The sequence below is a fragment of the Kogia breviceps genome, chromosome 1 (genome assembly GCF_026419965.1).
Source record: "Kogia breviceps isolate mKogBre1 chromosome 1, mKogBre1 haplotype 1, whole genome shotgun sequence".
NCBI lineage: Eukaryota > Metazoa > Chordata > Mammalia > Artiodactyla > Physeteridae > Kogia > Kogia breviceps.
This window is the reverse complement of record NC_081310.1, coordinates 9,174,421-9,246,509: the sequence shown is the minus strand read 5'-3', so window position 1 is coordinate 9,246,509 and position 72,089 is coordinate 9,174,421. Positions and strand designations below refer to the sequence as shown.

Genomic DNA, 72,089 nt, shown 5'->3' with positions numbered 1-72,089 from the left:
TGTGTGTGGGTTTATCTCTGGGCTTTCTATCCTGTTCCATTGATCTACAGTTCTGTTTTTGTGCCAGTACCATACTATCTTGATTACTGTAGCGTTGTATTATAGTCTGAAGTCAGGGAGCCTGATTCCTCCAGACCCGTTTTTCTTTCTCAAGATTGCTTTGGCTATTCGGGATCTTTTGTGTTTCCATATAAATTGAGCATTTTTTTGTTATAGTTCTGTGAAAAATGCCATTGGTAGTTTAATAGGGATTGCATTGAATCTGTAGACTGCTCTGGGGAGTAAAATTATTTTCACAATGTTGATTCTTCCAATCCAAGATCATGGTATATCTCTCCATATGTTTGTATCATCTTTAATTTCCTTCATCAGTGTTCTATAGTTTTCTGCATACAGGTGTTTTAGGTAGGTTTGCCTCCTTAGGTAGGTTTATTCCTAGGTTTGTTTTTTTTGTTGTTTTTTGGGGGTTTTTTGTGGTACACGGGCCTCTCACTGTTGTGGCCCCTCTCGTTGTGGAGCACAGGTTCCAGACGCACAGGCTCAGGGGCCATGGCTCACGGTCCTAGCTGCTCCACGGCATGTGGGATCTTCCTAGACCAGGGAACGAACCCATATCCCCTGCATCGGCAAGGGGACTCTCAACCACTGCGCCACCAGGGAAGCCCTATTCCTAGGTATTTTATTCTTTTTCTTGCAGTGGTAAATAGGAGTGTTTCCTTAATTTCTCTTGCAGATTTTTCATCATTAGTGTATAGGAATGCCAGAGATTTCTGTGCATTAATTTTCTATCCTGCTACTTTACCAAATTCATTGATTACCTCTTGTAGTTTTCTGGTAACATCTTTAGGATTCTCTATGTATAGTATGTCATCTACAAACAATGAAAGTTTTACTTCTTCTTTTCTGGTTTGTATTCCTTTTATTTCTTTTTCTTCTCTGATTGCTGTGACAAAAACTTCCAAAACTATGTTGAATAACAGTGGTGAGAGTGGACAAGCTTGTCTTGTTCCTGATCTTAGAGGAAATGGTTTCAGTTTTTCACCACTGAGAATGATTTTGGCTGTGGATTTGTCATATATGGCCTTTATTATGTTGAGGTGGGTGCCCTCTATGCCTACTTTCTGGAGAGTTTTTATCATAAATGGGTGTTGAATTTTGTCAAAAGCTTTTTCTGCATCTATTGAGATGATCATATGGTTTTTCTCCTTCAATCTGATAATATGGTGTATCACATTGATTGCGTATTACGAGGAATCCTTGCATTCCTGGGATAAAACCCACTTGAGCATGGTGTATAATCCTTTTAATGCACATTTGGATTCTGTTTGCTAGTTTTTTGTTGAGGATTTTTGCATCTAAGTTCATCAGTGATATTGGTCTGTAGTTTTCTTTTTCTGTGACATCTTTCTCTGGTTTTGGTATCAGGGTGACGGTGGCCTCGTAGAATGAGTTTGGGAGTGCTCCTCCCTCTGCTATATTTTGGAAGAGTTTAAGAAGGATAGGTGTTAGCTGTCTTCTAAATGTTTGATAGAATTCACCTGAGAAGCCGTCTGGTCCTGGGCTTTTGTTTGCTGGAAGACTTTTAATCAGTTTCAATTTCACTGCTTGTGAATGGTCTGTTTATATTTTCTATTTCTATTTCTTCAGAAGTTCTGCTTTTCTAAGAATTTATCCATTTCTTCCAGGTTGTCCATTCTACTGGCAGATAGTTGCTTGTAGTAATCTCTCATGATCCTTTGTATTTCTGTAGTGTCAGTTGTTACTTCTTCTGTTTCATTTCTAATTCTATTGATTTTAGTCTTCTCCCTTTTTTTCTTGATGAGTCTGGGTAATGGTTTATATATTTTATCTTCTCAAAGAACCAGCTTTTAGTTGTATTGATCTCTGCTATTGTTTCCTTCATTTGTTTTTCATTATTTGTGGTCTGATCTTTATGCTTTCTTTCCTTCTGCTACCTTTGGGTTTCTTTTTTCTTCTTCTCTAGTTGCTTTCAGTGTAAGTTTAGTTTGTTTATTTGAGATGTTTCTTGTTTCTTGAGGTAGTACTATATTGCTAGAAACTTCCCTCTTAGAACTGTTTTTGCTGCATCCCATATGTTTTGGGTCGTGGTGTTTTTATTGTCATTTGTTTCTAGGTATTTTTTTGATTTCCTCTTTGATTTCTTCAGTGATTGCTTGGTTATTTAGTAGTGTACTGTTTATCCTCCAATTTGTTCGCATTTTTTACAAATTTTTTCCTCTAATTGATATCTAGTCTCAGAGTGCTGTGGTCAAAAAAGATATTCCATATGATTTCAATTTTCTTAAATTTACCGAGGCTTGATTTATGACCCAAATATGATCTTTCTTGGAGAATATTCCATAAGCACTTAAGAAAAAAGGGTATTCTGTTGTTTTTGGATGGAATGTTCTACAAATATCAATTAAGTCCATCTTATTTAATGTATCATTTAAAGCTTGTGTTTATTTATTTTCATTTTGGATGATCTGTCCATTGGTGAAAGTGAGGTGTTTAAGTCCCATACTATGATTGTGTTACTGTCGATTTCCCCTTTTATGGCTGTTAGCATTTGCTTTATGTATTTGGGTGCTCCTATGGTGAGTGAATAAACATTTACAATTGTTATATCTTCTTCTTGGATTGATCCCTTAATCATTATGTAGTGTCCTTCTTTGTCTCTTATAATAGTCTTTATTTTAAAGTCTATTTTGTCTAATATGAGAATTGCTACTCCAGCTTTCTTTTGATTTCCATTTGCATGGAACATCTTTTTCCATCCCCTCACTTTCAGCCTGTGTGTGTCCCTAGGTCTGAAGTGGGTCCTTTGTAGACAGCATATATACGGGTCTTATTGTTGTATCCATTCAGCCAATCTATGTCTTTTGGTTGGAGCATTTAATGCATTTACATTTAAGGTAATTATCAACATGTATGTTCCTATTATCATTTTCTTAATTTTGGGGCATTTGTTATTGTAGGTCTTTTCCTTCATTTGTGTTTCCTGCCTAGAGAAGTTCCTTTAGCATTTGTTGTAAAGCTGGTTTGTTGGTTCTGAATTCTCTTAACTTTTGCTTGTCTGTAAAGGTTTTAATTTCTCTGCCAAATCTGAATGAGATCCTTGGTGGGGAGAGTAATCTTGGTTGTAGGTTTTTCCCCTTCATCACTTTAAATATGTCCTGCCACACCTCCTAGCTTGCAGAGTTTCTCCTGAAAGATCAGCTGTTAACCATATGGGGATTCCCTTGTATGTTATTTCTTGTTTTTCCCTTGCTGTTTTTAATATTTTTTCTTTGTATTTAATTTTTGATAGTTTGATTAATATGTGTCTTGGTGTGTTTCTCCTTGGATTTATCCTGTATGGGACTCTCTCTGCTTCTTGGACTTGATTGACTATTTTCTTTCCCATATTAGGGAAGTTTTCAAATATAATCTCTTCAAGTATTTTCTCAGTCCCTTTCTTTTTCTCTCCTTCTTCTGGGACCCCTATAATTCGAATGTTGGTGCGTTTAATGTTGTGCCAGAGGTATCTGAGACTGTCCTCAATTCTTTTCATTCTTTTTTCTTTATTCTGCTCTGTGGTACTTATTTCCACTATTTTATCTTCCAGGTCACTTATCCATTCTTCTGCCTCAGTTATTTTGCTCCTGAGTCCTTGTAGAGAATTTTAAATTTCATTTATTGTGCTGTTCATCATTGTTTGTTTGTTCTTTAGTTCCTCTAGGTCCTTGTTAAATGTTTCTTGTATTTTCTCCCTTCTGTTTCCAAGATTTTGGATCATCTTTACTATCCTTACTCTGAATTCTTTCTCTGGTAGACTGCCTATTACCTCTTCACTTATTTGCTCTGGTGGGTTTTTATGTTGCTCCTTCATCTGCTGTGTGTTTCTCTTTCTTCTCATTTTGCTTAACTTACTGTGTTTGGGGTCTCCTTTTCACAGGCTGCAGATTCGTAGTTCCTGTTGTTTTTGGTGTCTGCCCCCAGTTGGTTCAGTGGATGGTGTAGGGTTCCTGGTGGAGGGAACTGGTGCCTGTGTTCTGGTGGATGAGGCTGTATCTTGTCTTTCTGGTGGGCAGGACCATGTCTGGTGGTGTATTTTGGGGTGTCTGTGAACTTATTATGATTTTAGGCAGCCTCTATGCTAATGGGTGGGGTTGTGTTCCTGTCTTGCTAGTTGTTTAGCATGGGGTGTCCAGCACTGGAAGTTGCTGGTCATTGAGTGGAGCTGGGTCTTAGCATTGAGACGGAGTTCTCTAGGAGAACTCTCGCTGATTGATATTATGCGGGGCCATGAGGTCTCTGGTGGTCCAATGTCCTGAACTCGGCTATCCCACCTCAGAGGCTCAGGTCTGACACCTAGTTGGAGCACCAAGACCCTGTCAGCCACACGGCTCTGAAGAAAAGGGAGAAGAAAAAAGAGAAAAATAGAAATAAAAATAAAGTAAAACAAATAAAGTTATTTTTTAAATTAAAAAGTAATAAAAAAGGAAGAAGAGAGCAACCAAACCAATAAACAAATCCACCAATGATAACAAGCACTAAAAAGTATACTAAAAAAAAAAAAAAAAAAAAGACAGAACCCTAGGACAAATGGTAAAAGCAAACTTACACAGACAAAATCACAAAAAGTAGCATACATATACACACTCACAAAAAGAGAAAAAGGAATATATATATATATATATATATATATATATATATATATATAGGAAGAGAGCATCCAAATCAATAAACAAATATACCAATGATAATAAGCTCTAAATACTAAACTAAAATAAACATAAGACCAGAAACAAATTAGATGCAGAAAGCTAACCCCAACTCTACAGTTGCTCACAAAATCCACTGCCTCAAATTTGGGATGATTTTTTGTCTCTTCAGGTATTCCACAGGTGCAGGTACATCAAGTTGATTGTGGAGATTTAATCCACTGCTCCTGAGGCTGCACAGAGAAATTTCCCTTTCTCTTCTTTTTTCGCACAGCTCCTGGGGTTCAGCTTTGGATTTGGCCACACCTCTGCATGTAGGTCACTCTCTGGCATCTGTTCTTCACCCAGACAGGACCTGGTTAAAGGAGCAGCTGATTCAGGGGCTCTGGCTCACTCAGATTGGGGGGAGGGAGGGGTATGGAGTGTGGGGCGAGCCTGCGGCAGCAGATGCTAATATGACATTGCAACAGCCTGAGGTCCACCGTGGTTCTCCGGGGAAGCTGTCCCTGGATCACGGGACCCTGGCGGTGGCGGGCTGCACAGGCTCCCAGGACGGGAGGTGTGGAGAGTGACCTGCGCTCGCACACAGGCCTCTTGGTGGCTGCAGCAGGAGGCTTAGCATTTCATGCCCGTCTCTGGTGTCTGTGCTGATAGCCATGGCTCGCACACATCTCTGGAGCTCATTTAGGAGATGCTCTGAATCCCCTCTCCTCGCGCACCCCAAAATAATGGTCTCTTGCCCCTTAGGCAGATCCAGACTTTTTCCCAGACTCCCTCCTGGCTAGCTGTGGCACAATAGCCCCCTTCAGGCTGTGTTCATGCAGCCAACCCCAGTCCTCTCCCTGGGTTCTGACCTCTGAGGAAGCCCGAGCCTCAGCTTCCAGCCCCCACCTGCCCTGGCTGGTGAGCAGACCTGATATTTTATTGATACAAGAAAGATTCAAAGATCTGGGCAGATGCAGTGGCTATTTCTTCTTCTATGTCTTTCCAATTTTAGGCTCATTCCTTTAAATATCACCATAGTGTGATAATTTCCCTTCAGCTCTACTTAACTTGATAAAGATGGTATTTATGCATTAAAAGATATTTCCTAATTAGTTGAAATCATAACAATAGTATGCAGCTTCCTAGCATTTTAAAATGCTTGTCCTTCAGATAAGCTTTGAATCATTGAAACTAAAGGCTATAAGCCATGTAGATGTAAAATAAAAGATAAATTTCCTACGTAGACATTTATACCATATGAAAGCCATGCAAATGCTGCTTTCAGAAAAAATAAAATTAAAAGCTTGCATTTTTTCCCTCAAATAAGCCCTTTCCTCAGAGCACAATTGCAAAGTTGAGATTTACATATTTTTGACTGAAAAAATAATTTACATATCACAAGACAAGTGACTACACAATGTGAAGATTTTAGGACACTGACACCACAGGTACCAGGCCATTGAAAAAAGAGACTCAGATAGTTGAGATTGTTGTTGAACTTGATTTATTATACACTTAGTAGAAACACTACCCAAATCCTTCAGTTAAAACTAAAATCTAAATATCTTGAGTATGGAATGGATTCAGTGGTGTTTAGATATTAAACTTGACCTCAGAAATAATGCAGTTAGATGAAGACTGTGTGGGGAAAAAAAGATATGATAGGGAATATGTCAATATAGAAAAGTTTCCACTTGGAAAAAAATTCATCTAAAAGAAGCACTGATTTTCCCACTGATCCTGTCAACAAAGAAGGAATCAAGAGAGTAAGAAGGAAAATGGTTTTCCCTGCCTTACATTTGTGTGAGTATAGAGATTTAAAGTTTGTTATATCAATGACCTTGTTATAGAGATTAAAATGATGACATTTGAAGATTAAAATGCCAAATATTAGATCCTATTCATCAAACTCAGAAGTTTAGAATCATAAAATGGAAAATTTTTACTAGCTATTCATTTGGTAACATTTGCACAAAATAATGTATTGTCACAGATTGTCAGAGAAGTGACACTCTGCCATGTAATCTTTGATTCAAGTTTGTCAGAGTAAGATGAATAAAGATCAGACTTCATAAGGAGGAAAAAAAAGAGACAAGACACAGGATCATAGAACCCACAGAAGTTTGGAAGTAGAAGTAAAAAACTACCTCATCCTTTTCCTCTATCTTTCTGGAAAAGCAACTAGAACAAGTAATAATAAGACCTTAGTCAAGGGCACAGTCAGTATGTGGCTGATTACCATCCTCTCAAGCAATATATTATATAAAGAAAATGTGATGTTATATGTAGCAAGAAAAAGCATATTAAATATAAAATTACTCTTCCTATGTCTGTGTTTATATATAGTTAAAGAACTTAGGCAGAACTTAAAAGGATAAAAGTACTACTTTTACCATGTTTAAAGTTTTAGATGTATTTAAACTAGTATTTTCACTGTTCTTCAACTTTTTCTTTTTGAAATCATTTTGAAAGATGCATCCTTGTACCATCCTAAATAAAAGTATAAATCTTTTGAAATATTTCATTCTTTAAAAATACTTTATAGGGGCTTCCCTGGTGGCGCAGTGGTTGAGAATCCGCCTGCCGATGCAGGGGTCACGGGTTCGTGCCCCGGTCCGGGAAGATCCCACATGCTGTGGAGCGGCTGGGCCCGTGAGCCATGGCCGCTGAGCCTGCGCGTCCGGAGCCTGTGCTCCGCAACGGGAGAGGCCACAACAGTGAGAGGCCCGTGTACCACCAAAAAAAAAAAAAAAAAAAAAAAAAAAATACTTTATACACTTTTAATTTGCAATTTAGTAAGATTTTGCTATTCAGTGTATACATTCCAAACTCAAGAAGTGTTGTTACCATATTTGTACATTTACTGTCACATGTACCATACTAGTAATATACGTGCATACGGTTACATATTAGTGATCTGGAGCATGCCCTAAAATTTACAACTTCGAATGCTGACAGCTCTTTCCCTTTTTTCTAGTATGTATATTATGAAATATGAATACATATTAATTTCTCCACCATATATCTGTATTTTAAAGAAATCAGTGCCTTGCTATTTAAAGACACTATCAAAATGTTGCATTATCTAAAAAACATAGTCATAAGACTTAGAAATGTCAAGTATGCCTTTGGGTTTGTTAAGGGGACACCACAATTTTCCATCTGATTTGAAAATAAATCAAGCGGCCACAGCATCCTCCAAGCAACACTATTAATTACTTCTGCTAATTACCTCTGAGCCGAATGGACACTTAGTGGGGAAGAAGCAAAGTGGTCTCCTATGTGGTTTGCTTTGAGGGACATCACACGATCTCACCCCATCAGCCTGCCTCTAACTTTTCCCCTCCCTGGGGCTGGACTCTGACCTTCCTACAAGAGCAAACCCTGTCAGAACTTTGTGCTGAGCTCAACTCTCTGTTCTGGTCCTTCTGCAACATTGTCCTCTCCCAGAATTGGTCTTCTAGCAGAAATGAGGGGAGAAAGAGATGTCTAATGTAAAAGAAACTCCTGTGCCAAAGTTAATTTACTTCCTAGTTTGGGCGACGTTAGTTCTGTCTTTGTTGATGGGATTTATTATTCGGGAGACACTCTAACACCCAAACTGATAGCGATTCATCATCACACTCATCATTGCTCAAGCTCAGGAAAAAAACTACCTTTGGAGAAAATGAGAAAGTTTTTTGTTAAACAATTTTCAAACTGTTTCTTCCGAGAACGAATATAGACCCTTAATAACTCCCTGTCAAAATCACCATAAAGACCTGCAGGTCATTTTCACTTAGCGGTAAATGGAACAGAAATAATGGTCTAACATCATCTGGGTGTCTATCTGGACACCAATAAACAGAGGAGGGCAAGGCTCAAGCCGCCGTAAGCATGCAACAGGCTCTGTATATATGAGATCCCATTTCCAAATTTTTTATGGCTGTAGTTTCAAAGTGTTTGTTTTCTAAGAAAATGAATCTCCAATTCGTTCTTAAAACATATGTTAATATTTTCTACTTTTGCTGCCTCCTGTAGGTTATTTTAAAAACAGAAAATGACATGTATGTAGAATTTGGTACTTGGAAAGGATTTCACACAAACCTTTGCTAAGGCTAAGCTGGCAATTTGCCAAAATGAGATAAATACCTGCATCATCAAGCAAACTTGTCTCCATCTTTTAATTTTTGTTCTTTTAAAGAATGGATTCATTAAAATGAGACCTTGTGGTTTAGTAAGAAAAATGTGAGCTTTGGGGACTGACCAATCTTGACTGAACTTCTGACTCAGTTGATGATCAACGGTGAGAATTCAGGCTGCTTTTCTGATTTGTTAGAAGAGAGCCATTTTAACTACTTCATAGGGCACCTAAGTGGATAAAGTTAATTACTGAACATAAAATTTCTGCTACAATGCCTGACATATAGTGGGCATTTAAAAATTGGCGGTTCCTTTTCCACTTCAGTTTTGACTAGACCTATAGAAAATAATATTTTTAGCTCTTCATTGCACACTGTGTGCCTTATTATAATGCTAGTAGAGTTGAGATTCATGGATCAATCACTGAATTCTTCTGCTTAAACTAAGTACCAAGGTCAAAGTTGAGGCTGGTGTAGTCCTTCTAGAGATGGCTATTTGGAATATATAATACAAGATGGCTTCTCAGTCAGAGCAGTGCACTGGAGGAAGTGAGAGTACTGCTGGAATCTGGGTGCAGAGTGCCTGAGTTCTAATCCCAGCCATGCAATCCTGGTGAGATTACTCAACTCCCCAAGCCTCAGTTTTGTCATCTAAAAAATGGTGATGAAGGTCAGAGGAGGATGTTCAATTGAGCTGTACCTGTGGTTGCTGGGAGGTGGAAGCATTTGAGTATAGGGCAGATAGGGGGACAAACACAGTGGAGTCTATTACAGCAAAGGATGCATAGCAGCATGGTTGCGTCTTTTAAAAATACATAATGCTGATGAGAGACATTAAGAAACAGAATGAAATATATAACACAACATCATTTAGTTATTTCAAGTATATGCATACACATAGCAATACACGTTTTGCAAGAATATATGCACATGAAATGTTTCGTATGACAATGGTTGCATGAAAAGTTGAGTCAGAGGACAGCATATAGTAGAAACAGTAAATGCTAATTCTGTAGTACAGAGCATAAAAAATATAAAGGAAAGAGTGAGGATGTGTCGTAATCATCTCTTCAAGCTTTTCGGGTACGAAAAACATTAGTAATCTAAAACAGGGCTACAAACAATGGGCTTTAAAAACTTCACCAGAACATGGTATTTATGATTTACTATACTGTTAATTTAATTTTCTACTGCTACAGTAGCCATTGCAGAAAAAAAATATGAGAATAGGAAAGAGTATGAGAGAAAATAAAGCAGAATTAGAATAAGTTAATTGACTAAAAATATTGAAAAATTCTTTTTCAGTTTGGTTGATCCTAAATTAATCATGTGTATGCTTTTAAATCTGGCTAGAAAAAGAAATCATAAAGGCTAATTACAATGCTTAAGGATTTACAAAGATTTTAATCTCCATGTCTTTTTTAAAGTCTGCAATTAGCATATTTTCAAAGAATAGACTGTACAACAGGTAATATTATCATGACTGTTTTTATCTAATTAATATCTATCTTAAAATTGAAGTCTCATATAATGAAGAAAAATTCTAATATTCAAATTCTAAGCTAAGGCTTTACATCTTTAAAATAAGTATATTAAAGTTTATTAATAAAATCAAGTCAATATTCATAACAACATTATTTTATTCTGTTACATTCAGATTTCTATTAAACCCATTTTTCTACTAAGCACTTATTTAGAAGAAGAAAGAACAATATACCTTGATTTTCCAAAAGAAATAAACACCTTTAAACTGTTCATCAACTAATGAAACTACCAGTTTAATTACTTTTCCCATTCTCAAGAATATAAAATGATCTAACTTATAATTAGTGTTATTATGACAAGTACCTAATAAACTTATAATGATTTGACATTATGGCTGAATTTTCACTGGAAACTTTGGAAAGTTTTATGATTTGAGGCTTTTCTAATCCCGAGGCATATTGATAAAATCCAACTGTAATAAAAAATCATCCTGATCATTGATGTTTTCTAATTATAACTAGGTACTAAACATTATAAATATAAATAAATAAGAAAGTTATTGACCCCTATCAAAAGGAGTAAATCCTTATTGATTTTTATACTTTGTTACTGCTTGTTTATGAATTATTTACATATTCATATATAATATAAACATGATAAACTAAAATATGTACTATAAGGCTGCACAGTTAATATAAATCAAAATAGTTTCTCATTAATACTACCTAAATACACTGAAACAATAATAAGAGTCCTGATCTGAGGATAATGTGCTTTTTGAATGTTTTTCATTTTCAGTGCCTGAACAAATCTTTCATTTTCAATAGCTCATTATATTATCTTAAAATGGAAAATCTAACTCCATAGAATAGAACCACCAGAGTGCAAACCTACACCCACAAACCCTTCCCCCACCCATATAGATTATAGCAGGTAAATCTTCTGTAATGTCTCATTTTCGGAAAGGACTGTAAAGCAGATTTTTCTTATCATGTCCTTGGAACTACACAATATATTCCCAGGAAATTAGAAGTGGAACAGCTAATCCAATATCCTGTCCCTTGCAGGGGCCACAGCTGATGCTTCCAGGGAGACTGACAACCACAAAGATATTCCCCTCAGCTTCCTCGGTAGATGAGTCAGCCAGAAAGTTCTATTTGCCCCCTTTAGAACCTGAGAAGATTCATTTGAATATAGAAACATGACATTCAAATACCTAAGGTCAATCATAAATTTTGTAGCAGCTGAAGAAAAGCCTATCGTGACAAGACAGTAATCAAACTAGTTACTCAGAATATATTTTCCCATCCTCAAACCAGTATCTCCTTCAGATGCCATGCAAAGGATCTCTTAAGACATTTGTAGATTTGCAGTTCTAGTCAATGGTACATATGCTTTTAATTTTTTCTTCAAATATTTTCCCATTCTGGGTTTGGACTCAAAATGATTTGATCATTATCTATATAATCAATAAATATTATTCTCAAACAAACTAGGAATTAAAATGTTTGTTTGCAATGATTCATTTGCTCCCTTATTCATTTCCCCCTCCACTGTGCATCTCCTAAATCAAGTGTCCTCAGGGTGTTCCCTGGCTTCTCGGGGTCTCCCACCAATACCCGTCCCTCCCGGGGTCTCACATGAGAGCAGACCACTCAAACACCCCAACGCGCTCTCTCCAAATTTTTCTGCCTACTGTCCTCCTCTCCCTCCATTTCCTCAGAGTATAAAGATTGATCGGCTCATTCATCTAATAAATTGTCTTAAACTAAGTTTTCAAAGACTGCAATTAATTTTCCCTATCAAAATCAGAGCTGTCTAAAAGGCATTGTGGCATTCTGCAATGGGTCCTGGAACAGAAGAAGGAAATCAGTGGGAAACCACATGATATCTGAATAAATCTGGGAGTTTAGTTAACAGCAATATGCCAATGCTGGCTTCTCAGTTTTGATAAACCTACATGATAATGTAATACATTAAGGGGGAGAGGGTGGAATAGATGAGGGGTCTATATAAACTCTGTATTAGCTTTGCAACTTCTCTGTAAAATTCAACTAGTGCAAAATAAGTGGTTGATTTCAAAAAACAAGTATTGCATTTTAAAATGAGACTTCAATTTATTAACACAATGAGGAAGATGGAAATTTCAGGTACAGTGATGGTTCTGCAGACAGAAGTTTGAGACGAAACTTCAGTCACTCCTCGCCTTACCTCGTAGAGGCAGCTGCCTCCCTCTGCCTTTGCATAAAAGTTGGCTGTGAAGGCAATTGCATTCATCTGCATGACATCTGGTCAGCCACCAACAGCATCTCAGATTTACTTTTCAGGAAGATGAATTGTGTTGCGTCATGGAGCGTGGCCTTTAGAAAGGCGAGGGAGGACTCCAGGTGAACAGAGTAGGAATACCAGACAAGAGCCGTACTAGACTAATGAAAGCAAAGAGAAGATGAAACGACGAATCGAGAGATAGTAAGAAACTACACAAGATGTGGTGAGAGAGAGGGAAGAGTCAAAAATGACTCCCGGATTGCTTTTTGCTCAGGTCACTGAGTAAATGACAGAAAAATGGACTGAAATAGAACTTACAAAAGAAAGAGCCATTTAGATAGAGGGCAAAGGTGATAGCATGTACATGCTTATAAGTGTGTGGAACTTTTAAGTAGAGATAAAAAGATAAGCTCAGAAGAAGGGTCTGAGCTGCAAATGAAGATTTGAAAATCATCAGCCTTAAAGTGGTGTGGATGAATTTATTGAAGATTATTCAAATAGTTATTGCGATGATGTAAACAGAATGCATATTTAAGAAAAAAGTCAGGTGGAAGCCTTAGACATGCACAGCCCAGCCATCATTACCAAGTTATTTATTAGGAGATCCATAGCCTTATGATACGTAATTTATACCAAAAAAAAGGTAGCTTGTAGGGAAAACCTGGATTGTTAAAAACCAATTTTGCCTCATGTCAATGTTTGTATCTTGTTTCATTATTCGTTCCTAAGAAATACAATTGATAAAGAAAAGCAAATATATAGCTAAATACAGATAGAAATGATATACATGCAATAATTATTTCCACCGACACATGTATATTTCTGTACAGTCATAATGTCAGGAAATTAGCATAGAGAGTTTTCTTTAATATTAAAAGATCAGTGAGTCTTTTGACCAACTATATATAGTTACATCTAGCTTCAAAAGAAGTTGGTAAAGCCCGAAGATGATGACAAATTTTGCAAGAATAATTTTACAATTATTCTACTTAAATAATTTTCTCCCTAGGAGAATTTTCAGTTCAGTTTGATTATTGGTCTACATTTGCTATAATTTTCCCCTTGTTTAGGTTTCTTTTTGAAAGAGATCTATTTCACAGAAGGATAAGGCATTAGTAGCTGCACTTAGCAGTGATTTCATGTTGCACTGGTTGTAAAATTGAACTAAAAGTCAAAAACATGATATGCTGTTCCCTTTGGAATAGTATTTCACCTCGATGTGAATTTCACATTGGAAAAATGGAAATAATGATTATGTTGCACTTGGAAATCTACGCATAAAAAACCGAAAGTATCACAGAAGGATATATATTTATAAAATTTTAACTTTTAAGAACTTCCACCCACAGAAAAAAATATATTGGCTCCATCTATATTTATTAAAAACTATTTATCCCTTTTAACTTTAATGTTGAAAAATAAGTTATATCAAATCTCATGAAAGGTACGCCTACAAAATCTGTCCCATGCCAACAAATACCTTAGTCACAGGTAATTATTCAGTAGCTATATTGAAATAACAGGAAACTGATGTTTCTAAGAATAGATTGGGAAAGTGAGACTTCTGAAGCTCTGAAAAATCATTTCCCAAGAGAACAAGAAGACAAGTAACAAGTCACAAACTGGGAGAAAATATTTGCAAAAGACAATTCTGATAAAAGGACTGTTATCCAAAATACACAAAGAACTCTTAAAAATTAATAATAAAATAAACAACTTGACTAATAAAATAGGCCAAAGATTTTAACAAACACCGCACCAAAGAAGATACACAGATGGCAAATAAGCATATGAAATGATGTTCCACATCACATGTCATCTGAGAAATGCAAATTAAAACAACAGGATACCACTACACACCTATCCTAATATCTGGCCAAAATCCAGAACACTGACAACAAATACAGGCAAGGATGTGGAGCGCCAGGAACTCTCATTCATTGCTGGTGGGAATGCAAAACGGTGCAGCGATGTGGAAGAGAATTTGGTGTTTTTTTTACAAAACTGAACGTACTGGGAGCACGTGGGCTCCTTGGTATTTATCCAGAGGAGTTAAAAACATACCCACACAAAAACCTGCACATGAACGTTTATATCAACTTTCTTCATAACTGTCAGAACTTGGAAGCAACCATGATGTCCTTCTGTAGATGCATAAATACATTCAAACAATGAAATATTATTCAGCACTAAAAACAAATGAGCTATCAAGCCATGAGAAGACATGGAGGAAACTTAATGCATGTTACTAAGTGCAAGAAGCCAATTGGATACTGTATGATTCCAAGTATATGACATTCTGCAAAAGACAAAACTATGGAGACAGTAAAAAGCTCAGTGGCTACCAGGAATTGGGTGGGTGAGGGATGAGTAGGCAGAGCACAGAAAAAGTTTAGGGCAGTGAAAATACTGTATGATACCATAATAATGGATACAGGTCATTATACATTTGTCCAAACCCATAGAATGTACAATACCAGTAGTGAAGCCTAGGTGAACTATGGACTTTGGATGATTATGTTGTATCAGTGTAGATTTTTCAATCGTCATTTGTAACAAAGGTACCACTCTGATGGGGGATGTTGATAATAGGGGAGGCTGTGCACGTGTAGGGCAGGGGGTATATGGGAAGTCTCTGTGTGTTTCTCTCAATTTTGCTGTGAACCTAAAACCACTCTTAAAAAATAAAGTCTTTAAAAAAATTGTGATAATAGGGATAAAATGTGCCTCTTCACTCTGTCTTTAAGTTGCACTATTTCTGTGAATAAAGGTGTCCTAGCTTGTATATCTTTCTATTTTAGTTTTCAATTGCCTGGTGATACCAAGCATTTTGCTTTGATTAACTAAAGACAGATCTTGAAGAAAGAATATGGACCTTTTTAGGTTATTTTGTGAAAAAGAAGTAATATTCTACATGGAAGATTGTGATAATTTATTACACTGTAGAAATAAAACATGGCTAGTCTATGGTAAATAATTAATACTAAAAGGTATATATCCTATAACTATTACAACTCAAGTACAAAGAATATAGAATGACTGTTGTCTACATGGACTGACAAATCTGGATAGGCTTTGTGGGACTAGATTAGAAAAATGCTAGGGATGACTTTAAAATGATGATATTCCTTTTTATGTTGTATCACTTGATGAAACAAAAGTTACGACATAAATCACAGCAAGATCCTTTTTGACCCATCTCCTAGAGAAATGAAAAAAAAAATGGGACTATTGAAACTTAAAAGCTTTTGCACAGCAAAGGAAACCATAAACAAGACGAAAAGATAACCCTCAGAATGGGAGAAAATATTTGCAAATGAAGCAACTGACAAAGGATTAATCTCCAAAATATACAAGCAGCTCATGCAGCTCAATATCCAAAAAGCAAACAACCCAATCCAAAAATGGGTAGAAGATCTAAATAGATATTTCTCCAAAGAAGATACACAGATTGTCAACAAACACATGAAAGGATGCTCAACATCATTAATCATTAGAGAAATGCAAATCAAAACTACAATGAGGTATCACCTCACACTGGTCAGAATGGCCATCATCAAAAACTCTAGAAACAATAAATGCTGGAGAGGGTGTGGAGAAAAGGGAACCCTCTTGTGCTATTGGAGGGAATGTAACTTGATACAGCCGCTATGGAGAACAGTATGGAGGTTCCTTAAAAAACTACAAATAGAACTACCATACGACCCAGCAATCCCACTACTGGGCATATACCCTGAGAAAACCATAATTCAAAAAGAGACGTGTACCACAATGTTTATTGCAGCACTATTTACAATAGCCAGGACATGGAAGCAACTTAAGTGTCCATCAACAGATGAATGGATAAAGAAGATGTGGCACATATATACAAGGCAATATTACTCAGCCATAAAAAGAAATGAAATTGAGTTATTTGTAGTGAGGTGGATGGACCTAGAGACTGTCATACAGAGTGAAGTAAGTCAGAAAGAGAAAAACAAATACCGTATACTAACACATATATATGGAATCTAAAAAAAAAAAAAAAAACAACGGTTCTGAAGAACCTAGGGGCAGGACAGGAATAAAGACGCAGACATAGAGAATGGACTTGAGGACACGGGGAGGGGGAAGGGTAAGCTGGGACAAAGTGAGAGAGTGGCATGGACATATATACACTACCAAACGTAAAACAGATAGCTAGTAGGAAGCAGTCACATAGCACAGGGAGATCAGCTCGGTGCTTTGTGACCACCTAGAGGGGTGGGATAGGGAGGGTGGGAGGGAGGGAGATGCAAGAAGGAGGGGATATGGGGATATATGTATGCATATAGCTGATCCACTTTGTTATACAGCAGAAACTAACACAACACTGTAAAGCAACTGTACTCCAATAAAGATGTTAAAAAAAAATACACAGTAATGAGATAAATAGTGGTGTTATAGTCAGGATTACTGGACTGGATAGGGAAAGGCAGAGTAAAATTAGACTTCCACAAAACTTTTGGACAAACCTGCGTTCTAATTTTAACTCTATATCTTGTCAGTTTTATCAACTAAGTGAATCAATTTCTACACCTTAAAAATACAGCTTTTTACCTCAAAGTCAACTTTGAGATGACTAAGAGAAATAACTTTATAAGTACTAAATATATGTATGTGCTTTGTACTGGCTAACCAAACAAAATCAACCAAGAAGGTTGATGAGTAAAATCCAAGTAATGGCCAGTGTGACTATATCTCATATGCAAAATAAAATACAATACTTTCAACTTTAAAAAATGAATGCCTACACAATGATGCAGATCTATTGAAATTAACACTAATTTCACACTATGTATTATTACATATTACACAATTTCATATTATGAATTCAATTTGTAAAATTGGAGGTAAAAAAATTGGAGACAAATTTAAACACAGATGGTTATCACTTTCCTGAAATTCGTTGGTTCATTACTTGTAAGTGCTTAGTAAGTTCCATTAGTAGTTTGTCTTTTTTTTTCTGAATTAAACATATTTACAAGTAGCCATATAAGTGTTTCAACAAAACAGGCCATTGCTTATGCTATGACATTTTATTGCTTTCTTCAATCAGAATGACAAAGATTTAATAATAAAAACTCACTGTACAAAAATTCGAGGGAAATGCTATTTGTGTAAATGCAAATTGGCAAAAAGTTTCTAATGTGAAGTTTGACAGGAAGTATCAAAATATAAATTGTGCATAGAATCTCATTTCTAGGAATTTACACTGATATAACGACACATGTATAAAACATGTCCACACAGGAATGTTCATCACAATATTATCTTCAATAGTGAAAAAGGGGAAACAATCCAAACTTTACTTGTGGATTGATTATATAAATCATGAAATAATTTGCAGACACTAGCTATTGTGCTCAAGAAATCTACTTACTGGTTTGAAAAGATTAAAGTTTGATATTAATAGGATCTCATGTTTCACATTATAAATATGATTAAATTTATTTGTAAAGCATTATGCAATTTTATGTAATTTCAAATAGATCAATTCTTATAACAATTCCATGAGCCATTTTTGTCTCCTTTTAAACAAAAAGATTCAGAAGTTAATCTCTATCAGAATGACACAGGTAAAAGTTATTTGATCCAATAAATCACAAATTTAATATTAACATTTCACATGGACCGTTAGTGGCTTCATATATTCCGGTCTAACTGGAAATAAATGATAGCACCTCACTAAATTCAGTGAAATAAGTAGCCAACAGGCAACGAAAATATACAGGACTGATTCCATTAGTGTGAGCACAAAATCCAGTTACCTAGTCTGTTTTTCCCTTTGGATATATGTCAGCTTCATGAAGAACATACATTATTATATTTTTAATTTTGCTTCTCATGGCCATTACCCTGAGATTAACCAGGCCTCCTGCTTATCAAAGCAACATTTTGACTGTTTCTGATTCTGTAATGTCTATTTCTGCAGAGAGTAAAATGTGGAAATATGTTTTAATTTATCTGCTGGCTATTGTTAAGGGGAAAAAAAGTATCTATGCAAACTGCAGCTTACATAAGAAAAATAAAACTGTGTTGCCACCTGTTACCCTGATTTGAAGAAAACATTTCTGAGGAATTAAACTATTTAGGCAATTAATGGACTCTATAAAGCAGAGAGATGTTTCTCAAATGAGGTGTGTCGTGCAATTAATGTAAAACTGTAGCCAAATCTTTGTGCTATAATCTTGCTGCCTGAGGCCATAATACAAATGAGGAAAGGAGGTCAGCGGAGACAGGAAACAGTACAAAAATTGAATCTTGCCCCAAACTCAAAAAATCTGCATATTCAGGATAGACGTTCGTTGCCTTTTCCACATTATGAACAGGACTAGGTATAGGAGCTTGTTTTTTTAAGCAGAGTTATTCTAACTCAGTGATAAATTCCATCTTGCAGACACGTTCATGGTAAGTTAAAGCCATGTTGCCATGAAAGTCTCCCTAGCTGTTGAGGGAGAAATAAAACTGTTCAAGTTATTTATTCTATTGAATTACATTTTTACATCTAATGCTATTAATATTACATGTCGACCAATTCTGTTATGTATCAAGCGGTTTGCTAAATTCTGAGAAGAAACTCAAAGCTGAATGAAACCCAAACTTCATGGGTAAAAAAACGTCTAGATGGAGAAACACTGGAAGTTCACAAGTTAGTAAGTGATTACACATTTTGTAGAGCCTATGAAAGTTCAGAGCAACAAGATCGCTCCCAGCTCTGTGGATCAGAGACAGGAACGTGTGTAAGCCAAACTTTGATTCATGGGCAGAATTTAGAAAATTAAAGATGGTGCAGTTTAAGCAATTCCAGAGAGGGGTTAAAGTGTGGACCAAGGTACACAATGAATAAATTAAAGTGGGAAAAACAGTTTTCCTAAAGTACAATCTACTTTGAGACAATAAACTCTGGAAGAAAACCTAGAAAATCAGACTGAAACCAGATTGTGGAAGATGTTGAAAGTCATCCAAAGAGGTCTACACATAGTTTAGGAAGTGACAGAGAGATGTATAAGGTCTTAGGACAGAAAATAATGAGATCATATCTGTTTTCAGTAAGACTCTTCTAAGATATATAGGATGGGCTGGAAAGAATCTGGAGACAGCATCACAGTCAGTGAAGACAGATGTGTTAGTTTACTTGGTTACTTGGGTCATGTTGGCAGACCCAGGAGCTATACGTAAATGTGAGTGATGACTAAATGAGCTCTGATAATATATTGTCTTCATGTGATATAACATTAATAATAACTATCAAGTTTACATCTGAGAGACTGAGAGTATAGTATAGGTATACACAAAAACTGACGATCAATGATAGAAGATGGTAAGGGAGGAATTCATTTTTGACACATTGAATTTGACAAGCGGAGTGATAACCAGAAGGGAGGTATGTAACGACTGGCGATTTGGCTTTGAGATTTATTTTGGTAATTAATTGGGTGATTATAATATAGCAGATTGTATTGATTCCTATATATATAGTAATAGCTAATACTTATAGCGGACGTATACAGTTTGGCCTACCACCAAGGCCACTTACAGTAGAGCACATGTAGACCTGGGTAAATAGGAGTTCCGCATTCTCGTTTAATCTGGCTGCATGTAGCAGTGAAAACTTGACACAATTTACTTTCTTCCTCGCTCCTGGATCAAAAAGCTACAGGTGATCTGATAAACAAATTTATTATTTTAAATAAATGTGGATGTGTTTACACTGATTTTTTTCAGCTTTATTGAGTTATAATAGACAAATAGGAATTGTATACATTTAAAATGTACAACTTCATGTTTTGATATAGGTATACATTGTGAAATGATCACCACAATTAAGCTAATTAACATAGCCAGCATCACACATAGTTACCTTTTTTCTCTCTTTGTGTGTCTGTGTGGTGAGAACATTTAAAGTCTACCCTCTCAGCAAGTTGTAAGAACACTTTACAGACTATAGTCACCATGCTATACATGAGCTCGCCAGAACAAATTCATCTTATTTAACTGAAACTTTGTACCGTTTGACCAACATCTCCCCATTTACCCCTGGTGTCCACCCCTGGCAACCACCATTCTACTCACTGCTTCTGTGAGTTTGACTATTTCAGATTCCAAATATAAATCAGATAGTATTTGCCCTTCTGTGTCTGACTTATTCACTTAGCTCAATGCCATCAAGGTTCATCTCCACTGTCACAAATCCAGGGTTTCCTTCTTTGTTAAATAAATATAGTGGAATATCATTCAGCCATATATATTTTTTTTCACATTTATATATATATATGTATATATAATCCATCAACAGACATAACAGACATTTAGGTTGTTTCCATAGCATGGTTATTGTCACTAATGCTGCAATGAACATCAGAGTGCAGATATCTCTCTGAGATCACGATTTCATGCCCCTTGGATATACATCTGGATTAAATGATAGTTGTCTTTTTAATATTTTGAGGAACCTCCATAGTTTTTCAGAGTGCCTGTACCAGTTTATATATCCATCAACAGTGCACAAGGGTTCCCTTTTCTCCACATCCTCATCAACACCTCTTATCTTTTGTTTCTGATGATAGCTATCCTAACAGGTGTGAGGTGATAGCTCACTGCGGTTCTGATTTTCATTTTCCTGTTCATTAGTGATGTTGAGCACCCTTTCATGTACCTGTTGACCATTTATATGTCTTCTTTTGAGAAATGTCAATTCCTGTCCTTTGCCCATGTTTTAGATCAGGTTACTTTATCTGTTATTGAGTTGTATGAGTATGTATGTATGTATGTGTTTACGCTGTGCCGCATGATGTGTGCTATCCTAGTTCCCCAACCAGGGATCAGACCCATGCCCCCTGCAGTGCAAGTGTGGAGTCTTAACCACTGGACCGCCAGGGAAGTCCCTGTTTGAGTTTTTAATATATTTTGGATATTATCCCCTTATTAGATTTATGATTTGTAAATATTTTCTCCTATCCTGTAGGTTGCCTTTTAGTTCTGTTCATTGTTTTCTTTGATGTCCAGAAGCTTTTTAGTTTTCTGCAATCCCATTTGTCTATTTTTGCTTTTGTCGTCCGTGCTTTTGGTGTCATATCCAAGAAATCATTGCCAATACCAATGTTAAGAAGCTTTTCTTTTTGTTTTTCTAGTAGTTTTATAGTTTCGGGTCTTGTGTCTAAGTCTTTAATCCATCAGGTTGATACTTGTATATCTGGTGTGAGATAATGGTCCAATTTTATTCTTTTGTATGTTAATATATACTGTTCAGAAAATCAGACATACTTAAATACCTAATAAGTGGCATAGTAAAAGTAGCTATGAAAAATTAAGTTACAGGTACTTGATAAATACCTAAAATCATTAAACTGATAGGTTAATCATTAAATTCCATGAAATCATTACATTCATAGGCTCAAAAATTACAATGATGTAGGAAAATATGAAAATAATAATGAAAAATATTTACTATTTTAGACTTTAAAAAATGGATATAAAATTGTTTCTAATCTTTGTTAAAAATGACAGATTGAAAATATATTTATTGCTTCTCCCTCGAGACCATTTTGAAATAATATTAAAGAATAAATATTGTATATATCCACAATAACAAAGATATTTGGAGAAGGGTCTTGAGTAAAATATATATATATTTTTTGATTTGGGAAACTTATATGTTGCAAAAAAAAAAAACTGATCATGCATCAGGGCAGATGAAGCAGAATCTTAGACTAAAGGTTCACAGTGGGGGAAAAAGGCCAAATATAGAAATAGAAATATAAAATATTTATATAAATATAAATCTCAAGATGTTTATAATATATTTGGTAAATGAAAGTCCAGAAAAAAAAAGAAAAAAAAAACTTTAAAAGAAGAAATTATTGGAAAATAATGAAAGAAAAACTTCCAGATCTGAAGAACATAAGCTCCACACTGAAATGATTGATCATGTGTCCAGCTTATTCATTGAATGAAACAGAACTACACTAAGTAACAGCATCACACTACTTCATGAATCCAGCAATAAAAATATAAAGAAATGAGAATTATATGGTATCAGTCATCGGCAACATTTGATGGAAGCAGACTATGCAGCAATACTATCAAAATTACAGGGGAAAATGTTTTTCAACCTAAATTCTATCCTGACCAAACTATCAATTGTATATCTATAGGCAACAAACAAACAAACAAACAAACAACCTACATCTAAACTTCCACTTTATATAAAAATGCACTCTAAGTTGATCATAGAATTAAATGTAAAACATAAAAAGTCTGAACTGTTTAGAATATAACAAGAGAAAATGTTTGAAACCTAGGACTTGGGGAAACATTTTTAAACACAACACCAAAAGCACATCCATAAAAGAAAAACATTAATAAATTGGACTCCACTAAAATCAAAAACTTTTGCTCTGTGAAAGACCCTAGTAAGAGGCTGAAATATTATTAGGAAATAATATCTGGAAGCTACATATTTGACAAAGGACTCATATCTGATATACATAATTCTCAAAATTCAACAGTTTTTTAAAAATAAATAGTGGTCCAATTAGGAAGTGGGCAAGACACATGCAGAGGTACTTCATTGAAGAGGATATACAGATTGTAACTAAGCACATGAAAGGATGCTCAACACTACTAGCTATTAGAGAATTAAAATTAAGACCATGATGAGTTGTCACTACATACCTATTAGAACAGATAAAATAAAAATCAGTGACAAAACTAAAAGCAAGTGCGGATGCAAAAACACTAGATAGCTCATACATTGCAGGTGGAAAATAAAATATTTCTCTGGAAATATTTTGCCTATTTCTTTTAAAAATATGTGTGTATGTATGTATATACATATATATGTAAATGTATATATCTGTACACATATATATACACATGCACTTACCATATGACCCAGCAGTTGCAATCCTCAGCATTTATTCCAAATAAATGAAAGCTATGTCCACACAAAAACCTGCACACAAATGTTCGTAACAGGTCTATTTATAATAGACCAACAACTCTAAACAATCAGTATGTCCCTCAATAGGTGAATGGTTAAGCAAACAGTGGCATATCCATACTATGGAATACTACTCATCAATAAAAAGGAACACATAGCAGAAGAACGTGGGTGGGTCTCAAGGACATTTTCTATGTAAAAACAGCCAGTCATCACAGGTCACATGCTGTATGATTTCATATATGTATGATAATGTAACATTATCAAAAGACAAAAAAGAGAGATGAAAACAGATTGCTAATCCCCAGGGATTAGTGATGCTGCAGAGGGGAGGACTGTAAAGGGGAAGCAAGAGGGAGGTCATTGAGGTTCTGTGTGTTGATGGCAATGGTCATTACATGAATCTACATGTGATAAATGACAGAACTAAACACACATGTACCAGTGTCAATTTGCTGGCTCTGACACTGTGTTATAATTATGTAAGATGCAAGCAGTGGGGAAGACTGAGTGAAGGGTATATGGGACCTCCCTGTCCTACCTTTTTAATATCCTGTGAATCTATAATTGCGTCAGAATAAAAAACTTTTTAAAAAGTAAAATAAAACATACTGTATGGTTTAAAATATAACTCAAAATTATATCATTAGTCGTGTGGAAAGAGTGAACTACTTTAACATATGGCTCCCTGAACACATTGTGGTTATAAAAAGATGGACTTCCTGTATATATAGCATTGTCTTTGAGTCTGCATGCCCTTTGCTAATCTAGGCTCTATTTTAAAACAGAGAACTGCTCATCAGAAGTGTAGTAGAAGACCTATTTAGATTTAGAGACACCTGAGCTTCAATCCAAGAGCTAGCCATTATTAATTTAAGAAATTTACTACTTGTGTAGTCATAAGTAAAAATATTAATGTATGTTCTGAGCTTCAGTTTATAATCTTTAAAGCGCAGATAATCAATAGTGATTGTATGGTTTTGAGGTCCAGATAAAACACAATTTATGAAGCGATTTCTACCAACAGTCTCCCATTTTAGTGTTCGAATTGAATGTTGGGAAAAACCTACATTTTTTCATAGAACAATGAGTATAACCTACTTGTATGATCGTATCATGAAAGGTCACCTAACATTTGTTTTTTGCTAATTTAGAAACTTTATCAAATAAAGAGAACAAGTGATGTCTAATTTATGCTGGAATATATGTAGGAAACTTAGTACTGACCCCACCAAAAAAAATCAGGGAAATGCTGACAAGGGAGGAGATGTTGGAATAAAGAATGAGTTGCAAAATTCGGAACAGACACGAGATAATATATGGTACTTGTGGGTGTGTGTGTGTTTAGTTTACTAAGAGACCCCATGTAACCAAGGCATTAAATGTGTGAAATCATAGTCTTAAAATTGTAAAAGAATATGTGCTCTATATCCACCCCCTTCACTTCCTTTCCCTTGTCCCACCAAGTTTGGGTTGATGCTAGGTTAGCGCTTCTTTTAAAATAAATCATAATCACTACTCCACTTACGTCATTGCAAAACTTGAAAGCCTGCCTAATAAGTCTGCATAAATCTTATTTTGAAGTTGTATTTCATATACTCTTCCAATTATATATTTATTACCATATCTGGGCCTACAAATAAGAGTATTCAGATATGATCCTGAACAAAACTGTTCATTATATTATTCCCACAGACACAACTTCCATTAAATAGTAATATCATAGGTCATCAGAAAAATGCTTGATACTTTTGTTCCTTTAAACTTATGACAAATACCTTCACAGCAAAGGGTGAATATAATTTGAGATTTTAAATTACGTGCAAGGAAAGAACATAGGTTTTGGAATCACTTAAGCCCATGTTTAGGTCCTTATCCCATTGCGTAAATCAAATGACTTTTGGAAAGAAAGAACTGACTTTTTAGCTTGTTTTCTCACACATAGAATGAGAAACTTAGAACTTGTTTAAGAATGACCTTGAACACCCTATGTAAAGATATATACACTATCTGGCATACAGTAGAGGCTTACTAATGGCAATCACTATCATTAATTATTTTATTTATTAACTGCCTCCTCATTGTTATTTGTGGGTCCTTCAATATTTTCAGTATGTCCCTTAGATTTACACATGGTTTCCTACCATATCCATCTCACTTCATTCTTTTTACAAATATTCAGGGGGCATTCTTAGAGGGCAAGGTACTATGCCATGTTCTGTGAGATGTACATAACTTTACCTCTGCCTCAGACAAGAAAATAAGACTGGGACACAGAGTGTGACAAGTAGGAAACAGGATGCTAGTAGCATCGCAGTGCTACCAACTGAAGGTGAATGATAGGATGGTTCTTTGGAGAATACCAAAGGCTTCTACGTAAAGGCAAAATTTAAGCTATGCTTTAGTGATATTTCAGAAGACAAAAAATGGATAGAGAATTCCAAGTAGAAAAAAATTCCACGAAGAATAGAATGGATAGACTGCAGAGGCACCCTCAGGGAATACAGGAAATCAGTTTGCCTGAGGGGAAAAAAAAATCTGTGTTTTAGAGAAATGGTTTGCATACTGCCATGCTAAGGATTCTGGACTTACTGGATAAGCAAAGGGAAACCACTGCTCTGGAAAGTATACTCATTGTAATATCATCTAGGTTAACAACTCCGTATAACATCCTTTTGTGTAAAGCATACTGTCTAAAAATCAACTGATTGAAAATTAATGTACATATGACATTTCTGAATTTCCTGTAGCCAGTCTATAAGTAAAGCCTAAGCAACAATGATCAGAAGATTAAAAGGCTCAAGTAGTCAAAGTGATAAATTCAATGGAAGACATTGCTGCTGTCTGATTCCCAGCAGTGCACATATTTGATGACTCCCTGCCTACTTTATAATGTTGAAAAGAAACTTCTTCCAGCAGGTGACCTGCAAATTAAGAGCAACCCATTCAGCCTGCCAAAAAATCAAGTGGTTGAATATCATAAAGTACTTAGTCAGAGATTTGACTAACACTTGCTACAAAGAGTGAATAGCTTTTCATTGTCTTCTTCTCCGTCTCCATTCTAGGAAAGGAAACTTTTTTGTAACATTTAAAAGTTAAAATATATACGGATATATACGCATATATATATATGTATATACACACAAACATATAGTATTCGTGAAGGCAAATTATTTTGCAAGGGGAAATATGTGATTAAGAGAAAAAGTAAAAATAATCTTTTTATGTATTGAGGAAGAAAGTTGATTGGCTTGGTAAGAATTTCATTTGCCTTTTTCCTTTTTTTTTCTGGATAACTGATAAGTAGGATGGGTCCAGTTATCCCCTAGTAGGAATTTGAATCTGGCTGAAATAAGAGAATTAAGTAAACTTTAATTTATATCATGGCTTAGATAATTGATTCTAGTAATATATAATAAAAGAAATGAAACCATTGCCTTATAAAATAGTACAGGATATTGTATGCTATGCTTGAAATGTATTTGGATGTAACAGAGTTTCAGTTTAGATATACATAGCCCAAATTTGTGTTTCATCCTTTCTTTTTAGGAATTAGTGCCCTCAAACGCAAGGAGCACCTTATTTCTATTGTATATTTAAAAATTAAAATGTACAGAGAATTATTCTTCTCATTATGTCAAAATTCCGCTACCCAGACTGTGGTACTCCCTACTAAACTGTCTTGAATATTTTGTTAGGCTACAAAAAGTGAACAAAATATTTTTAGCCAAAGATGTACGTAGATTCCAGTTGAGACTGTCTTTTAAAAACTATAATGCCTAGTTTTATTAATATCTCCCATGACTGCTATACTGCCCTACTTATTTTTGTATTGAATACTAAACTCTATCAGATAGTGAGCAAAAGGAAGTTTAGCTCATTGGAAAAGTCAGATGCTGTGTGTACAAGATGGCAACGCAGAAATTTGAAACACAAAGGTAGAAAAGTCATTTCAATGGTTACTTTTCTCTGTGTTGTCAGCTAAAGAAAACTCACAAGGAATCAATTAATAACAGATATTATGAAGACTATGAGATTATAATGTGGCATTCAATACTTTTGGCCAAAGAAAAAAGAGAAGCTGATCTTTCGATTTGGAGAATACATGTAGCTTTACTCATTTCTATCATATATTCAAATTTAATTCTAAGTAATTAATTTAGGTATATGAATCCATTAAAATATAAAATAGTATTTAACTTTTAAAACATAAAAGACCATTTTGCTTGCTTCAAAAGCTTGTAAACTTCTAAATATTTCATTTATTGAGGCAGATGTTTCTTTGACTATCTCAGTGACTTGGTATTCTAAGATAACAGAAAAGCACACTTAGGACATACAATCATGAGACGCGACTAGCAAGTAATGTGATTGATTTGTCAACAAGCATACTAAGAACTAAACATCCAAACAGGCGTTACATTTCCAAGCAGCCACTATGGGAGATCAGACACATTTCAGTGGTGCTGCCACGGAGAAACACATTTCAAACCTCTCCTTTAGAATGTTCTCCGAAGTAATTTATGAACCATTCAAAGCTCAGGCTCATTGCTTTATAAATTGCACCTCATATAGCAGCGATTTGAAGCAAAGCAGAATTGAAATATGTAATTTTCTCTTCTCTTTTATTTACAAAAAGAAACAAATGTTAAATTATTAAGCCCCCAAATAAACTGCTTTTATAAGCCTATTATTTAAATCTAGAAAGACAATTGTAAAAATGATAATAAAAATCATGATCCTTCTTTTCCCCTTAGAATTTGAATAGGGACATAATATGGACCTGTAATCAACGCCTCACTGATGAACCTCAAGCTTGATGGTCCTGTTTGCTCTTCCAGTGGCCACCTTGGCACATTCCAGTATTTTATTTCTCCTCATTCTTCTCAACCTGTCTTTATCATCTGACATTTTTGATCATCCTTGTTTCGCCCCAACATGCTGTGAACAGCGTTCTTAACGGAAATTCCATACCACTGTGTGTCCTTAGTCTTTCTCTGACTTACTGTGCTGTGTCCTCTTCCCCAGTTCATGTAAGTGCTGCTCTACATACAGAGTTACAAACATACTTAACTATTTATTGACTAAATAAATAGTTAAGCCCTTGGTTTTCTGCTCTGTTTTTCTGTGCTGTTTCCCTTGTTAAACGAAATGTTACATGTTTAACTGTCACCGCTTCTCAATTATCACGTCTCACTACTGAAGCTCGCTCCATCCATATCACTTTCTAGTTATGCAACCTCGATCAGGTTACTTAACCTGAGTCTCAGTTTCCTCATGTGTAAAATTGAGGATGAAACTCTTGTCTACCTCACAGAATTATGACCAGAGAAGGAACACTTAGGAAGTTTCTGACACATTTCAAGTGTTCAATTATTTCAACTGTTATTGTTTTTTCCCCCAATACTTCATGACATCCTCACTTGGATGTCACACAATCAATTCAGCATATTTTTAAAAAATATAAACATCGTCTAGAACTTGCACCAAAATAAAATGTTATTCTTTCACTTAAATTACGCAAGTACTAGAATTAAATTCGTAATTATTTTTCTCCTACCTTTAGTAGTGAAGGGTAGACAGCAATAGTTTTCTTAAGTTAATAGAGAGGCTTCATATAGATGTAAAAGCTCTGTGTTGTCTTGGGGTATGCTGTCAAAATGCTGTGACCTCCAGTTGACAGGAAAGTTAACCAAAACTGTGTCAACATACTGTGTACCCCTAAACTTTCTTATCCTACGGACTTCCCCAAACTTGCTTTTCTTTTGTTAGCACCGTGATCGCACGTGGGGACGCCACTCTTCCGGGCACTGCGTTTGAAATCTGGTCCTTTGACCCTCTCTGTCCCACCCCTTCTTCACAGGCACCACACGACAGATGCTCACTCTTCCATCCCTCTACGATCGCCCTTGTCCAAACCCTTGGCATCTCATTTGTAGACCACTACGCTACATTTCTAACTCGCCTACCTGCCTTTATCCTCACATTCTATCAATTCATTACACACACACTCATCATGTTAATTTTCCAAAATCAGTTCCATACTGTCTGAATAAAGTTTTATCATGCACATCATTTTGTACACCTAATACAATTTATGATACAATGTAAACACTCAAATTTGTAGAATAAATCTCATCTCCTTACACAGAAACCCCCATTGATTGCATGATGGTAGTATTGCCCTAAGAGTCCCATACTGCATCTTAACTATAGTTCTGTGAATGTCAAATAAGGGCAAAGGATATGAAACGAACATATACAAATACGATACGTATGACGCCGTGGCTTAGTATATTTTCATTTTAGTCTCACACAATAACCTGTGATAAAGGAAGGTACTATCTCCGTTTCTGTAGCAAAGAAACTCAGAGACATCAAGATTACTGTTCAGCAGGAAGCATCCACACTTAGATATGAAGCCACTGTTCTGGCCTCAAAATGTATGCCTGTTTTATTCCATTCCTACCTTCTTTTAAGCAGTGTTTTAAAGACGAGAGTTCCTTGGATACATTCGTTTCCTATTGCTTCTGTAACAGACGACCACAAATTGAGAGGTTTAGAACAATACAAATTTGTTATCTTAGAGTCCAGGAGGTCCGAAACCCAAAATCAGTTTTCCTGGACTAAAATCAAAGTGTTGGCAGAGCTGGTTGCTTCCGGAGGCTCTGAGAGGAAAATCTGTTTCACTGCCTTTTTCAGCTTCTAGAGGCTACCTGTATTCCCTTGGTCTTGCCCCCTCCTCACATCACACCAATCTCTTGCTTCTGTCCTCACATATTTTATGACTGGTTTCAACCCTCCTGCCCCTCTCTTGTAAGGACTCTTGTAATCACCCTAGGCCCGTCTGGCTAATCTAGAATCATTGACATCCTTCTACCAGGTAGGGTCACATACTCACACGTTCCAGGCATTAGGACATGGACCTCTTTGGGGGCCATCATTCAGCTTATTACACTAGGCATGAGCTCTGATAACGGAGACTGAATCCCCTGAAACCAAGAGCTGGTGATAATTAGATGTCCTAGCAATACCTATACATGGCAATCTTTTGTCAAGAGGTATTGAACAAAATCAAGAATCATTTACCTACGAAGACAGCTTATTTACTCACCTGCTCAATTATTCTGAACTTTCAGGTTGGTAAATAAAATTCAATTTTGTTCTTCCTGAACAATTAAAAGAAGCTTGAGAGGAACAGGAAGGACACATTAAATAACAATTGTACGTGTGGAAGGACTTATGAGAAAGAGTATACTTGCAACTGCTTTGAACTCAAAATAGAAATGTCAATTTTTTTTAAGTTTAAATGTAAAATCAGTCTACTCCTGACTCATATTTCTTATAGACTTAGCATGTTTTTTACCATGAGGGTCTTTAAATTTGGACAGTTTATTTTTCAAAATGTACTGTGTTCAAGCATATATTATAAAGTTAGTACTTCATTATTCTCCATCGGCAAACCAACAATTCTAAATATGTTTAATGATTCTGTTTTTGCATATCATAAGAACATTACTTAATGGTGCTTGAATTAACCAAATAAATGGAACTAACTGATGGCATCCCTTCTTAATGATACTGACTTTTTAGGCCATCTCTTCTGCTTCGATCAGTCTCATTAGCCCAGGGACACTTGCCTAGGACATGCCCTCTGGCATTTCTGTAGATCAATGAAATGGAGACGCTTCCACGCTAACTCAGGGACAAGCAGCTTTTCTGTGGTCTTCTCTTTTTTTTTTTTTAAGATTTTTTGATGTGGACCTTTTATTTTTTTTAAGTCTTTATTGAATTTGTTACAATATTGCTTCTGTTTTATGTTTCGGTTTTTTGGCCTTGAGGCATGTGGGATCTTAGCTCCCGGATCAGGGATCGAACCCGCACCCCCTGCACTGGAAAGTGAAGTCTTAACCACTGGACCACCAGGGAAGTCCCTGACTCCTTTATTTCTTCAACCTGAAAATCGTCAGTCTTTCAGGAGTGTTTAATTTACATTAAGGGTCATAAATATACACTGGTAGAATTCTGCTACCGAAGAACTCTGTCATATTGACATAAAAGCTTGATGAGGCATGTACAAAACTTTTACTACAAATAAAAATACCAATATAGGTCCTTTATCTTGATAAACATATTTAAGTACTATTATCTCAAACGTCAGCACTGTATAAAGAAATATTGGCACAAAACGCATGGCTAAAATAAATTGAGAAATGCGTGTTATTAAACTATGATAAATCCACAATTTTTTAAAGTGTGATGCCTTGTGTTAGAGTATTTTAGTCCATGAATAAAGCTGTAAAAATCCTTAAACATATATACTTAAAATAAGAGTACTAAAAAAGAGTCTTCCTCAGACTTTCTGAAATTCAAAGAACAAAGGAAAATGACCTTTTAGACAGATTAAAGACCTAAAGGTGAATATTGTATTATATCTATATGTTTTTTCCTGAGTTGATTTAACCTCATGTGAACAATAGCTGTCTTGTAAATGGATGTATACGAACTTTAGAAACCAAATTTTCAAATGGAATTTATTTCAGTTATGCCACAGACTTGAGGAAATGTCACTTATTCCAAGAGTTATTTGTTACTTAGAAGTTTAAGTGTTCTGACCAGTGAAAAGTTAACAGCAAAATGAAAAAAGCTGAGAATAGCATGATTTAAAGAATGCCAATTTGTAACCCAGGGGATAGGTATTTGCATACTAATTGTAATGTTCCTGCTGTCACATTCCCTTCAGCTTGAAGATCAGTCAGAAAGAGAAATTCAGCATCATCTGTGATAGCCAGACAGTGGAACAAAAAATGCCAGTGAACTGAGTTGTTGTTTAAAGCTATTTTTGTCTCAGAAGATGTACAAATGAAAACACTTGAGTCTTCATTAGTCTCGATGTTTTGTTTCCTTCATTTATGATAAACATGCTAATTGTTGTCTTTCCTCCTGATTTATTTTTTTCTCCTTTCTCCACTGATTTCTTCTTCTTTTCTAAAATCTGTCCACAACGCATGGCTTGCCTGTACAGTTAATTCTTTATACTTGCTAAGATAAAGAAAGGCTACAAAGTGGAGAAAACCCACTGAGCTCCCTTTATGTGAAGCGTTCCCAAATTCTTAAATGTTCAGGTTAAAGACATAAGATATATACGATCCTTGCAAAAACTATTCGTTGTTGCAACATGGATTGAGAAATCTGAACATAGATATTAACTGCGGGGTAAGGCAGCAGCTGTCACTTCCTGGAGCACGCGGGCTCCTTGCGTGAATCTCTCGCTCTCCAGCAAACCGCTAATTGAGTGTGGAGAGCTCAGTTGTCAGAGCCCACATTTTTAAATGCAATACAACTGGTTATAGCAGGCACAATTAGCAAGATAACTGGTAGCTTTCACGCAGTTCCCATCTGGCCTGGCTCTTCTCCGGACACATAATATGGGGACTTCTGGCCTTGACGGCACTCGTTTAATGAAGGAAATCAGCCAAAGCCCCATGAAACACTAAGTGTGATCTTGGCTCCAGATACACAAGTGAATTTTCATGGCAAGTCAAGTCATACACACACAAAAAAATTATCCCGACTATGCACGACAGTTTTACAGGAAATATATGCGAACACACAATGGAGAAGAGCCAGACAAAATCTTTGTAAAGTTCCAACTAAAATCCAAATAAAAGGGAAAAAAAGAAAAGTGAGAGAGAGAGGAGGGAGGGAGAAGTACACTGTCCATTTATTTAAGGTAGCATTTGTCAAGTAAATTCAACCCAGTCAGTCCATTTTTAAATCAGCAACCCCCTCTATCCCCCAATTTTAATTCAATAGATTTTTCTTAACATTTATAGAGTTGCGTTTCTAAAAATTTAAAACCTATTTGTCAGTCACATCTAACATAAGAAATGTCCTATTTTTGTTTGATAATGTACAAAATTGAAGAATCACTGTCTTCTGAAAACTTTCTATTGAGTAGAAATTACTACAATTTAACTGTTATTTAGAGGAAATATTTGTGTGATGTGTAATAAACTCTGTTACAGGAAAAACACCCTAAAATTTATTTGAAACATTTATCACAGATGTTCCAAAACATGAACAGAGTATAAGCATATGTATATTGACTCATCCATTCCAGGAAGAATTGTAAAAAGAGTTTGGGTTACAAGCAGATACACCTGTGTTTGAACTCTAACTGCCTATTAATATATGTGTGATATTACACCAGTTATTAACATCTATGTCTTCTTACTCATTGGTAACATGGGATTAAAACAGACTGTCATTTTGAAGATTAAATGAGGTAAAGTATGTGACATGATTAGCACAAAGTGGTATAGATTGTAAACATTCAGTACACTGCTTTTCATTTTAGTGCTATTATAAAAATTGTCTTTCAGTTTATTCACATATAGAAATTACTCTTCCAAAGAATGATAATCAACATCAAATTTAAAAATTTGAACAGCAAATTAATACTGTTTCTTAAAATAGTTGCATTTTACCTAACTTCTGAAAAATAAATACTGCCTTAACCAACCCTTCCATCATATCAGGTAGTCAAAATGGAACCTCTCAAGTCAAATTTGAAATCTCTTAGAAAACAGTGAGCTGAGGGTATCCCAGGCATTATCACACACCAGCAGGGGTATTTCTTCAGAGGGTTGAAGCACAACTTTTTCCTTTACAACAATGTCAGTATTTGGTGGACCTTAAATATTACTAGAATATCCTAGTATCTACACTGATATTCTATATCTACAGAATATCTATAATATTTTAGTATATCTCCCTAATTCAAAACATTAGGAATTTTCTTTTGTCTTTGGTTCTACACCATCTCCCAGACTTTGCTCTCTTTTTACTGCTTCCCTACATTCCTGATGACACTAAGAATAGCTACTACTCATTTGAACACTTCCATTTCAAAAAGACTCCTTTACGTCCAACAAGTCCTTCACTGAATATTCCTTTTGCTTTTGGCTTACGCAAACTCTGGCTCTCCCCGAAGGACATGGCTTGCTTTGATGCCTTCAGAAGGGATGCTGTCCATTTCCTCCAATTTCACACGCTCAGGGTTGAGAGTGAGGTCCCTGGTCCGTCGCTGCCTAGTGATGCTTTTGGGTCATTTCTCCTCTTTCCTCACCCAAAACACACTTTGAAGTTAACACAATTCAACTACACCTTTAGTAACCTTCTTATCACGGTCATCTACCAGCATCTTGAAAGCCACTGCACTGCTTCCATTGAAGGCTTTAATGCCTGCCACTAGTTGGGGTTTGGCCATTCGGTCATTATTTGTTTACATGTCCAACAAATATTTCTTGAACCAGACACAATGTTCTTGGTGCTGGATAATAACATAGTTTCCTGTCATCAGACAACTTACATACAAATGGGGGAGTACATGTTCATTCTTGAACGATTCTGCCTAGATTCTATTTCTCAGGGTTTTTCTTTGATGGCTGTTCCTTATTCAAAACGGGTGTATTGTGTGGCCAGCCTCGGGATCAAAACTCTCTGCCCTCTTCATTAACATACATTCCACAGGTACTAAGTAGAAATTTGAGTACCATGCTAACCATCAAATTTCAATCTACACATACACACATTTTAAACACGTGCGTTTTAAGCAATCGTACAATTTTAGCACTATCTGATAGAATTCCTAATATTTGACAGAAGACCTAATATTTGACTCATACGAAATATAATGTAAGCATTTTACAGTAACAGTTTTCATAGTGCACACCAGCTCTTCTACAGAAAATTAGAACTTACGTCGGGTCCCATTCTGCATTTATGAAAGATGGAAATGCAACCTAAATCTTTTTAAATGTCCATTTGAATGAAAAAAACCATTTCAAAATGGCTTCACAGGAAACCTTCTGTCCCCAAGATTTAGTAGATCAAGGGAGACAGGAAAATCAGCTGCCTGCCATTGGGGAAGAAAGTAAAAGAAATGTGAGATAGGAAATAAAAGTAACGGGAGATAGCAAGATGAGTTCCCTGTCAACATAGCCCCCCCATGTAGCCTCTGCAAGGACAGATATTACTATCTGAAAATATAACTACAACTGCGACAGCAGAAGGAAGCAGAGTCACTCCTAACACAAAAGATGAAAACTGCAGCAAATCACACAAAGTAATAGAATAAAAAAGCTTAGAGATCGAGCCACACTAGCATATTTAAGATGAGTCACCTTGATATGCAAATGTAAAAGTTTATAAGAATGACTGGATGGGAGACTCTATTCTATTATCAATGATTTTAATAGAAACCTTCAATTAGACCATTCCTTTCCATAATGAAGTCATTTGCGTGTCCCAGCTACATTATCCAAAATTTTTCTTCTGGGTAGCCGATGCTTTCTATGGATGGGGGCTTATTTCATCAGGATCTTGTTTATTAAGGGGAATAATGCATGATATATTTACATCCCAGAAAGTTTATATCTCAAATCTGATTTATTATTTCTACATCACATCCCCAAAAGTACACCTTCTTTAGAAGACTTAAGTCAATAAATTTTTTGACTGCTTTGGAAAAGATATTACTCTGTCCTGACTGATTCCTAGATTTAAATAAATCAACCCAGAACAGGAAGTATACCAGTCTAAAGAGAAATAAAGGCTGTCTCAGAGTAGGGTAAAGACTTCTCAAAATACGATAAATAAACATTTTAAAAATCATCACATGTTAGAAATCCTTAATCAAAACTTAAAAAAAACTTTTTTAAGATGCATAATTATGAAATGGACAATTCTGTATACTGTGAAAACTTAGAAAATAGTTCATTCATCATTATTGCTATCATGATAACTCTTCAGGAATAGACTAGTGTAATACCGTATAAATTAACAATTAATATAGCTGAGAAGAAATTCACGAGGCTATGTAGAACAATGAGCAATCTCTCTCATGCCTTTATTAGAATTCAAGAATTTGTAAGTACTATTAACACTGTTGGCTAGATTAATAATTTGCTGATGTCAAATTACATCCCACTTTGCTTTGCTATTGCTCTCTACTGTGGAAAACATTATATAATTCTTGTTGGCCTTTTGCAGTTTAATTCATGAAGCAAAGCTCATTTAAATGATATAATACAACAAATACACATAAATCAAATATTACTATAGGTTATAGAAGAAAAAGATCAAAAATGCTATTGTAAGGGTAGATGTTGTTTCCACAGGTCACCAACTACAAAAACAACAGTGTGATCTGAAAACATGGACACACTTTTAACCAACCAAGGTAAGATCCAACTAATAATAGTTTTTAAAATACCATGATTAAAATAAAATCTTTAAATTCTGAAAGTTGTAGTCATGTTATACAGTATGAGTTTGATCAATATTTGAAGAATGAGGTTCCCAAAAGTCACACAAATTTACACAGGCCCAAAGTTTAAATGGAATTAGGTTGGGTCCAAAATAAGACAAGATGATAGACATTCCAAACGTTAAAACAATAAGAAAATCCTAAATAGGAAGTGATAAAATTGTCATTTTCTTAGACTCATTATCATTTGATGTATATCATGACTACCTTTGTTACCAATTGAAAGACACATACAAACTACTGAAAAGCTGAAAATTTAAATAAATCACTTGTTTTTCATGTCCTTCAGGCTAAAATTAAGTTTTTTAAGTATAAATATTTATTTCAATTGAGTTCTTACTGAATATAAAAACATATTTAAATGTGTGTGTATATATTAATATGTACATTGTGGATATATATTTTCAATTAATATGATGGCTTAATAAGGTAATTTTGGTCAATTATAAATAAAACATCCAAGATTTAATATAAAATAGTCATTTACAAAGATATGTAGAATTCTGCTTTTGTTACACATAATCCTGCTTTGCAGTATTTCTGTTTCATATGGGATAGAAATGACATTATAGAGACATACATAGAAAATGTTTGAAATACAGTATTGTTTGTTCTAATCAAAAGGTATTTCCACTTTAAATTTATAAAGTAAATATGAGAATATTAGAAAAGTTTAAAACATGGTAAAGCTGAATAAATTCTTCATGGCTGTTTATTTTTATACACAATTAGACTGAAATAGATGAAATTACACTTTCATTTTATGAATCTCAGATAACTAATTCCCAAAGCACAGACATAAAATAATCCACAATACACCTAGAATCCAACTAAGGACATATATTAAAGATGTCAGGGATATGGGATTGCATTTTTGTAAGCTTCAAATGGCATGTCTCTTTTTTCCTTAAATACATAACCAGCGGGAAAGATCAGGTTTGCTAAGAGCCTCAGGAAAGTATCTGCAGGTGGAGAGTTGGTTAAGACAGCACCGCAGAACAGAGACATGGAAGGTGTTAGATGAAGGCAAATGCTTCCACCTGCAAACCTCCTGGGATTTTTGTACCTCATGCCCACATAAAGCAGAAAAGTCATAGATTCATCTGCAAAGCTGTTTGGTTTTTGCTCGTTATGAAACCAGAGAAATAGCTCCCATGCTTTTTAATGCTTGAAACGGTTAAACGACTTACCATATGACCTCCTTGTCTTGTGACCTGAGGATATGTCTCGCATGTATTAGTGTGGCTTCTGCCACCTATTGCTGACCTACTCTACCCATCAGCCCCTGTTGTGCCTAAGTAGTAGCCATTCCCTCCTGTAGAGAGTCCTCAGATGACATGATAGTGATTGTATGTACCATATTATTCCAAAGTCACTCGACATCCTATGAACATTCAAATTGTATGTATAGAGTAGACGAGTAGTTCAACAATAGTGTGTCCAAGACAGAGATAACTAGCCCCAGTTTTAGTTGTTTATTCTGTTCCCTTGTGTCCAAACAGAGCAATAGGAGGAGAAAAGAAGGAAATGGTTGTTAGTTTGATGTAGCCCTTCATTAAAATAGCAGGAGGGAAGAAAATAACAATAGTTTCTTGATCTCTAACTTCCTGTCTCTGGGATGCATTTAGATAACCCTCACTGGGAAAAAGCTTCATATGCCTTAATGACACACAAATAAAATAGTGCCAGACATGAATCTACAATATTCTTTCAGTATTATTGCTGAATCTCCTATATAAAATAGATTTTAGTCTATATTCTGTTTAGACCTGTCAAATTCACCACTGTTTGGACCTCATGGAAAATTTTAACTGTGTTACTAAGAGGATTTTTATAACCCAAATATGTGTCACAGAATCGCAGAAGCTTCTCAGATGTATTTTTAAATGCAAGAAATGTGCAGTTAATTGCATTTTTTATAGTGCTCACATATTAACAACATCCACACTCTCCAATATTTCTACTGAGAATTTTCATTGGTACCTGAGAACCCTTTGCAGTGACCTGTTATTTCAACTCTATTTCAAATAATTAAAAACTTGTTAAATCTATTTTTAATAGTGTTTTTAGACACTTTAATCTTGCTCCATGAAGCCCTTTTCTATTTTCTCTCACTAACCTTCACCTTCCTTCCAACCTGCAGCAACCTACGAACAGCTAACTTAGGCCCCTTTTCCATACACTTTGATATTTTCTTTTTTGCTGGTCAATTTTTCCTTTCCCCCAATTCTCCATAAATTTATTTCTCCCTACTTTGCGACCTGAAGGGTCAGCCCTTCGGCACACAGGGGAGGAGCTGCTTTGAGCACAGGTATGGGGGCCCCTATGGAAGGTGGAAGAGAGACCCACCAACATGCAGGAAGGCAAATCCCTGAGCGACAAATGCGCTCAGATGGACATTAATTACTGTAGCATATATTGGTAAAGTATAACATCACAGACACGTGAAACAATTGAAGCTTAACCTGAAATTCAAAGGGGGAAAGAGAAAAGAACATAACTCCTGTGGAGCTATCTCAACATTCATTTCCCAGTCACTATTTAAAAATCAATAAATAATTCCAGAAAACTGAAAATGTATTATATAAGATTTGTCATGTTGATTAATGTCTCATTCCCTAAAAGGCTTTGAAATCAGCTCTAGAGGTATCCTATTTATTGTGGTATTGGTCTGAAAGCCAGATGTTTTTCTTCTTTATGAATCCATCTACTGAATGATTATTTTAAGATAACATTCTCAAATATTATGTATAAAAAATCTTCTAGTAAGAAATGTAATCTTTTAAATATAGCTGGATTCAAACTTATAGTATATAATAAATTATCAATTTGGACAAAATAGTTTTGTATTTTTTCCTAATCTTCCCTTCCAAAATAAATTTATATGGTAATAATTTTAAAAAATACTACAGCTACTGGTTTAGGATATAAAACTTTCACACTTTTTAATAATTTGTCCATCTAATTAATTTTTACTACATTAAATAGAATTAAATTTATGGCTGCTTTTCAAATAATAGATTATATTGTCTCCTTGAAGTGTCTAAAAAGGTTATTATTAGGTATGACAAAATTCTCATTGAAGACAAAGAATTGTGTATATACATTTACAACAGTCATTACCTTTCCAATTATTTGCCATTAATTTTTCCAATTCCAATTACTAAAGTGCATTTGTCTCTTATATACCAATTGCAGTCTTCAAGGTATCTCTCTATAGTCCATCAGTTATATGCTAAATATAATATGACTGTTAGTGTGGTTCATTAAATGGATTTCTTTTTTGAGTGCCTGTTCCCACAATGAAGGCACAGAGTACAAGGGGAGATTGACATGTGATAAAAAACAGTCAAATACAGAATAAGCAATTTAATAATTTAAATAATTAAAGTTTGTTATTAGCACAGTGGGAAAGAGTGATTAAGTCTATCTGGAGAATTTAGGGACCGATTTGCCGGGTGGTTCAAATATGAAAAAGGTATGCCATTAAAAATAATAAATATTGGGGCTTCCCTGCTGGTGCAGTGGTTGAGAGTCCGCCTGCCGATGCAGGGGACACAGGTTCGTGCCCCGGTCCGGGAAGATCCCACGTGCTGCGGAGCGGCTGGGCCCGTGAGCCATGACTGCTGAGCCTGTGCGTCCGGAGCCTGTGCTCCGCAACAGGAGAGGCCACAACAGCGAGAGGCCCGCGTCCCACACACAGAAAAAAACAAAACAAAACAAAAAACCCTGAAATTCCTAGAACTGATTTCTAGAACTAAATTAAGTTCTAATTTCTAGAACTTCGCTATTTTTTTCTAGGAAAGAAATAGGAAAGCAACAAATGATTAAGGTGCAAAAAAAAAAAAAAAAAAAGAAAAGTAACAGGTGAAACTGTTTGCATTATACCTAAAAGGGTATAATGACTGAATAGTTCTGAGGCAGGATATTGAGATAAGGCCTTTGTTTTAAATGAGGTTAGTTTTAAACTGAGACTTGAGGGAAGAGATAGATATATGAATTCTTGGTAGAGAGAAGCCCATGGGCAACTAGAGGCGTTTCCTGATATTCCTGGAATGCCAATTTTGTATCCTCCATTTTGTCTTCCTATTTTCTTTGCATGTTTTTAAGCGTCACGTCCGCGATGTGCTGATGCTATTTTGAGTCTTGGTCCTGCCCCACAAGTTGCTGCTTGCCAACAGCGGCCCCCAGCTATTGAATCACCTGCAGATAAAATGTTTGCTTGTTTATTAATTTCCTAAGTTAATCTAATCAATAGATAGGTGTCTATTACATATCAAGCACCTTGCTGGTGCCACTAAGAAAAAGACAGTCTCTGAATAAATAAAGCTAACCATCGTGGTGGGAAAACTGTAGTTAAAACAGATAATTGCAGTAAACTTTCATGAGTGTTGAGATAAGAAATACAGGTGATGTGGTCACAGGCAACAGGAAAATCCAAGTCTAAGGGATGAGGAAATGTACCTCAAAAGAAGTTAATTGGTAAACTTTGGTCAGAAATTTGAGTGCAGGCAGAAACAAGACAAAATGGGAGGAGGAAAGGATGATAGCAGTGGAAGTGGAGGTCAAGTCCAGGACCCACTGGTGCCTAGAAGGCTAGTCCAGTAGTGAAAGACGCCTAGTACTGGGCGCCTCGGAGTATAAATGCAGGCAAGAGCACCTCCTGCAACCCAGTGATTTCTGCTCCGTATTTATTTCATCTTAAACTAAAGGGATCTCTTAAAAAGGAACAGAGAGACAGAGACAGAGACAGAGAGAGAGAGAGAAAGGAGGAGGAGGAGGAAAAGGGGGAGGGGGGGGGAAAGAAAGAAAAGCAGAGCTAAAGAAATCATAAGCCACATCTGTCCAGGGCTTTTACATGGACTGTCTGATTTGATCACCATGTTCACTGTATTAGGGAGGCATTACAATCATCTGCCTTACACAGGTGAAAAATGAGCTGAGCCTTAGAGAGAAAACGATGGGTCCTACAGTCATTAAGGTACACAGCTCATGAGGACGGAGGTCTTCTGCCCAGGCTTTTACATGTTAAATTCCTTTCTTAGATCTACTACTTATTTTCAATGTTCATGACACAGCCTGGGAACCTTGGTGTTTATGCTGAAGGCAAAAGCCTAAAATTTTCTTGTCACGCAGAGTCCATCTTCCTTTCTATCAAAAGCTGTATTTCTCTTCTCAGAGTCCCTCTCATTTGTATAACTTCTTAAACTATAAAGCAAAAAAAAAAGCGGCAGGAATATGTCTTCTAATAACCTGCAGTATCATTTTGACCCTCTGAAAGAATGATTGCTGCATTTCAACTCAAAAACAAAATGCTCAGCTGTTGTGTTTTTTCTTTTTTTATGGAAGTATAGGTGCTTTACACGGCTGTGTCAGTTTCTGCTATACAGCAAAGTGAATCAGCCATAGGTATATATAAAACCCCTCTTTTTTTGGATTTCCTTCCTATTTGGTCACCACAGAGCACTGAGTAGAGTTCCCCATGCTATACAGTCAGTTGTCATTAGTTATATCTATTTTATACATAGTAGTGAGTATATGTCAGTCCCAGTCTCTCAATTCACCCCATCCCCTCTTCCCCCCTTGGTATCCATACTTTTGTTCTCTATGTCTGTGTCTCTGTTTCTGCTTTGCAAATAAGATCATCTGTACCATTTTTCTAAATTCCACATATATGCGTTAATATATGATATTTTTCTCTTTCCGACTTACTTTACTCGGTATGACAGTCCCAAGGTCCATCCACGTCTCTGCAAATGACACAATTTTGTTCCTTTTTATGGCTGAGGAATATTCCATTGTATATATGTGCCACATCTTCTTTATCCATTCCTCTGTTGATGGAGGTTTAGGTTGCTTCCACGTCCTGGCTATTGCTTTTTGAATTTGCACATGTCCCCGCACTACTTAAATTAACCTTGGATTAGCATGATGGGGTTGGTGAAGGAAGCCAGTCAATTGGACTCTTTCAGCTGCTCCAGACAACATTTGCTAACTACATCTATTTTTAACAATCCATATCCATCATGCTTTTATATGTTATGATCACATACATTTGATTATTTTTTCCATTTCTCTTGTCCAGTTTAAGGTATCAGTACTGCCTCCCAGCTCGTGTCACTTATTTCTGCCTTTAAAACCAATCATAACAAAAGGATACGGTCCTGTGCAGGGTGGATTCCTTCTCGGTGTTACAAACTTGGCTATTCTCAACTTTAATAGCCGCCCTTGAGAATATATTTCAGGATATTCGTGTGCCAAACGATGCCAAAAACGAAGTAATACTAGAGGTTTTAGTGGTGATTAAACAGAATTATGTAACCAAAAACATGATTATAGGTGGCTTTAATTTGAATCGTAATTTTTAAGCTCTGCTGTGAATGAGATCTAGGAAGCTGCCTGCCCTATTTGAGCACGGCGTTTTACATATGCACGCACACACTTTTTGCATAATGACAGTCTCCTGCTACACTATACATTCTAAATGAGGAAAAGTCTATCTCATTTGAATGTGAGAGCTCAACTGAGAACTTTTCATTCAAATTATGTAAAAATATATAAAGCACAGTTCAGGGTCACAAGAGAGCCAAAAGGTATGGTTTAAAATGCATTCTTCCTGCTAAAATAATTTGTTGGAAGCCCAAAGAATTTAAAACTGCTAGTATAGAAGTGAGGAATTGGCTTGCATAACTTGCAGTTATCAAAATCACCTGAGTATTAAAATATCCCTGGCTCATTATAATAAAATCGCTTTTAAACGACCATCACAAACACCAGGCAGAAGGGAGTCATTTTAATGCAATAGATTGTTGTCACTGTCAGCTGTGTCAAGGCCTTTTCAAAACTGACAGGGTTTAAAAGCTGCTAAACAGTTGCGATGACATCTCAGCTGTCATTCCATGAGAATCAAGCCTAAGTCTTGTTTTCTGAGATTGGCAGTGCAGTGGTCTCAGATAGCTAAGATAACTCATGACCTTTGGAAAAATAAGCAAATTAAAGGTATTTCTCAGTATCCTCAGATAGCTAAGATAATTCATGACCTTTGGAAAAATAAGCAAATTAAAGGTATTTCTCAGTATCCTTGAAACTAAGTGTATCCATAGAAACAAAATGCAAGTGATTGTTCACATCGGTAAATAATATAGATATAACTGTGTTTATTTCATCAGTCAATATGACATTCAGCCCATGCCCTGGACCTACTAATTTGAGATACTCAGCCAAGCCTAAGCTTCCCTGCAATTCCCAAGCAGCTCAGGAGGGACTCAAGGCCACACAGTTGGAAGGTCTGCATCTCTAGAGGGTTACCACCTGATAAGATGTCTGTCTTCAATCTACTCCAAGATTAACATCTCCTCTGTTCTTACTTTTTGAGATAGAAATTGATACAACTCAGCCAAAAGTCAAATTTGAGATCAATGCAAAGTTGGGGGTGCAGTTCGCAGACATGCCTTCAAAAGTGATTATATTAAAGGAATGTATGTTGCAAAATATATATTAGGCCTAATAGTTTCACTTTTGTCCTGATACTGAAATTTCATGGAAGTCAAGAAGAAAAGACAAGGTACTTTGGGTAGACTATTCTCAAACCTCACCCGGACTGACTCCTCAGGAGCATTTAACAACGGTGATCACCCTCTCTTAATTGAAATACTATCTTCATTTGGCTTCTAGGACTCAATTTCTTCTTCTCTTACTGACTCCCCTTTTAAAAAAAAAAAAATTATTTATTTTCTTTTTTACTTATTTTCGGCTGTGTTGGGTCTCTGTTGCTGCATGCGGGCTTTCTCTAGTTGTGGCGAGCGGGGGCTACTCTTCATTGTGGTATGTGGGTTTCTCATTGTGGTGGCTTCTCTTGTGGAGCAAAGGATCTAGGTGTGCAGGCTTCAGTAGTTGTGGCACGTGGGCTCAGTAGTTGTGGCACGCAGGCTCAGTAGTTGTGGCACATGGGCTTAGCTGCTCCATGGCATGTGGGATCTTCCCGGACCAGGGCTTGAACCCGTATCCCCTGCATTGGCAGGCGGATTCTTAAACACTGCACCACCAGGGAAGGCCTCACTACTCTTTAACAACTTCTTTTGCTATTCCTGCTCATAACCCAGCACACACTATCATGAAAGGAGGTGGTTCTCCTCTATTATCCGCTTACATTTACTCTCCCAGTGATCTCTTCCAGCCCTCTGGCTTTAAGAGGGCATCTCAAACTTAAACACAAATCTGATTCTTAATTTTCTTCTCAAAACTTTCGTCTACCTGAGTCTCTCCATCTCGGTTAATGGCAACTCCGTTCTTTTTGCTCTGGCTAAATAGAAGATAGTCATCCTTGGTTCTTCTTGTCTGCTTACATGCCTTATCCAACCCATCAACACTTTGTCATCTCATTCTTCAGAATATTTCTAAAATCCAGTCATTCTTAAAGATTTTGTTCCTCATCCCAGCTCATAAATATTCAATCACAAGTTCCATCTATTCTACTTTCTAAATATCTTTGAAATCTATGCACTTCCCTCCATTCTCTGTGACACGACCCAGCCTAATCCACCATGGCTGACCACCTGAATTTCTGGTATGACTTCCTAACTTTTCTTCCCTTTATCCACACCTAGTTGTTATACCACATAGCAGCCAGTGATATGTTTTTTCAAACATGTGTTTATTATCAGTACCGTACTTAAAATTCTCTTCATTGCTCTCAGGTTAATTAAAAATTATTTAACAAGACCTATAGAAGTCTATGTGGTCTGGACCTTCATGCTTTTCCAGAGTGTTGCCCTTTTCCTCCTGAAAACCCACTGGGCTTCTTCCAGTTTTCCCTCCCATGTCCAAGTCCCTTCCTTAAACTTATATACCCATAATAATACCTTGATGATCAGCTTACAATCTCATTTCTTTCCAAAAGCTTTTTTTTCAGAAGGTATATTTTTCCCTTTGGATTACTTTCTCAAAATCTGTCTTCTTGACTGACTTTCAACGTAATCATCTTTATATGGTCAGATCTCAGCGTAATTCCTAAGCACCCGTTCAGTGAAATACTTTAAATGAATAAATTACAGAAATGACTAGCAAAAAACAACTATTTTTTCGGATGAGGTGGGTTTTTTTTCCCCAGAAAAATAGGGACGATAATACTATCCATCTTACAGGTGTGTGTGTTACATAAAGTAGCCATATAAAGACTTAGTACAACAGTAGTAATATCTGATAAATATTAACTATTATTATTTACAGTTAAAGTAATCATCTTTAAACATTCTTAGGATTATTTTAGAGATAATGACATTGCTTAAATATTTTAAAATGGGAGAAGACAAAGTCACCAAGGAAAAAACCCAGGAAGGGAAGGCTTGGCCCAGAACTTAGATAATGCATATCTGCTCTGCTCATATTTTGAGGGACATGTAGAGAAAAAAGAATTAGTGAAAAGAATAGGGAAAAGATAGCAGATAAAATACAGGTAAATTCCATGCCACAGGCCACTGAATTCCTTTTGTAATGACAAATCTTCTCTCTCTGATTATCGGATTGAATACTTAACATTAATAGAAGCCATTGTATCCAAATCTGTTTAAGCAAGAAATCAAATTTCTTAAGATTTTTACATCAAAATAATGTATGATGATAAGGAAATTATAGTGACTTTCTGTCTGTGATCAGGGAAGGCTTCTTGGAGGATATTCAATTTAAGCTGAATCCTAAGGGATTTAGGATAATCTGTACAGAATAAAACTGTGGAGGCAAAGAGGGATTTTAGATGGTGCAACAGCATAAACGAGGGCTTTAGATACAAAATTCACTTTTGGAACAGAAAGTAGACCAACTTTGTAGATATCACCAAAGATAAGTAGGAGATGATTTCAAAACAACACTTTGAAGTCCAGGTATGAGGAAGCTCAGATGCCAGGGTAAAATGTTAAAATTTTACGTTATAGAAAGTAATGCCTTGTCAGCTGAACATTCATACAATGAAAGTGATATTTTGGTGAAATTGATATAATAATGCTGTCCACAGTGTGTAGAAGGGGAGGTATCAGGTAAGAGGTAGATTCCATGGTTTAGGGAAGAGATTACGTTATAAAAGGTTAAACTGGAGAGATAGGAGTGAGAATGAAAAACAGCATTGTGAAATTACAAAATAAAAGGTGAATAAGGAAAACATACACACACATACACACAGAGCGAGAGAGCGAGAGCGAGAGAGCAAGAGAGAGAGAGAGAGAGAGAGAGAGGGAGAGAGATCAGAGGGTAAAAGAGGTGACAGAGATGATTCTTATGTTTCCAGCTTGAACAATTTGGAGAAAAATAATGACATTTATACAAACACGTGGGTGTGATATTTTGTCACTGACATTAAACTGAATTGCCAAGACACAGCTTCAAAAGACTACTGGTTATCCCCTGGGAACGGTGTCTCTGCTCATCACTTAGCTATCAATAGCTGATGTTGGCAGCTTCTTGGGAGGAAAACAGGCAAATCAGAAAAGTGAGAAGGACAAGTCAGAAGTACAAGCTTAGCATATCTGAACAAATAATATTAATTATCAGTATTACATTGAAATGGAATAGTTCTACTTAAAATTTTACCATGATTTTTAACAAATGTAGAAGCTTTTTTCCCTTTGTTTATACAACATGCATTTATTGAATCCTTACACTGGGCAAGGCATAGTGAGGGGCAGGCAAAAATGTAAATCTTATCTAAGTAACCCAAAGCCCTTTCAGAGGCCAGAAAAGGGGAAAAATCGACAAGTCAACCTCACGAGGTAGATGCTATTTGAATGTGGTCTTAAGGACATAAAAGACTGTGAAAGACTTAGGTGAGAAGGAGTGATTTTCAGCTAGACTGGGATGGGATGGGAAAATATTCATCTGTAACAAAATATAAGAAATTTGAGGGGCAGTGTCTACCGTAGTGGGGATACAGGGCACACGGAGAGGAGAAAAATGTATACGTTTGGACCATATTGTATAGGTCATGAATGCCAAGATCGGGGCTTTGGGCTTTTAAAGTAGGGAATGAGGAGGTACTGAAGGTGTTCAGTTCTTATTAAAATAATAAGGCAGCACGCTGCACCAGGCACACACTGGCCCTGCTCTCAGTGAAAACTCACCCAGTGACTGAATGCCTAAAGGAGTTGACTTGCTATATTTACCTTTATGGGGGATATAAAGTTCAACAAATTGCAGATGACACCATTCAAGAACGAACAGCATAGTTGAAGGCGGAAACGGGCAACATATATTCTCATATCCCGACAACACAAGATAGGATTTATGAAACAGATTACACTAGATGTTCAGAAACCACTACAAGGTCTTGGTAATACCCACTACTCATCGATTCCGTCCATGAGGCAGGCACTATACTAGATTCATGACATGTTATCATGCCGCCTCCCCGCTCAGGACACGTCAGTCTCTTCCCACTGCTTCTAGTAGAAAGATAAGAACCCCTTACCAAAGCACATAAGCCCCCCAAGACTTGGCCTCGACCTCCTCTCCCAACCTGGTCACAGGAACTTTTTTCTCACGCCCTGCACCCCTGCCATGCAGGTTCGAGGCTCTTCAAACACAACCAATTCTTTCTTGCCTCAGGGATTCTGCATTTGTTTATTCTGCCAGAAATGGTCTTCCCCAGATTCTTAGAGAACCTGCTTCTTCTCATCCTTCAATTGCAAATATAAAATAATACTATTTATAGTATAACACTCAGACTACATAGAAAGTATAGATAGTATTTTCCCCAAATATAGAAAGCACCTGGCACATAACATGCCCCCAAATATTTGTGGAATCAATGATTGTATGGCTCATCTCACTTTTCTTGTAACCACTCAGTCAAGAATGGCCAAGCTTCAAGGTAAAAAAGCAGAGCTTGAAAATATGAAAGTAACTCATCCCAGGTCAGCAATATCATAAGTGTTAGAGGACAGATTGGAAAACTTTCCTAAAATCTTACCAGTACACCACACCGTCTTCCTGTATGAAGAAGCAGAAATTGATTCCTTCGAGGAAGTTGCAGCATTTCATCTGGAACTTTGATGGAGGACCTGAAAGGATGATCAAAGAAATACAAAGCAGATGTAATCTGGATCCCTGAGTAGCTGAAATCCCTAAAGAAAATATCAGTGAGCAAATAGGGGCCTTTGATGATTCTTTTCAAAATAAAGTTTTTTTCTTTTGTTCTTTTCCTACAATAATAATACTGAAATAGTTTGATATTACTTATCTCATTTAGTCCTTAAAACACTTTAAGACAGATGTTATTATCATCCTCTTTTACACCATAGAAATCAAAAATTGAAGGAAACTGTAGAACCTGCTTCACTCATATGAATAGCAAGTAAGTAGCAGAGGAGAGATTTGATTGAAGGTCTACCTGCCTATCTTTTAACTTCAATTCAATAAACGTAAATTGTCATTTATAGTCTTTTACCAGACTCCCAAATTCTGGCATTTTTTATGTCTCTCCCATTTTACCAAGAGACATTCTAATTCTATTCAACAAGTATTTCCTGACTGCCTATTATGTGAAAGATAATTGGCTAAGTGCCAAGAAAAAAAATGATAAATAAGCCAGATATAGCACCTGCCTTTGGTGAGCTTTGAATTTTAAGATTCAAATCTCTTTCACACTTCATGAATATTTTCAGTTTAAGTAAAACAACTTGGATGTGAAATTTTCTGCTTCTCAAAATATATCCTGGAATATGGGTAGAACTGGACAAGTATCTCCACAAGGTTTGGGGCATTTTACAGATTTGCAGGTGAATGGCGTGTGCAATGTGATAGATCTCTATTACGCCTTGCTGAGAATAGTTACATGTGGTAGTTCTCAAGGGACAAGAATATACATACACACACACACATGTATATATGTATATTCCATGGGAGGCATGGCGGTCCGTGAAAGGGGGTGTTATTTGGTCCATTTTGGCAAACAAAAAGAAATACAAATTAGGATGAAAAGCAGCATTATGGGAAACAACACGGGGAGGTATGGAGAATAGGAATGGATTGGTGAAAACCATCCTAGTAAATTCTAATTATTGCTCTGCCTATGAAAAGTACATTTTACACATTAAGGTCTAAGTACTAGAAAGAAATAAAGGTTGGGAGGGAAAAGAAATCTAAAATCATAAAATATCTTGTTTGCCTTTCACTTTGCCATTTTTTGTAATCTCAAAATAAGGCTTGACTTCTGTTCTCTGTCAATGCCAACACTCTCAATCTAGGAAATGTAATTAAACTGAGCATGTGTTCTTCATTTCAGAAAATGAATATGTGACCTCTGGTGCTTTGCATCAGATTAACTTTGTATTTAGAAAAAAAATTCAAATCATATGTGTATCTACCGTCTGTTTAAACCACACATTCTTTGATTAAACTAATCTAATGCGATGAAATTTGTTTCCACAGATTAACTTTGACTTTAGTACGAGGGACCTCATCTCAAAGAATCCTGCAGAATCAACTCTCAAATGCTTTGATGAGGCTCAGAAGTTGATCTACAGTCTGATGGCCAAGGATTCTTTTCCTCGATTTCTAAAGCCAGAGATTTATAAGAAACTGGTAAATAGCAAACAGGTTGGAAATCATAAAAAATTGCTCCCTTTCTTGTAAAGAAGGTAAATGACAAACTAACAATCAGATTATAATTAGGGGGCAAACAAGTGATAGGATAGATCAACTCAATCACTATAATTCAAGGCTAGAATGTTTTAAATATACAAACACAATGTAAGCTTTATTAGGGCTTAGAATTCATGTTTTACTCCAATAGAAAAATAATATTTTATATCTGAAGCCTGAATGTTTAAGTCATTTGTTTAGAATGTGTTTATTTTATCAGGCACTTAAAAATCTCCTACTGGGAGAGTACAACGGAAGTTTATAGACATATAATACGCTCAAACCATAAGTGGATATTCTTATGACATTATAAATTCAAGAAATGATATATCTTCATGTTGCTGCATGGGAGACTGTTTAGCATCATATAGATGATTTTAAATACCATTTGCATCATTCAAAACCTCACTTCTGTAAAAAGAGAAATTCTAAACCAAAACATAACCCTTCATTTAGTGAATCAACTATTTCTTTTCAACCAGGATCTGATAATGTGGTGGTTATCTAAACTGGTATAGCCCTCAGATTAATGAAAAAGAAAAATGGTATATATATATATATATATATGCCATTGATCAAACTGTCAAAATAGATCACTTGGTTTAATTCAATGGCACCCATAGGCATGAATGAAAAGGACCTTGAGGGTGGGGAGGATTGGTTTTCTTAGATCAATAAAAATATAAAGGAACGAGGAGGAATAAAGAACATGGTTAAGTCCTTACTTGATGAACTGCACAGCAGTGATCATCCCATAAAATAAAAAATTACTGCAATATTATCTACTCAAATAACTGGGTAGTTAAGTATCTATTCACTCCTTCAGCACTGGAACTTGTTTATAAAACTCAAAGAGATTTTTTTTAAATGCAGTTATTTTGAGATGTTCCTAAAATTGTCCTTTTTCTACATGTAAATGTCCCATTATAATTACTAATAATTTCATGTTAATATGAAAAGCTATAAAGATTCAACAGATCTTCCGTGTTTCCATTTTATTTTCACAAATTTATTTAACTTTGTTGATATCTGTATTTTGCATATTATTTGAACATTAGAAAATGTAGGGAAAATAGCAGGATTTATTTTATGTTTCTACAAAGCATTCATTTGATAGACAAAATTTTGTCTCCCCTTTGTCTTGAAAAATAAACATTTAAACACATCATGCAAATGGAGCATTCCCTGGACACTTGCAAATTCTCTAAAGGAAGACATTATGCACACTGATTGTGAATATTCAGTCCCCCTTAAGGCGCACTTAATGGAAGAGAGCTATATATACCCTCTTCAACATTTCTTTTGAAGGTTCCAACCTTAATTTAGTCTCTACTTAAATAGGAAATTTAAAAATTATTCCTAGAGATGAAAAAAAAAACTTTAAAAGACAGAAGGGACCTTAGAAATTAAAATCACATCCCCTCCTTTTAGACGTAAAACCCGAGATCTCGGGTATTTCTTAAGGGCACGTGCTGATAAGAGGCGGAGCTGGTAGGAACAGTGCTTTTCCCACGGGGCCACAGCCAGCACCTTGTTCTCACAGCAGCAGAGTAATCTCCTCCCCATTAGAACTGCCCGGGCGTGAGAATCTACTATCCTACTCATCCTCAGATACCAGGCACTGTTCCTTTCATAGAATATGCAAATTGACCTTTTACCGTCAGTTTGCAAATTCCTTCTGGTTGTCATAGAGCAAGACTTCCTGTTCAGAGACTGCCTCTCAGGTTTTCTCTAAGAATGCACAGTCAGTCACAAATCAATCTTTCACCACCTAGAAGCAGATGATTGGCAGTGGGTAAAAATACAGTGGGTGTCAAAATGATCTGTTAAAAAACTGGATGTTGAATGACCTCTAATAGATCCCAACCAGAGACCCTCAATTGCAATCCTTCCTTCTCACCTCCTGAACTCATTCCCCATCCCAGGCTATAATTATAGATGTTCTGACCTAATAGAACAGAAAAGAAAACAATTGCAAGTTTGGGGAATAAAACCAATGTCAGGTTTTTGGAACACTTGGTAGTGAGGAATTTCGGTAAAATATCAGATGTATATCTTTCATATGTTGTTCTCTGTATGTCTCTTTCACTACACATGTTACTTTATTCATCAGTTATCACTGATGAGTGATTTTATGGATGGGATTTTTAAATAAAAGATTAACTTGTAAAAACAATGAATAACAACATTAACACTTCTGGTAACATAATTAAATATTCATTAATTGTGTAATGCCATTTTCTAAAAATATTTACATCGGTTTTAAGAAGTGAAGTACTTATATTAAAAACTAAGCTAAGCAGTAATAAAATTACAAGATAGTGACATAGATATGATCTTCAAATTATAAGAAGAGTTCTCCCAAGCACAGTGCTTTCTATTTCCTGACAGAAATAGAATATTCCTACAAAATATACTTTAAAGCAATTTATGTTTGCCCTCCATTAGATGAGACCTAAAGAAATCAAATGATATACATATTCCAAAAAGAATTTTAGCTTCTTTAACAATCCAGTGCGGAACTACAATCCATGAATTTATCTAAAATCCTTTTGAATTTATTTAAATATCAAATAGTGAAAATTCATCAATAACGAGTACTGATTCCTATAAGTTTATGTAAATACTTGCATAGGAAGGATATATTTCAGCCTCAAAATATAATCAACAGTTTTTTTTTTTTTTTTTTTACTAATACTATATTATAAAAATCTAAAACCTTTAGGGCATTACAAACATGAGCTAGTGTCAAACTTTATTTTCCCAAACTTTTTTTTAGTCTATGTTTATATAGAATTCATTCTATTCACCTTAATTGTTTTACTTTTTTCTAGAGTTTTCTAATTTTGTGTGATGTAGTAACTATGTGTATCCATAACTTTCCTGATGAGAGTACATGCTGATATAATAAAAGCATTAAAAAAAAGTGTTTTTCTGCTTCCTTTCTAATATCCTTTCTAATAAGCTTAGTATCATCTTGGCTTTTAAACAAATAGTAGCATTCTGGCCCATAACTTTGGAGAAGAGTCTGGATTTATTTTTCCAATATTTCAAGAAAAGGTCAAATCCATTACCCAGGACTTGAAGTTTAGATTAAATGGATCTTCCTTTCATTTAAATGGAAGCTGATCAGCTAATCTTTCAAATCATACAAGTCATGTCCTAAGTTAAGTAATCAATATGAATCATTGTTAGATGACTAAAGAGATCCATTTAAAAAAAAAAGAAAATGCTCTTTAAAAAAAAAAACAATTTGGTCTCATACATTTATTTCCTGTGCAAAAATTCCATTTCTAACCTTCACCCACAAAATCCCTGTATCAGTTTCACCCAATTATATCTCATGTGGGCCTGATTTGCTTCCCAACTACACAGTCTTGTAATTTATTTCATGGTGATGCCAATTAATTTAAAGTGAACTCTTTTCACAACTATGTGAAAAAGGTGGGATGTTGTCACAGCAGTAGTCAATTATTATATGAATAAAGAGTCACTTGCCCTGTGTTCCCCTTATTGTTTTGTCAGATTTGCCATTGCATTTTAATGGGAGAGCATCGGGGAATTAATATGAAAGGAAAACTATTTACTTTAGCTATGCCATTTCAGAGGAATTTAATAAGTTTTATTACAATTACTATTTATAGCATGCATTTGAATGTAAAATATATATGCATAATTAATTATAATCATAATTGAATAGATATTAGTGTGTTTCCAAGTATAACAAACAGAAGGTGGGAAAATAACATTTTTTAAATGACCTAATTTCTTTAAGAAACCACATCATTTTTTTCTTCTTATTTCATTTAAGATACAAAAATTGGATTGGATTTCTACTAGAGAAAAAAAACAACCCAAGGAAGTTTAACTGGGCTATTGTTTAGCCATTGAATGTCTATGCCTTGTGTTTTATCCAGATTAAAGTCAGCAATCAGTATTTCTGAAAAACAGAAATCTGTCTTGTTCAATTCACATTTTTTTCTGGGTGATGACTGTTTAACTATTCCTGGATATCTCATATAAAATATCATTTCATCGACTTATATTTTTACAAAAAAGAATTTTGAAGTTAATTTTTTAAAGATATGGTGTGGTTTCCTTATTCTGATACTTTTATTCATTATGTGCATTGGGGAAAATAAGTTGTAAATTAATGTTGTGAATGATGGATTAGATATAAAATATAATAAATATCTGGTTCTTTTTACAAACTGATAAGAAGAAAAAATTAAATTTTTCATAATGTAGGTATATTAAATATTCTTGTATTTGTTTAATATATTTTAATTAAAATATCTTACTTTAAAAGTTTCAGTTTTAGGTCTTTAAAAAGTAAACATTTTTGTGAATAATGCCTTTGAATTATTGTTTTTGTTCTTCTCTCCAAATATGTCATGTTTACCACAAAGACATAATCATGAATCAAAATCATAAGACTGGTTTTCCTTACTTCTTATAAACGGAAAAGACAGAGGAAATTCCTATTATGTATTAGAAAAAATATATTTTGAAATTAATTATTCAAAGTAGTATTTGTTAAAGGTCTGAACATAAATCTTTTATGGGATCATACCAAAATCCATTATTAAAAACCAAGAGCACTATGAGGGAGATTTAAATGTTGAATTTACAACTGAGCTACTAAAAATTTGCTTTTAAAGCATGTTTACTGTCGAACAAGTCTATAGATTCCTTTATAGGATTTTCTTTTTTTGCTAGAAGCAGTCTTTTAAAATGAGTAAACAAACACCAACACTAAAAGATTAAAGATTGATTGGAAACTTCAAATGATGAGCCCTCACTGTGTTTTAAGCCAGATAAAAGCCATTTTCCCAAATGTAGTTTTTATATGAAGTGGGAGAAGCCAATGAAGAGTGACAAGTATCATTACATAATGGCTTGAAGTAAATTTAGAACTTCATTGAGAAATCTAAGGTTACATGAATATACTAACATATACATATATCCTCTTAAGATACTCTGTTTCTGTCTTTTGAAAGCATTAATTACTTATTTCAACTGGTCATTTTTAAGCTCATATAAACTGTTTCATAATACCTCCATTTCAAATAGGAGTAAAGCCTCAGAAAAAATAAAATGCAAGCAAGTATTAATCAAATTAGAAGATCTATTTTCTAAATCAATAACTTTGAAAAAAGAGGCTAAATATAAGCAAAACACATTTTCTCATTCTGTAATTAAAATTAAAATGCAATTATTAGCCCTGAAACATAAAAGAACATTTCTTCAGTCAGTATTGAAAGACCATAACAGTCTATTTATGTGTTTAATTACTACCGTCTGATGAGTTGAGTTTTAAGCATTTCCCATTGAATTAACAATTCTGAGGTAAGCAGTGTGGAAAACACAAGAGGTTTTTTAAAGTCTTCAAAAAGTGTACCACAAACTGAAAGACAGTAGAATTTGCACAGCAGCTCATAGCGCAAAGCATTTTCACAGAGAAAAGTAAGATTTTGCTTTGCGCAACGTAATATACAATTAAAAGAACTATGGTATAAATGTTAACAGCAGGACAATGTACAGGCAGCATATGTGTTGATAATTACCATCACGGTATACAAAATATATAAATATAAAGACATGGACGAGTTAAAACGGGGTCAGCTGAGACTTGGAAAAGAAAAGTTGTGGACCAATGTGTGAAAACGCAAGGCCCACCTACCCGAGAGGAGGGCAGGGACCGCGCCCGAAAACCACGGCGCAGGCGCACTGAAGAGACCCGGCTGGGAGAGAAGAGAAACGTAACGCAGGTGGATTTCATGATTTGGGCCTTGTAAGGATGGAGGAATAATGCTAAAACGAACAGAAATATCTTGTAGAAAAGCAGAATGACTGAAGGAAGACGACTTAGGTTTAACGTTAAAGGAATTCCGTTCAACAAGTGAAGTTGCAGGACTGACTGTGTCCCGTGGTCTTGAAGGATGTAAAAGAAGCGCGTGCTTCTCTTGCAGCTTCCAGCAGCAGCAGCTACAAACGCTCAGGTCTTCCACTTCGAATGAAACAGCTGTACCTTATTCTTCGTCCCCGCTCTATTTCTATCATAGTTTATACTCTCCACCTCCAAGCATCATGCGAATGTGTGGTCTACACGTTGTCTTCACTTGCTCTTCAATTCATTATTTAACTGAGTACAAGAGGGGCTTTCGTCACTGGCGCTCACTTTTCCCTGAAATGTCATGGCCGTTGGAGACTAAATCTGGTGACCCATCCCCAGCCCTCTCAAGGTGGCCGTTCTGTGCAACTGAGCACTGTTAACTGCTTCCTTCTGAATACTCGACTCACGAGATCTCCGTGACACCGTTTTCCACTAGTGTCCTTGTTTCCTCGCTGCTCCTTTCCCATCTGCTTCACAGGCTCCTCTTTCTCTGCCTGCTCCTTAGTTTCCCAAATTTAGCTTTCCATTCTCGTTCTCCTTCCCAGTCCCCCAGGACACTCTCCTGAGCGCATCCACACCCCCAGCCTCCATCACTGTGAATATTCTGACTCCTGAGCAATTCAGATCCTGTGAGGTCCAAAGCTTATACCATATGGAGGGTCCTCTTTAAGAAACGGAACACAGAATTCTGAATACAAAATTAGTTTAAGTGAAGAGTACTTAGAACAACAACAAAAAAAACCCCATAATTTTTAAAAGGCTGACAAATACCACAGTGTCACAAAAAAAAAAATAAAGTAACACATTTTCATTAACTGTCTGACACAACTCTATATTTTACTCCATTTTCATTCATTGTTTGGTAATATTATAGAGAGACTAGACAGATAAATCACTCTTTCATCTGGTGTGGTTACTCAGCTGTTGTTTCTTATTACTGATATTTGGAATGCAAAAAAAAAAAAACCATAAGACCTCTCACCCAGATGAACTTGCTGTGTGTAATCCTCTTATAGGTTTGTGGCCAATAAACGGAAGAATTCAGATAAAGTTCATTTCTTAAATTCCCTTCAAAAATAAAAATTATTGTGCATTTATAATTATGTGTTTCAGTATCAAATATATTCATCAAAGAAAAGAACTTCTGTTTTGATCAAGCAGTAGTAAAAGTCACATCTTTCACTCAAGGTTTTTCACACCTGGATGATTCCAAGAGTTTTCCACAGAACAACTCGTGGTTTCATACATTCAGACTTTATTCCTCCTCCGTGACCCACATGTTTCTACACCAGGCAACCCGGGACAGTCGGCCCGGCCCCTGCGCATTGTAACGTCAGGTGAGTTGGCACAGAGGACCGTACACGTGGGCCTGAAAGCCTTTCCTCAACCAGGATGGTTAGCACCAGGATTGTGAACCTCCCAAACACTTTATTCTAAACCCAAACTCGTGTATCATCATTGCCTTTCAGGCAGATCCGCAAACTCACCCAGCCACTGTCAAGACGCAAAGTGTAGTGGAGGGAGGTCAGAGTAAAAGGCGCAGCAGTCTTAGGCAACTGTGGTCAAAATACCTTATTGTTGCCAATTTTCCAAGAGCACATGACCTTGTGAACCCGTTGTGAGGGGCCCTCCCAGAGTCACGCCAGTGGGGTGGCCCCAGTCTGTCTAATCCGCATGCACAGCCCCACCTGGCTGTTATGCAAACATCTCATCATTGAGATGATGACAATTACCTCCAGGCAATTAGACCTTCGCATCCTCTAGTATTCCTTCCGTTACCGGTCACCCATCATCGAGATACCTGAGTCTAAAGGCAAGGAGTCATTTTAACAGTTCTCCTTCGATCTCAGATCTAATTAATTGATAAGTGCTACTGACACAATTTCTTTCCATCACCACTGTCCCTGCTATAAATCAGTGTCCCATCATTTTTTCTGCCTTTCCAACAGCCACCTAACAGGCACCCACTTTGCCAGTCTCACCTCACTGTGACTCCCTTTTGTACTCTGCCAGAGAGCTTTCTGAATTAAAAATCCTAACAAGACACCCTCTTGCTTAAACCGTTAAGGGACACTCATTATGCACAATTTCCAAGGTTCTTACTCTGGCATATAAATTCCTTCATAACATAGTTCCGGCTTTCTTTTTCTTTTTTCATCTTTATTGGAGTATAATTGCTTTACAGTGTTGTCTTAGTTTCTGCTGTATAACAAAGTGGATCAGCTATATGCATACGTATATCCCCATATCCCCTCCTTCTTGCATCTCCCTCCCTCCCACCCTCCCTATCCCACCCCTCTAGGTGGTCACAAAGCACCGAGCTGATCTCCCTGTGCTATGTGGCTGCTTCCCATTAGCTATCTATTTTACATTTGGTAGTGTATATATGTCCATGCCACTCTCTCACTTCGTCACAGCTTACCCTTCCCCCTCTCCGTGTCCTCAAGTCCATTCTCTATGTCTGCGTCTTTATTCCTGTCCTGCCCCTAGGTTCTTCAGAACCTTTTTTTTTTTTTTTTAAGATTCCATATATATGTGTTAGCATACAGTATTTGTTTTTCTCTTTCTGACTTACTTCACTCTGTATGACAGACTCTAGGTCCATCCACCTCACTACAAATAACTCAATTTCGTTTCTTTTTAGGCTGAGTAATATTCCATTGTATATATGTGCCACATCTTCTTTATCCATTCATCTGTTGATAGACACTTAAGTTGCTTCCATGTCCTGGCTATTGTAAATAGTGCTGCAATGAACATTGTGGTGCATGTCTCTTTTTGAATTATGGTTTTCTCAGGGTATATTCCCAGTAGTGGGATTGTTGGGTGTATGGTAGTTCTCTTTTTAGTTTTTCAAGGAACCTCCATACTGTTCTCCATAGTGGCTGTATCAATTTACATTCCCACCACCAGTGCAAGAGGGTTCCCTTTTCTCCACACCCTCTCCAGCATTTATTGTTTGTAGAGTTTTTGATGATGGTCCTTCTGACCGGTGTGAGGTGATACCTCATTGTAGCTTTGATTTGCATTTCTCTAATGATTAGTGATGTTGAGCATTCTTTCACGTGTTTGTTGGCAATCTGTATATCTTCTTCAGAGAAATGTCCGTTTAGTTCTTCTGCCCATTTTTGGACTGGGTTGTTTGTTTTTTTTTTTTTTATATTGAGCTGCATGAACTGCTTGTATGTTTTGGAGATTTATCCTCTGTCAGTTGCTTCATTGGGAAACATTTTCTCCCATTCTGAGGGTTGTCTTTTTGTCTTTTTTATGGTTTCCTTTGCTGTGCAAAAGCTTTTAAGTTTCATTAGGTCCCATTTGTTTGGTTTTGTTTTTATTTCCATTTCTCTAGGAGGTGGGTCAAAAAGGATCTTGCTGTGATTTATGTCATACAGTGTTCTGCCTATGCTTTCCTTGGAGAGTTTCCAGTTTCCTCTGTCTGCCTGGCCACACATTTAGGTCTTTAATCCATTTTGAGTTTATTTTTGTGTATGGTGTTTGGAAGTGTTCTAATTTCATTCTCTTACATGTAGCTGTCCAATTTTCCCAGCACCATTTATTGAAGAGGCTGTCTTTCCTCCACTGTATACTCTTGCCTACTATATCAAAGATAAGGTGACCATATGTGCGTGGGTTTATCTCTGGGCTTTCTATCCTGTTCCATTGATCTATATTTCTGTTTTTGTGCCAGTACCATACTGTCTTGATTAGTGTAGCATTGTAGTATTGTCTGATGTCTGGGAGCCTGATTCCTCCAGCTCCATTTTTCTTTTTCAAGATTGTTTTGGCTATTGTGTTTTGGGTCTTTTGTGTTTCCATACAAATTGTGAAATTTTTTGTTCTAGTTCTGTGAAAAATGCTACTGGTAGTTTGATAGGGATTGCATTGAATCTGTAGATTGCTTTGGGCAGTATAGTCATTTGCACAATGTTGATTCTTCCAATCCAAGAACAGAGTATATCCCACCATCTGTTTGTATCATCTTTAATTTCTTTCATCAGTGTCTTATAGTTTTCCGCATACAGGTCTTTTGTCTCCTTACATAGGTTTATTCCTAGGTATTTTATTCTTTTTGTTGCAACTGTAAACGTGAGTGTTTCCTTAATTTCTCTTTCAGATTTTTCATCATTAGTGTATAGGAATGCAAGAGATTAATGTGCATTGATTTTCTATCCTGCTACTTTACCAGATTCATTGATAAGCTCTAGTAGTTTTCTGGTAGCATCTTTAGGATTCTCTATGTATAGTATCATGTCATCTGTAAACAGTGACAGTTTTACTTCTTTTTTTCCAATTTGGATTCCTTTTGTTTCTTTTTCTTCTCTGATTGCTGTGGCTAAAACTTCCAAAACTATGTTGAATAATAGTGGTGAGAGTGGACAACCTTGTCTTGTTCCTGATCTTAGAGGAAATGGTTTCAGTTTTTCACCATTGAGAATGATGTTGGCTGTGGGTTTGTCACATATGGCCTTTATTATGTTGAGGTAGGTTCCCTCTATGCGTACTTTTTGGAGAGTTTTTTTTTTTATCATAAATGGGTGTTGAATTTTGTCAAAAGCTTTTTCTGCATCTACTGAGATGATCATATGCTTTTTCTCCTTCAGTTTGTTGATATGGTGTATCACATTGATTGATTTGCATATACTGAAGAATCCTTGCATTACTGGGATAAACCCCACTTGATCATGGTGTATGATCCTTTTAATGTGCTATTGGATTCTGTTTGCTAGTATTTTGTTAAGGAATTTTGCATCTATGTTCATCAGTGATATTGGCCTGTAGTTTTCTTTTTTTGTGACATCTTTATCTGGTTTTGGTATCAAGGTAATGGTGGCCTCATAGAATGAATTTGGCAGTGTTCCTCCCTCTGCTATATTTTGGAAGAGTTTGAGAAGTATAGGTGTTACCTCTTCTCTAAATGTTTGATAGAATTCACCTGTGAAGCCATCTGGTCCTGGGCTTTTGTTTGTTGGAAGATTTTTAATCACAGTTTCAATTTCAGTGCTTGTTACTGGTCTGCTTATATTTTCTATTTCTTCCTGGTTCAGACTTGGAAGGTTGTGCTTTTCTAAGAATTTGTCCATTTCTTCCAGGTTGTCCATTTTATTGGCATAGAGTTGCTTGTAGTAATCTCTCATGATCCTTTGTATTTCTGCAGTGTCAGTTGTTACTTCTCCTTTTTCATTTCTAATTCTGTTGATGTGAGTCTTCTCCCTTTTTTTCTTGATGAGTCTGGCTAATGGTTTATCAATTTTTTTTATCTTCTCAAAGAACCAGCTTTTAGTATTATTGATCTTTGCTACTGTTTCCTTCATTTCTTTTTCATTTATTTCTGCTCTGATCTTTATGATTTCTTTCCTTCTGCTAACTTTGGGGTTTTTTTGTTCTTCTTTCTCTAATCGCTTTAGGTGTAAGGTTAGGTTGTTTGAGATTTTTCTTGTTTCTTGAGGTAGGATTGTCTTGCTATAAACTTCCCTCTTAGAACTGTTTCTGCTGCATCCCATAGGTCTTGGGTCATCGTGTTTTCATTGTCATTTGTTTCCAGGTATTTTTTTATTTCCTCTTTGATTTCTTCAGTGATATCTTGGTTATTTAGTAGCGTACTTTTTAGCCTCCATGTGTTTGTATTTTTTACACTTTTTTTCCTGTAATTGATATCTAGTCTCATAGCATTGTGGTTGGAAAAGATACTTGATATGATTTCAATCTTCTTCAATTTACCAAAGGTTGATTTGTGACCCAAGATATGATCTAGCCTGGAGAATGTTCCATAAGCACTTGAGAAGAAAGTGTATTCTGTTGTTTTTGGATGGAATGTCCTATAAATATCAATTAAGTCTATCTTTTTAATGTGTCATTTACAGCTTGTGTTTCCTTATTTATTTTCACTTTGAATGGTCTGTCCTTTGGTGAAAGTGGGGTGTTAAAGTCCCCTACTATTATTGTGTTACTGTTGAATTCCCCTTTTATGGCTGTTAGCATTTGCCTTATGTATTGAGGTGCTCCTATGTTGGGTGCATAAATATTTATAATTGTTATATCTTCTTCCTGGATTGATCCCTTGATCATTATGTAATGTCCTTTTTTGTCTCTTCTAATAGTCTTTATTTTAAAGTCTATTTTGTCTGATATGAGAATTGCTACTCCAGCTTTCAATTTCCATTTGCATGGAATATCTTTTTCCATCCCTTCACTTGCAGTCTGTATGTGTCCCTAGGTCTGAAATGGGTCTCTTGTAGACAGCCATTCAGCCAGTCTGTCTTTTTGTTGTAGCATTTAATCCATTTACATTTAAGTTAATTATCAATATATATGTTCCTATTACCATTTTCTTAATTGTTTTGGGTTTGTTTTTGGAGGTCTTTTTCTTCTCTTGTGTTTCCCATTTAGGGAAGTTCTTTAGCATTAGTTGTAAAGCTGGTCTGGTGGTGCTGAATTCTCTTAACTTTTGCTTATCTGTAAAGGTTTTAATTTCTGCATCAAATCTGAATGAGATCCTTGCTGGGTAGAGTAATCTTGGTTGTAGGTCCTTCCCTTTCATCACTTTAAATATGTCCTCCCACTCCCTTCTGGCTTGCAGAGTTTCTGCTGAAAAATTAGCTGTTAACCTCATGGGGGTACTCTTGTATGTTATTTGCTGCCTTTCCCTTGTTGCTTTTTATATTTTTTGTTTTTAATTTTTGATAATTTGATTAATATGTGTCTCAGTGTGTTTCTCTTTGGGTTTATCCTATGTGGTACTCTCTGTGCTTCCTGGACTTGGGTGGCTATTTTCTTTCCCATGTTAGGGAAGTTTTCCACTATAATCCCTTCAAATATTTTCTCAGATCCTTTCTTTTTCTCTTCCTCTGGAACCCCTATAATTCGATTATTGGTGTGTTTAATGTTGTCCCAGAGGTCTCTGAAACTGCCTTCAATTGTTTTTATTCTTTTTTCTTTATTCTGCTCCCTGGCAGTTATTTCCACCATTTTATCTTCCAGTGTACTTATCTGTTCTTCTGCCTCACTTATTCTGTTATTGATTCCTTCTAGAGTATTTTTTATTTCGGTAATTGTGTTGGTCATCACTGTTTGTTTGCTCTTTAGTTCTTCTAGATCTTTGTTAAATGTTTCTTGTATTTTCTCCATTCTGTTTTTGAGATTTTGGATCATCTTTACTATCATTACTCTGAATTCTTTTTCACATAGGTTGCCGGTTTCTTCTTCATTAATTTGGTCTTGTAGGCTTTTACCTTGCTCCTTCATCTGTAACATATTTTTTTGTCGTTTCCTTTTTTTTTTTTTTTTTTTTTTTTGATGGGTGGTGCTCTATTTCTGTCTTACTGGTTGTTTGGCCTGAGACGTCCAGCACAGGACTTTGCAGGCAGTTGGACAGAGCTGGGTCTTGGTGCTGAGATGAGGACCTCCAGGAGGCCTCACTCTGATTGATATTCCCTGGCATCTGAGGTTCTCTGTTAGTCCAGCAGTTTGGACTCGGAGCTCCCACTACAGGAGCTTGGGCCCAACCTCCAGCCTGGGAACCAAGATCCTGCAAGCTTCATGGCGCAGTTAAAAAAAAAAAAAGGAGCAAGAAAGAAAAAAAGCAGTACAATATCAAAGAATAAAAAACAAAATAAAATTAGAAAGATTTTTTTAAATTAGGAAAAATAAAACTATAATTGAAACAACTACAACAAGGTAAAATAATACCAGAACAGAAAAAAGAAAGAAAAAAAGAGGGGGTGGGGAACAAGCCAAAAGGAGAGAACAATAACAATGTATAAGGAATAAAATAAAATTAGAAAAATAAAAGATTTATTAGGAAAAATAAAAATATAAAAGAATCAACAAGGTAAAATAGAACCCCAATCTAAGAGGAAAAAAGAAAAGAAAAAAAAAGCCTTGGCTATGGAGGTGGAGTTTAGGCAGGAGGGTAGAACTTAGGCTGGGGCAGGGTTTAGGCTGGGGCAGGACCTAGGCGGGTCGGGGGAGAGTCGTTCAAGCGTGGGGCAGGGCCTCTGCTTAGGACCTGCACTGAAGGGGAGAGGCAGCAAGTGGAAAGCAGGGCCTCTGGAGTGTGGAGTTCCCGAGTTTGGAGGTAGAGCCCTGACTGAGGGTGTGTGGGTGGAGCTTAGGCCCAGTGGGGTTGGAGGGGGTCTCAGAGGGGGTCTCTGAATGGAGAGGTAGGGCCCTGGGGGGGGAGGGGCAGGGCTTGGGCTCTTCGCGACAGGAGGGAGGCTATGAGGGCAGAGGATTAGGCCCGGGAGCCCAACAGGCCTCCCAGTGCCCAAGTGGACAGGGAAAGTACTGGTCCCATCCCTTCTGTTCCTTTGCACCCCTCCCCCACTGTCTCTCCCATCCCTGCTGGACCCCTAATAGTGGGTGGGTCTCTCTGGGTGTAGGAACTCCTCCCCTCCCCCAGCCACCCCACAGGAGTGCCAGTCCTGGAGATCCGGCCTTTACCTTTGCTCCCCCTTCACTCCCTCCCATGCCCTCAGGACCTGCATGGCTGGAGGGGGCGTCAGTGGGCAGAGGATCAGGCCCAGGATCTCAACAGGTCCCTGGGGGCCCAAGTGGCCAGGGGAAACCTGGCCATGTTTCATTTTGATCCTCTGCCTTCCCAGTGGTTCCTCAATTTCCCCCTTTGGGTATGAGATCCCTTCCCCTCCCCCAGCCACCACTCAGGGGCGCCAGTCACATCCCACCTCCACTTCTCCTTCCCCTTCACTCCTCCCCTGCCCCACGTCCTACCCGGTCGCTAGGGGTTCCTCCCGTCCCCTTAGGTGTTCGTGGTCCCCCACCAGTGCCTGGTAGGTGCCCTAGTTGTGAGGAGATGCGAATTCCACATCCTCCTAGTACGCTATCTTGACTCAGCCTCTCTGCTTGCTTTTTGAGCCTCACCTCTCATCCGCTGTCTACCCCTCATCTCTACACCATCCTACTTTCCAATAATACTAAAATATTATAATTGGCTACACCATGCTCAAGTATTTATATCCATTGCTCCTTCTGCCAGAAGTATCACCCCCTGAACAACTTGGTTAAACTCCTCTGGTCTTTTGACCTCCTTTCCAAGATACCTTTTTTGACCACTGACACCACTCTTTATCCCTCTAACCTGAATCAAGACTCACCAGGTGAACCTATTCTGTACTTTTATTAGGGTATGAATCATGTATTATAATTAATATTCATATTCATATTAAAAAATCCATTAATAATCCAGCTTTGGTGGGTGCAAGGCTCTGACACCTGGAGAGGACTATGACGGTTTTAGGTTTTTTGTATAACAACAAATATCTTGTTAAATGTTCCATGAGCATTGATAGTAATCCCAAATTTCCCATGAAGGCAGAAGCTACGTAACTTTCATAAATTCAAATTTTTTTAAATCTCAGAGATCATCAGAATACCTGCTCAAATATCTTTCTGCTCTTTAAGCTCCTTATTTGACTGCAAGTCATCTTGTTCAACAAGATCAGGAACAAAGTGGGGAATCATAAAAATAGATACATAAGTAAAAAAGTAAGTATTACCTAAAATATTTTTTCTCTGAGTATGACTCTATGATTTCGACTTCAGCTTTGTCACCTTTGTCTTTTGACTTTATACCCACCGTAAAAATTCTACAAATTACAGTTCTAGTTTCTTTAAAGTGAATGAGAACTAAAAGAAATAGACTGAGTGCAGAAATTCTTCCATATTTTTATTTTCCAAGCATGAGAGCCCAGTCTAGTTGTGGGATCATCATACAGACTATTCACAGTAACTCCTTACATTTTCTGACCTTGGTAAGGACAAGTTCAGCTATTTAGAGCAAGAGGCACACCAGCTTTCTTGTGGTGCCCTCCTAATTCCCCTCAGGTGACCCTGGATCTGTGGGCTCTGGGTTAAGAGAGAGGAGTCTCCTTGTGACTGGCTTTTAACCCCAATTAACTCCCATTAGCCCCAGCCCCACCTAAGAAGAAGATGTAACTACCCTGTTATTACCATCACGCAAAAGGTAATAAGCTTTCTTGTCATTCTGAGCCATAAAGCGCAAAGATGTCCACATTTAACAGAGGGGGCTTGACAAGCAGCACAGGTGTTTTCAAAACTGGGCACTTCCAAGCAGAGGCCTGGTCATAGCCAAGCATGCCAACCTTTGGCTACTGCTTCACCCACACTTAATTGCATGGCACCTACTTAACAATTCATCTTTGTTGAGTCTTTTCAAAGCATTCAATGTGGTCTTCATTGAATCAACCCTCTATTCCTGCCCTGATTTTATTTGTTTGTGTATTATTTAATCAAATAATGCATTAACAATAATAAGTAAAATTTAAATAAAAAAGGAAAAAAAATCTGTCTCTTGATAAACATACAGCTCTTTTGGTATGAGGAGATGAGCACTAGTAACAAAAGATTCAATATTGCAGACATCAGACAGTGTGTTAAAAAGAGAGAGAGTGGAAAAACTCAGAGAAGTCTTTGATTGGAGTTTTGTTAAGAGAATATCTGGAGTGACCTTTAAGATGACTTTTAAGATGGCGAAAACCCACATGTAGTTATCCGACATCATGGTGTATTAAAATCCTGAAAGAACTGAGAGCTAAATAGGAAAGACCGAGGTGGCCCATTTATTGTCAAAGCATAAATTTCTAAGAGTGTAAAATACCATTCAAATGCAAATATAAAATAAACGCATATTGACAAAATCATTGTACTTTTTAATAAGGGAACCAGCAGGATAGTAAAGCTGTTTCAAAAGAGAATGAGAGAGCCTGAACTACTCACAATCAAAGATGCTAAAATATAATTACAAAGTTATATATGAAACTAATTAATGTCCTAGAGAGTACTACAGCCATATTCTTTTCTTCCAGATACAAATCCATTGCTTCCCCAAAGGACAAAATTCGTTGTCAATTTATCGATCATTTACCTTCACTGAGTCTAAATCCTGATCAACAATAGGTAGTCAATCAAACAGTTGTTCATTCCCCCAGAGTAGGGGTTGGCAAAAGTTTTCTTTAAAGTACCTGATAGTAAATATTTTAGTATTTTTGTGCCATATAAAATCTCTGTCACATATTCGTTTCCTTTTTTTACTTTTTAAAAATGTAAAATCCATATTAGCTCAAGGGCTGAACAAACAGACCTTGGTCTGGATCTCACCTGTGGGCTATAATTTGCCAAACCCTGCCCTAGAAAATAAAATAATCCTTGAATGAAACTGTTGCACAAGCTCTAGTGTGACACTGAAAAAAAACTTGCAGTCTTCCCTTGCCTTTCTTCCAAGATTTGGGTAATTTGCTAATCATAGAAATGAGGTAGCAGAGGCAAAAAGAGTTGATTAGCCTAAAGCTCTAAAGCAAGATGCACTGCTGGGACTGGACTGTGACTTCAGTGCCCCGTTCTCTCATCTCTCTTAATCACATATATGTACACAATACACACACACACACACACACACACACACACACACACAAAGTGACAGTTTTGATAAACTATTTTTTAAAGACTTTATTTTACTTACTCATTTTATAATGTGACACATAAGATATTTAATAAGAAATTCAGTTGTCATTGTTTTCCATATTGCTATATTGGGTAGTTGTAATCATGGTCTATTCTACACGCAAAAAAGTCAATGCCAGTTGAAGGGTCAAAGCTAAAAGAGAAGAGAGAAGAACCAAGAAGGAAGGAATAAAAGGAAAGGAAGAAACTCTGACTAGGAAAGAGCAATAAAGATATTTTATCCCTTCAAGACAGTTGTCAGGTTCTAGTAGGGAAAACAGAAACAATTCTGGGTAGGTTGAAAAGAGGAAATCTAATACACAGAACTAGTTATCAAAGTGATGGCTGAGCTGAAAAGCTAAGCAAAGGATGTTGATGAAACACAGAGATTAACATCAACTAGAAGTGCTATTGTCTTAGGGCTAGAGGCACACAAGAGGAGGGGGTGTTAATAGATCTCAGGAGTCCAAAGTGTCTATTGGGGCCAGACACCATGTGAGGGTTGACTGGTAGAAGTTGGAACCACAGAAGGAAGGCCATGTTTGGAGGCATGGAAAAGACGCAGTCCCTGATGGAGACACCACCCAAGACAGAGAGGGGGAAACACTCTGGAGTCTAACCTCCCCCTCCCCCCACCAATCCCTGTCTGTGGCGCCCATGGACCAACCCTCTAAGTGTGTTTAAAAAAAAAAAAAAAGAAGGAAGGAAGGTAAATATGGAAATAGAAGTAGGGAAGAAACAGGAACCAAAGAGGAATTAAGAGAGAAGAAAGCACGGTGCACAATAAAGCAAGATTCTTGAGAGTAAGCTTTCATTTCTGCACGATACAAGTTGCCAGCCCCTAATAAACCACCCAATTTAATCTATGAAAGACAGGGTGTTGAAAAAAGAAAAAAAAACTGTAAGATATACATAACTCACTAATGTCAAACATATCTATCACTACTAACATTATAATTATCAGACACTATTAAAAAATCTAAATGTGCATAATGAAAAAGAATACCGTTATATCTCCCTGAATTTGCGTTTTCAAGTAATTCTAAATCGTAAGTATAATAACAAAATTATTATGCTGAATTACTTTTATTAAACTACAATATGAAATAAAAAGGTATTTAAATCCAAGTAAAGTGCTTAATGAAAATTCTTATTTTATGAAATGCATCTATTATGAAACTATATTTGAGTTATTTAAAACTGTTGTTTAAATTAGGCTTCTTAAATATTTTGAGAGTGCTACTGAACTTATACACAATTATAATGTCCCATGAATTTAAAATAATATTTAGCAGTAATTAAACTATACAGATTTTAAAATATAACCATTTTTGAATGTGAACAAACTTAGTGAGTTTTATTAAGCAAGTGTATTTTAGAAACATGCCTTGGGAAAAATACAATTCCTTGGGGATATGAAATATAAGAAAATAATTGAGGAACTTTTAGAAAGTCCTTGACAAATTTTAACCGTATAACTCTTTTAACTTAAGGCTACTTTTCTTTCAAGGTTAAAATGTTAAACTTAGGAAAGTAGCAACTTTTCAACAAAACATGCAACGTACTGGTTGTGAGGAGCTATGCTATACATTATGCAAATTTAATTTACCCTTGCTGTAACACTGAATAAATGCACATACTGTGTCATAATGAAGCATTTCTTCTTAGTACTATTCTAAACTTACCACACAACTCAGCCATCAGTAAAGTGTTATTTAATATATTACAAGTTACAAGTATTTGTTAATACCAAAGGTTTAATTAATTAATTCTATATCACAATGCTTAAAATAATATTTCTTACCTCACTGTTTTCACTTACTGGAAGGATATGAGATGTTATCCTATTTTGAAGTTAACAAGTTGGCCTACTATAATCCCATAGATGACAGAAGACACAAGACTCCTGAATCTGAAACAAAAGATGTTATTACTCATAGTAAAAGCAGTAGGCAAAGTATCAGGACCCTTGAGTCCCCCCTCCCACAGGTTCAGAGAGCCAGGTGACACCTGCATACTCAATGGTTTGTGTCACAAGAGAGAAAGCCTAAGCTTAGGGAACCTGAATCTTTATAATGGGCAGTAAACATGCCTATCCTTTGCTCTGGAGAGAGACACACTATTTTCACTATTTTCCAAGGCTGCTTGCAAAAATAGTCAGTGCTTCTGCTTACAAGATGGGCAAAAATGTGCGAGGCCCATGGAGAAATGTCTCCCAACAGCTACCCAAAGCCTGGAAAATAACTAGTCTTATTACAGGGAACACAGGGAAAATGCTCAGACACCTCTGCTCTGTGGACTGTGAATGCAGAGCTGCATCTGAACTTGCAGGAAGCCATTCCCTGAGAGCAGGAGGTAATAATCAACAGAGAAAAGGTAACAGTCATCTTTCATCAGAGATGATACTCTCCACAAAAGTAAGTCAAAGTATATGAGATGGGATTTTTCTCTTTGGAAGCTCTTCAGCAAGCTGCCTACAAATGGATAAGAGAAGTGCCCTAGAAAAGAGGCCCATGTTTTCTAAAGATGGAAATACTTGGAGTTAAACAGATTGCATTTAAAATAAGTGTCACAAGTGAGATGACTCAACTGAAACTTCGCTGCTTGATCTTCTGTTTGCTGTCTTCTAAAAAGAAGTCATCATTTCAGATCTTAAATGTACCAAATATAGTTTCAGTTGTGTCACACCCCTTGTGGCTCCATATTCCAGTTATGCAATATTACAGTGGAACAATGCTGCCCACTTGAAATTCAGCTTCATTTACTGTGTTGCTATAGTCCTGAGAACCCTCTGAGTAGACATCAAAGCAATCATTCCATTTCTGCTTAAATCAATGTGTGTCTATTGAGAGTAATGCTAAATTCTGGTGCTATACAAATTTTTTAAATAATTAAACACAGTTTCCACTGTGTGGCACAGGATACCTCCTTATGAATCCACTAATTCATCAAGTACACAGATGTAATTTATGCACCCAATAAATAAACTGTACAGTTAGAAGTTTTAAAGAAAACCATAATCAAAACAATACATTAAAATCACTGATTTTTCTTTCTTTTTTTTTGTCCTCATTTTAAAAAATTTTGCTACCCCAACCCTAACAAAAATCTCCACAAAATAGGGAAATATCTTAGGTAACCTGATATACTATTGTATAATATAAATGTTTAAGACTGTGCACCAGACTGCTTACTATATGAGTGCTTTATTTTGCTTATTATTTTGCTATTAATTCCTTCCTGCAGTGTTTTTACTCTCATCTACCTAATCTATTGTTGGAGTATAAGAATCATCCAAGTTGACAAGATAAAGTAAAAAAGCAGTTACTGCTCCAATTCATCATCCATCATCCATGCATCCATCCATGCATCTACCCAGCCACCCATTTTTCTAGTCATCTATATAGTAATCCTTTCAACCATTAATTAATCCAGCAAATAATTAACTGTTGAGTTGCTTCATAACGGTGGTTCATAGAAAAGTGAGTAGGGACTTCTCCCAATGGGTTAAATAACATGTTGCTTTCACTGATCACATAATAGGAAATTATTACAGGAATGCAATGATGGAAGGCCCTGTATGTGAGTCAGCTGGGATAGAGCAGAGAGTTTAAGAAAGTGAGAAGGAATGTGTGTGTGTGTTTGTGTCTGTTTGGAACAGGAAGAGCCTCAAAAGAGGTTAAGACTTCGCCTTTCAATGCAGGGGGTGCGGGTTTGATTCCTGGGCAGGGAGCTAAGATACCCTATGCCTCGGGGCCAAAAAAAACAAAACATAAAACAGAAGCAATATTGTAACAAATTCAATAAAGACTTAGAAAATGGTCCACATCAAAAAAAAAAAAAAATCTTAAAAATAAAAATAAATCTAAAGAATATAAGTTAGGCTTAAACCAATACTAAAAACCTACCAGGTAGGGTGATGGGATATAAAAGGTGTTGGGGAAATAAAAGAGGGCGAGAGAGCACTGAGAGTTTAGAAAACCTCAATGCCCAGCCAGCTCCATGCTTGAGTGAATGATTTACAGTCTCACCCTATCTCTGTTCACATTCACTGGTCTTCTCATTTCTGTGGCTGAATCTGAAAATGGAGACATACGGCAGCCCTAGAAATTCTACCACTCCTCTCCCCAACCAACACCTAATAAGCCAAGACTGCAGGGCCACACAGAAGAAGGGCAGAACTTCTCCTTTTGGCTTTGCTTTGTTGCCTGCTGATGTGCGACAAGTT

At 36.3% G+C, this 72,089-nt stretch overlaps 1 protein-coding gene across 1 annotated transcript; it reads left to right on the top strand.

Annotated features, from left to right (window-relative positions):
* The first annotated feature begins 27,966 nt into the window (after positions 1-27,966).
* Positions 27,967-50,481, top strand: LOC136793424 (regulator of G-protein signaling 21-like). The gene is given in 4 exon segments (XM_067023514.1): positions 27,967-28,044; positions 36,657-36,774; positions 43,084-43,139; positions 50,278-50,481. Coding segments are annotated over 4 exon segments (456 nt in total).
* The last annotated feature ends 21,608 nt before the right edge of the window (positions 50,482-72,089 follow it).